Source organism: Phaseolus vulgaris, chromosome 3 (assembly GCF_051622355.1).
Source record: "Phaseolus vulgaris cultivar YP4 chromosome 3, ASM5162235v1, whole genome shotgun sequence".
Lineage (NCBI taxonomy): Eukaryota > Viridiplantae > Streptophyta > Magnoliopsida > Fabales > Fabaceae > Phaseolus > Phaseolus vulgaris.
The window spans coordinates 13,093,475-13,165,563 of NC_143500.1; the positions used below are offsets into that span (position 1 = coordinate 13,093,475).

Sequence of the window (72,089 nt, forward strand, 5' to 3'; positions counted from 1 at the left end):
GTTATCATCAACTAGTTATATTTTAGATTGAACAATTCATATTTATAGTAGATTAATTTATGAATTATACAATAGGATAGAAACGCATCCTCAAATTAAAATTTTAAATTGTACAATCCGAATTTCTAATTTAAACTTAGAGATTGTGAAGTTCATAAGATAATATACTTTTGAATCTATAACATATAGATTTGTAGCATTCTTCAAAATTGGTCAGTTTTAAAGTAAATATGTGGCTTTTAGATTCGGTAATCTAGAATGTTTCTAATTCTAGACTACACATAAAAAAAGAAGTTGAAATTTTTATTATTTGGCATAAATGGTTATGCGTTGAAAACTTGTAATGATGATTGTTGCAATTGAGGTCACGACAGGACCATGAAAAAAAACTTTAAAAAATAGACGAGTCATCATCGTAGTTTATCAAGGAGAACTACGGAAAAATCCTTAAAAGAAATTGTCTATGAAATCAAATTTAGGGTCCAGGAGTTGATTACATGTAGGGAATGTGTTAACACCCTACAAGGTTTGTCCTAAGACAATACATTTAATTAATTGTGCAAAATCAATGTAGTTTGTTAGAAATGTTCATATTTTTTCCCTAAACAAAAACAAAAATGCATATAAAAAGTATTTTTTATAATTTTTTATTTAGGCTCGAAAAGGAGTTACTTTCTTCCTACATATTATTAGGTTGTGAGATAAGAAGTAAATACAAACAATACAAAAAGGATTTGATGTCAGTCGAAGAGGAACTAGAAATGTGATTGTCCTTTCAAATTGCGAGTCAAACCAGTAAAAGGTGGTAAGGGTGGATGGTTCAATTCATTTGTGAGTCTCACAATCATGATTTGGTAGAGACATTGGTGGGTCATCTGTTGTTGTTTGTATTTACCTCCTCTCTCACAACCTAATAATGCGTACGTCATCCTTCCTCGTTGTCAGACCATGTATTCGACCTTTATATAACAATAACAAATCCATAATTATAGACAATACTTCTCACCCTCTCCAACAACTCATTTCAATTACCAACCTACAATAACATATGCCAAATTTATATATCATTCATAAAATACACTTCACATACTATGACTACAATAAAGCACATTTGACCTTACCTCATTTATAGTAAACGCCTCTCACTACACTCATGTGCCCTACGTTTATTATATAACGGGTTATAAGATATTGACTGCTCAAAATCAACATCATATAATCCATCCTACTCAACAATCTCCTTTTATATTCTCATGTATGAATCTACGGTATCCATTGGCATTATTGTATACAAAAACATACATGTCAAAAATATTAAAGTATTCATTCCAGATATTCATTTCCACAACACAAATTATTCATTCTGGATTCACACATCCAAACTGACAAATGACTTTCGAATATCAACATTCATACCTTTCTCACACACCCAACATTGGTTTTTTTACGCAAATATTTGGATACCTTATTATACATTTCAGATGTGGATATCCAGAAGTTACACTTAACAGTTCCAAATATCTACATCCGTAATGCATTTTATGGACATCGATATCCAGAGAAAATTTTGCTTAATTTCCTCCACCATGCAAAAACTGAAATGCTTACCTGAAACAACAACAAAAATTCCACTGCAACTAACAACAATGTATCGGCCGCCACACCACTCCAAATGACATACACCACCACCACCACTGCAAACGACTAACACCCAAAGGAGCTCCTTGCAACTGTTTTTTTCAAATACAAGTGACAAGGATGATTTTGGAATTTTAAAAAAATAATATTGGGTGCAGGTCAAAATCATATGGTGCAGGGAAAATTAAAATTATCCTTCACGTGGTGCCAGGAGTGCTTCTTCTTGCACCTCCATCCCTTCTTCAGCCACCCCCATAGTAAACTTGATTTTACTATTATGCCCCTCAGTAAATAATATTAAAAAATTAAAAGTAAACCTAATTTTACCTTTCCACATTTTGTTTTAACACTTTGCCTTTCACCCAACAGCAACACAAGTGCAGCGGCACCCACCCCTCTCCTTCAAAGAACCAACACGTTCACCCTCTTTCCTTCAAACCACCAACAAACACTCATCCTCTCCCAGCAGCCCCCATCCTCCCCTTCAAAGCAGCACCACTCACTTCCATTCTAAACTCCAAATCACTGTTCAAGCATTGAGCCTCTTCATTCAACATTGAAAAGGTTAGTTCCTGATTCTTTGTACCTCTTGGTAGAGGAACTGTTTTAAAGAATGCATTCTCTTTGTTCCGGATTACATAGGTTTTCGGATTAAATAATCCAGTAATGTTTAATTAGTTCTGGATTATATAATCTGGTATGTGTTTTTGAATGTTTTGGATTATGTATTAGTGTTATTGTTTAAGTTGGTTTTGGAATAGGTAATCCGGTAGTATTAATTTTAGGATTTTGGATTAGCTAATTTGGAAGTGACTTTTTTTTTTTTTTTAGTTTCACCTATGTAATCCGTGTTTAGTTTATTTTGTTTCCCGTTGAAGAACTTTTTTTTAGATTATGTGCCATGGTTCAACTATGACAAATATGACTAAAACAAGAGGTGGTGGATCTCAAGGTCATGATCGAACAAGACGGCATCCATCCATAGAAGAGATCGAGGTGTTGTCGAGGAAAGAATTGGTGTTGATGTTCATATTGATAATGACAATCAACAAGAATTACATGATGATGGGCAAGTGGTACCACGTCGTTGATATTCATATTGATGTTCATTTGGTACAACGTCGTCTCCTTCGTAGTCCAAATGCTGAGCAGGCATGTCTCTCGTCTCAAGATGAGGGTGCACATTCGGTAAGTTTTTTTTATTGTTATATGATTAAACAATATATTTGAGAAGTTTAATTTATTTTGAAGTTGGTGCTGCGTATATTTAGGCGCATTGTTAGTATTCTCCAACACATGATAGATTGTTGTCAGGTCACTGAAGGCACTGACGCATATGAGAGTATAGAGGCAGCGCTGCATTTATCCCGAAGTGTGACAGATGACGAGGCGGTGTACACTAGACAATCACGTAATGTTCGTGGACGTCGTTGATATTGTTTTTATTACATGATTGTAATAATAGTAACTTTGTATGTGTACAATATGGTTTAATTAATTTATGTTGTAGTGTTTGTTATTTTATTTTTATCTAACATAAACACGAATTCATTATGAATCGGAACTGAAGTAATAAATTATGAATAAGAAGTTAAGTAATAAATTATGTCTACATCAATCGTCTCCAAGGTTCACATATATCGGACTAATACTAATTAATTGGGTAAAAGATTGCATCCGTCCAACGTAATATGATGACCATAACCTTGCCTCTGGGTAACAATGTGTACACCATAAAATGTCAGCGGTAGGTATGGGACGATCATCAACCATTTTTACCTGCACAAAGTGTGAATCATATACATGGTCAGTACATAGTAATCGGTGTAGACTAACATCGGTACGGGGTGCAGTACGCAATGGGAAAATAGTAATATTTTGTTTCAAAGACAAACAGACTAAGATAATATTGTATCTGCTTGCTATTAAGTATCCCATATCCGGTATTGTTATCCATTTGTCAACACTAGCCTGCAAAATACAATAATGAAATTAGATAGCATACAAGTTCAATTAATCAATGCACATGACTCTTATGAATATACCACTGACAACTCATCCACTAGTAGGGATCTCTTGATATGTTCTACCCATTGATGACCACCTAACAATGTTGCGTATTCTTCACGCCACTGAGATATTTCTTTGAATAAATCCATTCTGATAAGTGGCCATGACTCTTCACCCATCCCCAACAAGGAGGCAATAACACGAAACCCACAATGTCCATCCGCTTTAACATCTATTACATCCAAAATATAAGGGTGACATTTCGGATGAAATTGATCAAACATGGGAATTGCATTGGTGTTGGTCGTCACCTTAACCTTTCCCTTAGGAGTCTTCAAAGATGATGAGTTATCGTTTACAAGATGGATGCGATCTACATGCTCAAAATATGAAGGAATGCGTTTTGCATACCTCTGAAATTTGTTTGCTTGACTCTTTTGGGATCCTTTTGTCTTAACTACATTAAGTGGTGCACATAATGTTGTCATGTCTGGGTAGGCAATTTCACACAACTTGTTTTTAATTGTCACTTTGCCACACATGTCAACTTGTTTGAACCGGGATAGAATGACATCCCATTCTTGTTGAATTGACAACTCAGATGATGAATCACATTCAAATAAATCTGAAAAGCTCAGTCTCGTCCACATAACATGAACTTCATTAAGAGGAATGACACCCATAGCATATTTGGCTAATTGACAAGCACATGGTAATCTGTGAGTCCGTCTAAGTACACATCTACAACATTCACTATCAAACCCCACATCATTGAGCCGATCAAACTCTTCAGCAATGAGAATCAAAGCATATTTAGATACAAAGCCAACCAACATTTTATACAACTGCACATTGAATGTGTGTCCTATCACATGTAGACTCATTTCAAAGGATGCCTTGATTTTGTTATGTTGAAGTATAATAACATGCTTGATAGCATCCCAACATGAGCACAAGTCTCCCATGCTATTTTGTAATATTCGTTTCAAAGACTAATGAGATTATTCAACCCTGTATAAGTATAAAACATAAAACAATTAGACGTTATACATGTTCTAAACAAAGTAAAGGCATTGATATACCTGTTTGATGTTGTATTTCTCAAATGCATTAACGAATTTGTCCAACACTTTACAAATTTTTCTTTGTGCGGAATAATCCATGTGTTCTTCACATATTCAACAAGTAATGGCCACGGTGAACAAATAGTTTCAAAACTTTTAATAAACTCATCAAATTTAGCAATATTTGTACAGTCAATGATAGTCCTCCATGAATCCATCACAATTTCCCAAGCCTCGACAGAATCAACCAACATTTTACACTTTGCTTTAACATTCTTATTGATATGAAACCGACAAAGAAGATTTCTTGCTTTAGGAAACACGATATTGATGGCATTCATCAAAGCAAGATCTTTCTCACAAACAATGACTTCAGACCCCACATGCGATGTCAAAACTGACCCTCTAAATTTTTGTAGTGCCCATATGAAGTATTTTTCCTTCTCGCTAGATAAGAATGCAAAACCAGCAGAAAAGGGACAAACTTGTACAAGTCACACCAACAATCTCAAGCAAAGGCAGTCGATATTTGTTTGTTTTGTAAGTCGTATCCATCAAGAATACAATGTTGAATGCATTCAAAAGTTTCACAGCATCAAGATGAGTCCAACAAATATCACTAACAATATTGGAAGACTCATGACACGTACTCCAGTGAAGATAGTTTTCACGGTATAACAACATCATTAATTGTTGTAATTCAGTTCGTGGTCCTCTAATTGATCTCTTGTACGAGTATCTTGCATTGTATACTTGCTTTATTGTTGTCATATTATCCTCATTATTCTCCTTCAAAGTACGTAGTATGTTACTCGGTTTAACCATGCTTTTAGTCATATCAACAAGCATGAAATGTTCATTCGCTTTTAATTTGCCCGCATATGGATGACCAACTAATGTATCATACAAATCATGATTATAAGTACCACATATTACCTTAAGTACCCAACCTTGACCCTTTCCAATAGGTTTACCTTGCAATTTAAAGGGACATTGACATTTTCGAGTACTAGTTACAGTAACCTCCAAACCATCCTTGTACTTTCTGTAACTACCCCCCATTTCACAGCCTAATAAGATATATGTTTTTCTCTCTTGTTTTTCATTTGCTATGTCAGACCGAATAATGACAATAACAAAACCAAGTCTATAAGCAACCCTATGGACCCATTCAAGTAAGTCTTCTCGCGAAGGAAAAACCTACACAAAGTTATCCCAACAATATTACAAAATCACTTCTTCAAATTATAAAGCAATAAACATAAATAGAATGAAATTTTATTCACCTCATCTGTTGTAAAATTAGTACCATAATCCTCTTCAACTAATTCATGTTGATGCACATAATTCATTAATTCTTCCATATATATCATTTTTACTTCATTCGATCTTTTTGCAATCAATCTAACCTCCATGTCCATACTTACACCTTCATTCATAAAACATAAATTTCTATTTTATTAATTTTCATAATTCACACAAGTATGCAAAATAAAAACAACATTCAATTACCCTTCCGGATTGTGTAATTCATAAGTCAAATAATACCTTCCGGATTAGATAATCCGTAATGCATTTGACAACTTTAAAGTGACTTCCAGATTGTGTAATCCATAAGTCAAATTAAAACAACAAATTGCATTCTGGATTACATAATCCATAAGTCATATTTGAAGTTCTAAAATGACTTCCGGATTATGTAATCCATAGTTCATTTTTTTACCGTATTACACAATTCAGAAAAGTGAGTATGTTTGTTCCAGATCCGGTATACCTCCGATTTAACTAATCCGAATCACTTTAATATTGTCTTATGGATTGTAAAAACATTCTGGATTATAGGGGTGAAGAACATGAAGTTCATTGCTTTGCATTAATTGTTACGGATTATACAATCCGATGATCTAGCGGATTAACCCAATCCGGAAAAATAAGTGTTTAAAGCACTGAAGACTTACCTTAGAATGACGAGCCGTGAAGACCACCACGACAGCAACACTGTTGGCACCACCACCACAGTTACCACTGTCACTACCACCACAAGGCACCACCACAAGCACCACTATTACCACGACTAGAGCAACAACAAGCACCAAGGACCAAACACATTCGTTTTCAATATGCAAAGGTAAAACAAATTTTTTATTTTTATCTTTTTTACTGAAAGACAATTTTGGAATTTTAAAAGTGTATGGACATGGCTGAAGAAGGGAAGGAAGTGCAGCAAGAAGCACTCTGGTGCCCGAAGGTGGCTTCTTCAATTTCAATTTGCATTGATCCAAATAATTACTTCGTGAACCAAAAACTATGGCCATTCACACTACTGCAGATTAGTTGGCAGTGGAACTAGTATGTCTCAAAAGTCTCGACAAACTAAAAATTAACCTTGGAAAAAGAATTTTAACAAATACAAAAAATTGAAATTCATGAAATTTAAATTAGTTATAATCGAATTTTCTTTATTTTTTTAAAATAAAAGAATTGAAATATTTATATTTCAATTTTCACATTTGAACAAATTGAGTTTTTCACGAAGAAAAAAATTAAAACATAAAATTTTAATATTAAATATTACCAAAATAAAATTAGCCAAGTCCAAATATTCAAATAATATATAATAATTTAAAATAAAAATGTTAGTATTTTTTACATTAATATTGATCAGCTTTATAAAATAAATATAATATTATTTACTAATTATTTATTAATAAAGATAAAGGCAAGCTAGTTATAAAAATACAATAAAAACCCTGTATCATTATTAAGATTTAATTGAAATTGATTTTTATATTATCCAATGATATGGTGCTCGTATAAAGAAAGCTAAAAAAATGCCCTCAAGTTTATTTTCTTTTTATATATGGTTTATAATCCTTCATCATTCATGTTATAAATCCTTCACCATCCTCATTCAACCACATTCCACATTTATCTTTGCAGCGAACAAATTTTAAAAAAAAAACATTTAATTGTTAATTTATGCAAAAACCAAACTAAACCAAACCATTTTATTATTATTAGTTTAAGCTGTTTTAATATCTTGGTTCTTTTAGCTAACCATCTTCTATTATCTTTCTTTGTTTATACACCTTTTACCCTCCTAATATACTTTCCACGTTCAGGTCTCTCAGCTCTTAAGTTACAAACATATTCTGCTATCATTTTCCTTTTACACCTTTCACCGTCAATGCATCAAACACTATCTAATATTCAAAGGCTTCCTTGTAAATTCTTCTCTTATCAACACTTCTAAATACACACGAATCCACATGCATCAAGGCTTGAATTAAATGTAAAACAATTTCTTTTATTTAGTTAATAATAAAGAAAAAAAATGTCATAGAAATTAGTTTAAAAAGTTATATATATATATATATATATATATATATATATTATACACATGTGTGTGTTGTGTATGTGTATATGTGCAAATGCAATTGCACACTTTCTAAGCCAAACAACGAAACAGATGTCTACCGCAGCATAAATATTCTGCACACAATGATTCAAGCGAAATTGACTATCTTAACAAAATATTATACAGAGGACCTTTGAATTCCTCTGAATACGAGTAATATATATTCATGAATATATGGTGAACATTGTCAGCAAGACATATTTACAAACCCTATTTAAGTCTGCCTCTGCCTTTAATTTGACAACTTACGATGAATCAGTACTAATTATATGCATTGAGAAGTAATATATTCCTTTATGAAACTTGAGTTATGCTCACTTTATCTGGAGACATGAGTAATCAAATTAAGACAGAGTAAACAAACGAGTTCCCCATTGTGCTTTAAAAGTCAAGAAATAACTTAAATCAAATTTGAAAAAGTCAGATTTAGAGTACATCACAGACACTAGAACTAAAATAGAATTTTGACGAGTTTGTTTGGTAGCGAAAATCCTACTAATAGGAATAATAGATATACTAAAACAAATTTTGACACTCATTACTAATGATAGCTGTTACCAACGTAAAGTTGACCGTGATGGAACTCATTCATACTTATTTGACAGTCCTAGAGAAACAGACACGTATTCTTTCTCACAACACAACTGATGAGGGTAAAATGAATATAATGCCCCCTACCAGATGCTGAAGAGCTTTTTGATCAGTCTTTATGATGAAATGTTACCCCCACAAGTAGTGTTGCCATTTTTGAGAAAACTGCATAAAATTCTTTCTCATAAGCTGAAAACAACTCGTACTTAGGTCCCAATGCCTTTGCTAATGTAGGCAATCAAATGTTCATTCTGCAACAAAACAGCCCCAATGCCTCCTCTCGATGCATCTGTCTCAATGGTGAAAGGTTGTGTGAAGTCTGGCAACCTCAAAACAGGTGCAGACATGAGTGCCTGCTTAAGCTTCTGAAATGCAGTTGTTTCTTTAATTCACTTAAACACCTTCTCCTTTTTAAACAATTTTGTTAGTGGGGCTACAATCTTTCCACAATTCAAGATGAACCTTCTGTAATAGCCTGAAAGGCCTAAAAATCCTCTTAGTTCCTTAATTGTTGTTGGAGTGGGACATTGTTGAATTGCTGAAATCTTGTCTTTGTCTAATTGTACCCGTAATTGAAATCACATGGCCCATATATGCTATTTCCTTCTTTCCAAAACTACATTTTTTATAGTTGACAACCAAGACATTTTCCTCCAAAATCTGTAATGTTGTAGTCAAGCATTCCACATGATCATTCCAAGTCTTGGTATAGACTAAGATGTCATCAAAGAATTCTAAAATAAACTTAAATAGATTTTGAAGATGCCATTCATGAGTGATTGGAATGTGGTAGGTGCATTACCCAAACCAAAGGGTAAAACAGCCCACTCGTAGTGTCCACTCTAAATGTTGATTTATGGATATCAGCATTCTAACTTGGTTATAGCCTATAGCCACTTCTAAGATCTAGTTTGGACAAGAAACACGCCCCATTCAATTCATCCAGCAAATCTTTATTAGAGATATAGGAAACTTATTTTTTTATGGTGAATGCTCTAAGTTTCATGAAATTTGTGCAACACCTCCAAGAACCATCCTTCTTTTTTACCAACACCAAAGGAGAAGCATAAGAACTAGTATTTTCCCTTATAAATCTTGTTGGAGATCCTACATCGACTAGAGATAAGGACATTTAATAGTTTATAAGTTGAAGCAAATTTCACCTTATGAACCGGTTTTATAAGATTGAGTTAAGTTTAAAGTTCACTTTTTAATATGGTATTAGAGTCATTTAGAGTTTATCCTAACGAGAGTTCATTGAGCTTATCAGGACACCCGTTATTCGGCCGCTATCAGATCACTCATAATATATAGACTCAAGCACGAGTTGGCAGGTCTCAGCATGTGTTAGAGATTCCACATCGACTAGAGATAAGGACATTTCATAGTACATAAGTGGGTGCAAACCCCACCTTATAAGTTGGTTTTATAAGGTTAAGTTAGGCTTAAAGTCTACTTCTTAATATAAATCTCATTGCCAATAATTTTTATACTTGTCTCTCAATTTCTTCTTTTGGGGCATGTGGGTATATATATGATTTCAAGCAAACTGATGTGTCCTTGATTAGATTGATATTGCGATCACATTTCCTCTTAGATGGCAGTTGTGTAGATTCCACAAATAACCACTAAAACTATTGTACAATTTTTGAAAGATCATTTTGTCTGGTGTTAGAACCTATTGATCAACTATATCAACAACATTAAGTAAAATTGATCCAAGCAATTCAGGTAATACACAAGTGCCTTGTACCAGTTTGAGTTTCCGTATCAATTCTTGAAGTGATGCGCCTGGTTGATCTCCTTGCAATATCACCTCCTGGCCTTGATGATTAAATCACATAGTAAGAGTTGCATAGTCCCAATAAATTTCACCCCAAGTGTCCTAAACCAGTGCATGCCCAAAATGATCTCAAATGGGTTGCTAGGTAACACTAAAATATCTGTTGTAAATGTATGATCATTGAATCTCCATGTTATTTGCTCACACAATCCTAGTGAATAATAGCTTTTTATCAAAAGCAACCATCACCAGAAAATCCTTGACAAAGTATTTTCAACCCAAGCAACTTAACCCATGTGTCCTAATAAAATCATTAGTACTTCCTGTGTCCATCCGAAAAGGTACTTTTTGCATCTTGATTAATCCTTGAAGCGGCAATGTATTTCCACCAGGTATGCCTTGTAAAGCATGGAGGGAGATGTGTACGTCTGCATCGTGAATCATACTGTCAACTATTGCTTGTTCTTCCTCAGAATCAGTGTCTTGCACTATATTTGCCTATATTTCTTCTTGAGCATAAAAGAGTGCATTTAATTTACCCCATACTTTACATTTCATCCTATGGTTTTTATCCCTCTTACCAACACAGAATTGACACAATCTCTTCGCAATCCTATCACTAACTTCGTTTCTAGAAATAGAAGTTGATGTGTTAACTTAGAATCTGCAGTTGCTAATCACGGCACTGAAGCTATAGGATGATTCTGCTGCAGACTTGTTATGGAATGACTCTGTTGTGAGTTAACAGGTGCTGACCAAGATGTTGTATATTTTGTTTGTGTTTCAAAACTGCCCACTTTTTTAAAAAAAAAATCTTCTTGGTGGAATCTTGCAAAATACACAGCTTCTTGCAGCAACTATGGTTTGTGGACTCTTACTGATTTTTCCAGTTCACTTTTCAATCTAGACAAAAAAAAACTTAATGCCATGGATTTTGACAGCTACACAAGCCAATAGAGAATCAAATGCTTCCAAATATTCACCCAAATCTCCTTCCTAGTGCAATCATGATAATTTTGTGACAGGATCCTCAAATGCAGTGTCATCAAACCGATATGCCACATCTTGCAAACTTTGTTCCCAAGATTTATTCTTGAAGTCTTTACCATGAAAATGCTTTACCATCCATGGATAAAAGTAATAACTCCCCACGTTGTTCTGTCAGTATAGCCTCTAATTCAAAAACCTGCTCGGCTTTTGTTCTCCAAACCCGAAAGTTAGTTCCATCAAATGTGGGAAATTGAATTTGTGCACGTTCTATTACAAACTCATCAGAATCAGGTGTGTCTGGAACACCAGCAGCAGTCACAATTTTCTTGGCCCGTTCAAAGATGCTATGGAAGAAACGAAACTTTAACATTTGTTGCAGCAAATCCAATGATTTCTCTGTAGATTCTTGTGCTTTCGTAATGTCTGCTCCAACATGTGAGTTTCCAGTTCCTTTGTGAACACCATCTTCTCCCAAACGTCCCTAGCTAACTGATACCAACTACAACAAACAAAGGTTGGTTAGCTCCAACCTTGATTGCATTCACTCACTCGCGATTCACTAAGAAATTGTAAAGGATACTGAACTATGAAAATGATTATTTATTACCCCAAAATTTTGTACAAGAGAATCTATATATAATTTTGGCTTCCACAGCTAAAACTATTTTTACGCCAAAATTAAACCACTTATTTTCTAAGTAATTAATAACAGAATTAACCCTATTTTTAATTCTGTTTACTTCTTGTTTTACAGAAGGAGCAAGGAAACCAATAAATTTATTTGGAAAATGTGATGATGATCTATATTGTTCTATTATGGTTGAGCATGTGCGATATCCTGCTAGTAAAACTCATCACTCATTGTCCATTATTTCTTCTCTAGATATTTTTTCCACAATATATACTCAATTCACCATACATTTGTCTTTCAATAACATTGGATTCTTTCTATTATTTCATCTTCTTAAAGTTGCATATTGGGGTTTTTTAAAGAGTAAATAGCAGTTAAGGAAAGATAAGCAGATTTTTAAAAAACCCCTTCCCATTTAAACGAGAACGTATAAAAAAAAGATGATAATAAAATATGTTTATACAGTGACGTTAGCTTAGGAATTTCATCAAATAGGTGGTAGACAAATAAACAAATTGGATAAATTCCAAGAATTGCCAAATCCGACTGAACACATTATCAACTAGCATTCAATGTGACACAGGAAGATTCTATCATTCATACAAACTTGAACATAATAATTACTAATTGGAAACAAAACGGAAGAAACAAACTAAATAACGACATGCTAAGTGGTGAATAGCTTTAGGTTAGGAATTAAAATGAGAAGAGGGATTATCGTGACAAGGAAAGAGGGAAGAGTAGTGAGCGGAAAGACTATCGCTGGAAAAGAAATGAGGACATTACCAATGGAAGTGTTTGAGTCGGTTGCAACCCAAAATTAACAAAACCCTAGATCCATAAAATCAGATATCAAAACACAAAATAACAAATTGACAAAGAAACCGAGATGAAAGAATTCAGAAATAAGCCTAATATAATTCACTTGGTGAGGCACAAATTCTCCAAGAGAAAGAGCATAGCAAGAGAGAGCAAACAGACAAAGCACTTTGAACTTTGTATACAAAATGTAAGTGGGTGTAGAATTTCAAAATTCCTTTTTTGGAGTGAATTTCAAATTCTAGTGTTTTACTTGTTTAAAATACCATGTTAAAAATCCTAAATTTCAATTCTTTTTAATTTCCTTGTCCAGACAGCTCATTTTACTATAAAGAATTTTTAATTCATCAAATAATGAATTCTTCCCCTAAATTACCTCATCCAAAGAGACAATAAAGGAAGCCCTCAAATCATACATAAAAACATCATAATCACTCCCAAACATAAACTGCCAGCTAATATACAGCAGTAGCATCCTTTTACAAATAAGACATACCAACAACCTTGATCTACTATCAAAAATCTTAACTCTGGGAATTACACCCAAAAATAATTATGAAGGGAAAAGTGGAAACTGTAGATGAAAGCCATATTATTCCCTACTCATTCGTCAAAGAACAAATTCCCAGAAAGAACGGGCTATGCTACAGATTACAAAAGTAATCATAATATAAGCGAACAAATGGATATGGGTTACAAGAAAATAGTGTAGTTACACCTTACTTGGGGGGAATTGACAGATTGTTCTCAAGCATAAAGGAGAGATCATGCATCTGTGACATCAGCATCTCTACATCATCTTTTGACCCTACTGCAGTGGAAACATCTCCAGAGCTTCCTCTCTTGATATCCACTTCAGTCACCCTGAACATGCAACAGATTCAATGAATTTCCATTTTGATAATAGAAAATGCCAGTTAAGAATTAATGTTAGGGAGAAGAGTGTCAAGAACCCACATCAATTATCCAAAATTGTAAATACAAAGCCTATGCGGTAGTTTAAAATTAAGAACTTCGAGGCCTCCAGTGCTTTCAAGGAAGAAGTATAAAATTTAGAACACATCAAGGGCATTTTGAATCTCACGTAACTCCCTTGGTTTAAGAAAGACCCCCCACTTTCCAATGTGCTTATGAATACCACACTTAAACCTTTTCTTCGGAGGTATGTGTTAGTTTACTTTGGCGACATTTTGGTCTATGGTAAATCATGCAAAGAACACATAGTTCACTTGAAACAAGTCTTGACTAGGCTGCAGGATCATTCTTTATTTGCTGATCAAAAGTGCAGTTTCAGTAAAACAAAAGTGGGGTATCTCGGACATATTACATCTAAAGGAGTTTCAATGGATCTACAAAAGATTGAAGTCATTTTACAGTACCCACTAAAAACACCTAAGGGTTTGAGAGGGTTTCTGGGGCTCACTGGATACTATAGGAGATTTATTTGTAATTATGGCCACAGAGCTCGACCCCCAAATGATTTGTTGAAAAAGGAAAATTTCAAGTGGACAAATGAAAGTGTTAAAGTTTTCAAAATGTTGCAGCAAGCTGTCACCACAGCTCCAGTTTTGACACTGCCTGATTTTTCAAGGCCCTTTATCCATAGAATGTGATGCTAAACAAAAAGAAGTTGGGGCTGTTCTTACACAAAATAAAAGATCAATTGCTTATTTTAGCAGGGCTTTGGCAGATTCGCCACTCTCTAAATCTGTTTACAAGGAATTAATGACCATTGTGTTAGCAATTCAACATTCAAGACCCCACCTTTTGGGACAGAGTTCACTGTGTACACTGACCAAAAGAGCCTGAGATACCTTTTGGAACAGATAATTACAACGCAGAATCAACAAAATTGGCTAGCAAAATTCTTGGGGTATGAATTTGATATTGTTTACAAGGTAGGAGCTTCAAATAGACTGTATAATGCTTTATCTGGAAGGGATGAAGATAAAGAGTTGTGGGGCATATCAAGACCTTTTTGACCAGATATTACAAACATTGATGGAGGTAAACGAGGATCCAGTCTTGTCTAAATTTTACAAGAATTTCCAGATTTTCATCTGCCACACACAGTGGAACAAGGTAGATTATCCTATTATAAAGGAAGGTTAGTCGTATCAGTTGGTTTAGTATGGATTAAAAAAGTTATTATATGAATTGCGCACTTCACCTATGGGGGAGCACTTAGGTGCCCAAGGCATTGATTACGACGTCTGGATAGGCAAAAGAGACATTGGTCACTTGAGGGCTAAGATGATATAATCCTCCATACCCATCAAGAGTGTGAGTAAGTTTGCTAATAGATATTAGATTAAAAGGACATCAAGAAATAAATAAGATATAGTTTAAAGAAAGGTGAGAAACATAATGGGTTTGCCCGATGCCCCAGACTCTTTTGAGTCATCTACAAGAGTAACAGAAGGTAGAGAGTTCAAAAAGGTCAAAGAGGAAAAAAGTGATTTGTTACCTATCATATGATTTGAGGCACCAAAAACAAGTATCCAAGGTCTGAGAGAGGAGGAGCAAGAAACAAAAGCTATAGGTAGGATTACTAGATTGAGCCATATTTGAAACATATGATGCAAGTTGGTTGGCTTCTCAAAGCTTGAGAAATCCATGAACTCAGCAAGATACCTGAAGTAGGAGTTGGCTTGGCCCAATTAGCTTGTTGAGACAACTAGCAAGCTTTGGTGTGACATTCTTCCTCAACATAACCCCAACGATCATAGTAGTTGCAATGTGCACAACGGTGACCGCCGCCACATCCTCCACTATGTCCTCCATTACAACCACCACAATGAGAAGAAACCATGGAGTCAAACAAGGTCAAACAAAGCCCAAAAGTAGTCCGTACAATCCAACTCGACAAGCAGATGACCAATAACACAAAAGACACTTCACACCTAGGTCAGTCATCTCAAAATAAAAGACAAGGTTCCAACCGGCCTTAGAGGAGTCTCAGCAAAAGAAGACTCGGACATGGGCCAGAGTATCAATTGTTTTTCCTTTTAGTATATTTAAGACAACATTAAATGGTAATCAATTGGGCTCATATAGGCCCAATTAGAAGAATAAACCAGCTTAGGCTTCTAGAAACCCTAATTTCTAGAAGATCACCCATGTGTCACCCATGTGCTCACCTTTGACCTAGATTCTAGAAGACTCCCCCATGTGCTCACATTTGACCTAGTTTCTAGAAGCTTGTAGTCATTTATGCCCCTACCCTTCCTCTCCAAGGCACTCGTATCTATAAATAGGGTGCATCCCCTCTTGTAAATCACATTGAAATTGAAGTAAAGAAACTTTGTCAGAGTGATTCCTTGTGTGGTTTCCAAACTTTCTATGGCTCTTATCGTGAGTAGGGAATACTTCAAGAGGCGACTCCTCCTCACTCCTCTTGGAACTATCCCCATTCCAAGTGGTGTGATGAACTCACCATTCCCATCATCTCCATGAGCTTCCTTTCCTCTTTACTCTTTTCCTTTGTCTTCTTTACCATTCCGCCATTATTCTTCTTTACCTTGGCTATTTCTTTTATTGTTTTTCGCCCTTTATCTTCTTATCTTGCTATTAATTTCTTGTTCATCATCATTCATCATCTTAATTGTGTTTTTTCTCTTTGCTCTTTTGAAGAGAACATTCACACTTACTTAACCACTTGGTTAAGTTTGTGTCCAGTGACAATCTTCACTAAGTCTCACCATATTTTGTTAATCAAAATCATAATCCAAAGTGAAAATCCTAAAAACATGTGTCATTCTAAAATCAACTCACATCAGTTCGTCAAAGAAAGAGAAGCATGGGGTGAAGGTCGCCAAAGGGTGCATCGCCAAAAAGCAACATTAGGTGCTAATTTGAGGGTGGCACGTGAGATGAACACACTAAAGATAAGCAGCACATGCAACAGAGTTAGGCAGCAATTATTGCACAATAGTGGTCGTTGGGAGATGCCAACTCCAATGTTTTCTGCTCATCGGAAAAAGGAGGGCCAACTCCAATGTTTTCAGGCAAACCTCCATGTCTAAACTTTATCCTAAATTGTCAGCCAAATATTGTGGACCTTATTTGGTTTTACAACAAGTTGGACCGTTGGCATTCAAATTACAACTTTCAAAACAAGCCTTCATACATCCAGTTTTTCATAGGCTGTAGGAGATCATCCAATTGAATCAGACTTTCCAGCAGTGTTGCAGGGAACAACAGATAATTATCAACCTTTGGCAATTTTACACACTAGAACAGTGAATAAATTGAGTACATAAATTCTTGAGGTGTTGGCACATTGGCAGGGCAAGCTGCCAGAAGAAACTACTGGGGAAGATCTTTCCTTATTAGATATACAAATGCAAACATTCAGCTTTTCTACTGAATGTTAGTTAGTTTTCTGGTTTTTGTTTTCTGCTATGTTTAGTCTGATTCTGTGTAACCTCTCTTGAGCATATTTATGCTCAGCTTGGACTTCTCTCTTTTTTTAGTGAAATAATAATCAGTTCTCTTTTTGTTAATCTTTTCTCTCATATCAAATTACTGATATTCCTCAATTCGTAATCAGTTTCCAGATTTCAACCTTGAGGACAAGGTGGCTTTTGAGGAAGAGAGTATTGTTAGGAATGAACATAGGGAGCATCTAAATAGGAAAAAACTTCCACAGGTTTATTATAAAAAGAAAAATAGGGGAAAGGATGAAATTGTAAATAATAGTAGACTGGGTCAAGTTGCTAGTTATTTCTGTTAAGTCTGTTGAAAGTCTTCTACATATAGAACTTCTCCCTCTTCAGTGTTTTTTCAGAGTGTTTTTGTCTTACTGGGTTTCCAGTGTGAAAAGGAGAGTGCTCCTTTTGGGGGTATACTTTGTATACCTAGGTTCTTGTAAGAGTTTTGTTGATAATAAATACAAAAATTATGCAGTTCTTTTTTCTCTCTTGTTGTGTCCTTTTGTCATTCTTTGTTAGGAATCTGTTATCTTCTTTTTAGTTTAAGAGAACAGATTCCTAACAGCCTCCTTATAGGATCTCCACTGTGTAGACGTCCCTTTTGTTGAACTATATAATTAGCACTAAATGTAAACTGAGTGACTGAACTCAAACTCCTAAAGGTGTAGGAAAAACACTCGGGTCCTAAAGATGTTGGAAAAACACTCAGGTCCACCTGGTACTCGAAAGTGATTGAATTGAACTACGCATAATTATATTAAAAAATTGCAACCAACAAAATATCAAGTGTCACCTGTTGGAAGAAGTAGCTTGAAGAGAACTCGGTGAACTACCAAACTTTCCTGGAAATATATCATGCAGTGGAAGCCCACTAAATTCTATATTTTGTGAGCTGATTGACAAACTGGGTAAATTGGTTTCGGAGGTCTTCTCAGCAAAAGTCTGATTTGCAGTTTGTTTCCAATCATTGCTGGAATAATCTTGCGTAGTGGGCAAGCTAGTAAAGTCATTCCAATCATCAAAAGAATCAACATCATTAGTAGTCCTGGTATCATTTGTTTTGCCGTTGCTATCTTGCCATCGGTTATCTTGAGTCCAGTCAAAACTACCGTGAGAAAAAGCATTAGTACCCTTTTCTGTTTTCATATGATTAAGATCAGAAGTAACTTCAGATGTCCCAGTCTGGGCAGTAATCCAAGAGTCAGAAACAACACTGGAAGGATTATGTGAAATAGCTGAGCCAGTAAAATCATTCCATGCATCAAATGAATCAGCCACTTCATTAGTAGTCACAGTACCAGTTACCTTGTTATCAATCCCCTTCCACTGGTCATCTTGCATCCAGTCAAAATTACCAGAAGAACCAGCAGCATTTTCAACTGTTTTGGTATCATTATGATTCAGGACCAATTCAAATTTATCAGTCTGGTTCATTATCTCTGAGTTGGATACACCGGGGGAGGAATGTTGTGCATTGACTGAGCCAGTGAAGTCGTTCCATGAATCAAATGAGTCCACAGCTTCAATAGCACTGATGGTATCTGTTGTTTTATTATTGCTATCTTGCCACTGATGTTGCATCCAATCAATATCCTTGTTAGAAGAGCTATTAGCATCCTCCGCTATTTTTGTATCATTAAAATCAACAGAAAATCCAATATTTCCAGTCTGGCCAGTTGTATTTGAGCTGGTAACAGTACTCAAAGGGTCTTGCATGCTGGCTGAGCCAGTAAAATCATTCCATTCGTCAAATGAATATCTATCTTCAGAAGTAACCACAGTATCAGTTGTCTTGTTATCACTCCCTTGCAATTGGTCATCTTGCATCCATTCAAGATTTCTACTAGAGCCATTAGCACTGTCTGTTGTTTTAGTACCAATAAGATCCATGGTCGATTCAGATTTCCCAGCCTCGGCATGTGAGATCGAGTTTGAAGTTCTCCATCCATCACCCTGAAAATAATCATGTTCTGTGGATGCTGAGGGATTGAAATTGTCATTCTCCTTTACACCAACAGAATCTTTCCCGAATCCAGATGCTGTATCCAAATCAACATTAGAATAATCAACAGATTTGGACATTTCATGAACAGGACCAGAACTAGCAGATGTAAAGCTGGCCTCCCAACTGGAAAGTGAATCAACACTCGGATTTTCTGCAGACGCTGCTGCCAATTCTGAAGCTTGTACATTCTGAAACAGACTAAGATTTTCATTTGCTTTGAATGTATTATCTAAAGCAGTACCCACCTGTCTTTCAGAAGCCAAGTTCTTGTCAAACACATCAGAATCAGATTCCTTCTGGTTAAAATAGCTATCAAGATCAACTCCAGCCAAACTTAATGAACTTTTTCCCTGAAAAGCTGCAGAATCTGAAGTACTCAACTGAGCTATCTCAGACTCGGAAGGCCATCTAATTTCCAAATCCAGCAGTTCAGATAGGGGAATCTCATCTTTTGATACATTCCTCCCCCTGTTCCATTCATTTTCATCCATTACTGGTGCCACCATCTCCTGCTAAGCAATGTGCACAGAGTTATCACAACAATACATGAAACACCTCAATTTGTTTATAAAAAATAAAGACAACCTATGATCAACTTTAATACAAACCGGAACTGGAGTTTTTTCTTGATAACCTATTATCACCTTTAATGCAAACCTATATTATATCGTTTTTACCACAGTAAAACTCCAATTTCGATTGGAAAATATTCTGATAAATAAAAGTCTCTAGGGGATTCTAACCAGAGCACTCAATGTGTATTTGCCCTCAAATAAGGTATTGAATATCTCCATGATACTGTTCAGCTCTGTTTCGAAGGCTTTTGTATACAATATGACAGAAAGTACTTTATTGGACACCTTACAGACCTCCATGCATCTCAAGTAAAAGGTGTAAGGATGCAGAGAACACAACATGGATCCCACAGAGGAACACCTTTAGATTCCTTCCTTCTTCATATGACTCTCCAGTATTCAAGAAAATTCTAGAAGGTATTTTTCAAACAGGGATTGAGTTGGACTTGCCCTTAGATTGATGTTATGCACTCCAAAGTCAGGTGAAAATTCTCTAGAGGAAACCAAAATACATAGAAGTTAGTAAATCGTCTCTCTAGGTGGTCTCCTATCCTATCTTCTTGAAATTCAAGTCGAATTTGGTATACAACCTCGTAACTACATGAAATGTATCTAATAACGATAGCTAATCTTCGCTATGATTTTGCAACATCATTTGATGCGTAATGGCAGTTGAGCTCTACAACAGGTGTTGATCTAGTGATAAATTGATAATAGCTACAAGATATTGTCAAAATCTTTTGATTATAGAGGATTTTGTATATCAATAGGTAGAGGTTTGAACATCCAATTGTTGGAATTGTTGTGAAGGTTAAAGCCAAGTAACATCAAATGTCCAATATATATTGGGAAGTGCTTAACCCAATGCATAAGTCTCTTCATAACTGAGTTCAAGTAAGTTATAAGCATTGTGATTTCCATGTTGAGTGTCTAGCTAGTCATTTAGAGATGTTACTTTACCTCTGCGACAAGTTCAACATTTGAGTATTCAATCCTCCACCTACTAAGCTGCAAAATCCTCTTATTAAACTCTAGAGAGGAAAGAAACATTAAGCTGAAATTATGTGTTTCTGATACAATAAAGGTGTTTTATTTATATTAAGAAAAAGAAATCAATAACAAAATAGAAGAGATTTGATATCCTCTAATAACAAAGATATGATACGAGAATAAATAGATATATATATATATATATATTTAGATACTCTTGATTATATAGGATCAACTCTTTATTTCTATAACTATAACAATATTCCTGATTATAGAGGATCAAATCCTTATTTCTATAATTATTACACTCCCTCTTAAGCTAGATCATATAGGTCATATATGTCTAACATGCTGCAAATATAATCAATCATCAGTCTTCTTAGAGACTTGGAGAATATGTCAACCAATTATTCATTAATCTAGTGGTGATGCCTCCAGACTCCGGTTTTTTTCTTATAAATGACAATCCACCTCAATATATTGAATCCTCTCGTGAAAGAATGGATTAGAGGCAATGTGTAATGCTACCTAGTTCTCACATACAAGGCACATTTGGGAAATTTCTTCAAATTTAAGCTCTTTAAAGAGTTTAGCCAAATGAGCTCACAAGTGATTAATGTCATTGTCCTATATTTTGCTTCTACACTTGATCTTGCCACAACATTTTGTTTCTTACTTTTCCATGATTTTAAATTTCCTCCAACAAGAACTCAAGAAAATAGTATCTTGAAGTAGAGTGTTTATCGCTTGGTGACCCAACCTAATCAACATCAAAATATCTAACAATTTGGTTATTTTCTTTATATAAATGAGGTTATTTCCAGGAGCCTTCTTAATATATTTTAGGATCCATAAGACAACATCCCAATGGTCTTAACAAAGAGTGTTTAAAATTTGACTTGCTACGCTCACTGCACAGATAATGTCAGGACCGGTCACACTGAAGTAATTTAGCTTACCAACCAACCCAATGTGTCTCCTAGGATCAGAATGAAGTTCTCCTTGGGCAGCTACAAGTTTGACACTTGAACCCATTAGTGTGTCTACAGGGTTAGTATTTAGCATCCCTATTTCTTCTAGAATGTCGAGGGCGTATTTTCTTTAAGATATGACCAAAACATCCTTGAATTATGCTACTTCTATACCAGGGAAATACCTCAAAGTCCAAGAACTTTTGTTTGAAACTTTTGAGCAAGATATAGTTTTAGTTGCATAGTACCCTCCTTATCACTATCTGTGATAATAATGTCGTCCACATACACATAGATACATCCTTGGGAAGAATGATGGTAGCACAGAGAATGATCAACATCATTTCGTATCATTATGCATTAGAAGAGTTAGATAATATATCTGGAACTATCTGGATCAACCCACTTTACAGAGCTCAATTGTCATTATGCACCAGCTATAACTTTCACAAAATCTTCTATATACAAAAGAGTTTGATATATCATTGGAATTTTTCTCACTAGACCAACCCACATTGCAGAGCTCAATTGTCATTATGCATTAGAAGATGCTGCGATTAGCTATCACTTTCAGTTACATTTCATGTAGCTATGTGAGGCTGTACACTAAATCCGACTTAAATTTCAAGAAGATAGGGAATCACCCAAAGAGAAGATTTTCGAACTTTTACAAATTTCGATTTCCAGAAGACAATTTTCACCTGAAGATAGAGTGCATAGCAGCAATCAAAGAGCAAATTGAACTCAACATCGTCTAAAAAATACCTTCTATAATTTTCTTTATACTGGATAATCCTGTGAAGAATGTTCCTCTGTGAATCCATATCGGGTTCACAGGTATGCATCCTTGCACCCTTTACTCGAGATGCATGGAAGTATCTAAGGTTTCCTGCCATATTGTATACGACTTTGACCAGTACGGAAAACAATACTAGACAGCACCAGAGATTTTTCTAAAAAATAAGAACAAAACTTAGACGTAGTTCTCAGGTGCTTTTAGTATTACTCTCCGATCGAAATTGGAATTTCAACTCGAAAACCAATACTGACATTTAATGTAACCATTTACTACATATATTGTCATGGTAAAATTCTAATTCTAATAGAAAAAGCACACTAAAAGAACCTACAGAACTCCATCTAAGATTTATCTTAAAACAAATCATTGCCCAACAAAACGAACTATCATTTATCTACTTCTCTTTCCTATTGCATTATAAACAAAAAGAAAAACGGATTACATTACGTGAAAATAATACCTATAATTTCCCATTTTCAGCATTAAGAACACTTCTAATAGTAGAGAAAACACTGAGATTGGTATTACCGATCCATCGAGTTTAAGGGACTCGAGTAGCCACCGATAACCAATGGTGCTCTTGAATTTGATGGGTTCGGGAGGGAGGTCCTTGCGGGAATTAGTCCCGCAAAATACGCAGACAAAAGATTCCACGTCGCGTATGAGTCTGCCATTGCAATTCTTACAGCGAAGATAAGACGGCGAAGGATCCAACTTCGCTATGGTTTCGGAGACGGATGGAAGCTTCGGGAGCGCAAGATTTTCCTCCTTCTCGGGTTCGTACCATGAGAGGTTCGCCTCTTTGCGGAGCAGAATCCGGAGCTGCTTTATCTGTTCTAATGGCATCTCGAACGCCATTGTTAGGGTTTTTGATTCGCAGTGTCTCTCGCTTCTTCTTCTTCTTCTTCGATTCAGTGAGGATACAAGTGAAGGAAGGAAGGAAGAAGAACAATGTTAGATTCGATTTGGTTTGCTGAACACAATTAAAAGCTTGTGTAAAACGGTGTCGTTGTGAATCAATCGAGTTTTCAAATGCCTTTTTTTAAGATAAAAGAGGTAATGAAACAAATAATTATTTGTTTTAAATAATTTCAACTAAATATACGTTGTTGAATAATTTCAACTAAATATACGTTGTTGAATAATTTCAAAATAAATTTACAAATCAAAACTTAATTAGAAAATGAGTATACAAACCATTCATAATTATCCTTTTTCAATTTTCTCATGTTACTCAAAATCAAGTACTCTTATATACTTAAAACCTGTATATGTTACTCCTTATTATAGAAACACGTTGAGATAGAAGATAAGGAGGATTGATCTTAGAAAAAAATTGTAGCATAATTTCCTCATAGATAAATGACTTAACATATTAAAAAGTATAAAGTTTCAACACTTTCTTAAAAAACAAATTAGATCTAAACTAAAATGAGTATATCTTTGTAATTCTTTATCCACTCTTTTGTTATTGTGTGGATCAAGAAATATTCAATAATATCTTTTTGTATTATCTAGACCAAAAGGTTAACTAAAATATTGCATTGAAAGGTCAGGGTGAAAGGTTAAATACAAAAAATATAAATAAATAAAACTAAATTAGTTACAGTAGTAAAATTCATAAAACATATTCAAATATATAGGTGTGTGTTTAAAAAATATTAGGTGTAAAAAGAAAGACTCAAGCAGCTTCTAAGTCCAATAAGATAGCATTATAAATAGATGTTCAATCCAAGAGGTAAGTAAAGTGAATTTATCTTACAATTATACAAAATTGATTTTGACTTTGGCATCGGAGTGTCTTGCAAGTACACACACCCACCCGTGAGAGGAGACCGAGATCAAGAACCGAGAGACTCAGTTGATCCAACCAGTTTAGTAAGTTTACCAATCATCCAAGTCCAAGGAAGAGTAGACCGAAAGCTCAACCCAAGACAGCAGATTGAAAGCCCAACCCAAGAGAGGAGATTGAGAAGATCAAGAAGATCGAGAAGTCCACACATTTTAAAAAAAAAGTTTTGTTAGAACATTTTTTATACTCAATAACATAATAGTTGATATTTTCACCTATAACTCATTACATATTCAGTTTTAAAATTGATTATAGAATTCCACGTATAACTTTATATATATTCAGTTTTAGAATTGAATATAGAATTCCACTTACTTATAAATAATACAAGTGGTAAATAAGAAAATGTACAAGAATATTTTACAAAATATATTTATTGATATCATTCGAAAAAGAGTATTATTTCGTGTTTTCTAAAGTCATTTATTTTTAAATAAAGGTTTTTGAAATGTTATTCAACTCATTTGTTTTCTTATTTATAAAATAAAGTTTTTAAAGTTGAGTACAATATTATATAGTTACAACTTTGAACACAAGCTTCAATTTTTAATTACTATTACCATTATATTAGACCATTTACTTGAATTATATATACGTACTGGTCGGACCTCGGATGACCGAAGACATGAATTAATAATACAGCATAATAAATATGTGGCAATAAAACAGTTACAACTAACGTTAAATGAGTCAAAGACACACTTCGAAACGCACTCCCGTAATATTAGGAAGTCACTACACACGACCTGAGGACCACTACACATGTCTTAGCGAACGGGTTATCTGGCCCACACGAGTAGAAGCCCAAGTCAACCTATAAATGAGACTTTTGAAGGGGGAAAATGTACGTTTTTCATATCTTGAGAGAACAAACCAATCACTAGCACTGACTTGAGCTTCGGAGTGCAATCACAGGTACCCCCACCGACCGACGAAGCACGCGCGCATACGAGAGGAAGGACTTTGAAGAATTTGAAGACTACCAGCACGACAGCGAATTGTGTATCGAGTGGATCAACTTGGGTCCTGACATCCACACATGTACAATTGGCGCCCACCGTGGGGCCCAAGTAATTTTTTAACCTCCTTTCACAAGAACATCAAGAGGCAACGATGGTATCCACAGTGAATAACATGAACAATGATAACACGGCACATGATCAAATGGTGATGTTGTAAGCCCTTCAAGCCCAGATGCAGGAGTTGTTGCAGAAAGGAATTACATATCAGTTGTTTCATGACGAGGATCGACGTAAGCAAGAAGAAAAACGGCGTCGACAGGCGGAGGAAATGGCTCAATTAAAGGAGCATGACAAAAGACTACTTCAGCGACTTGAAAAGTCCGAACAGGAAGGACATTACCACACGCCGACACCAACACCGCAGACGCATCAATCCAAGACGAAGCAACCAACTCCTCAAACTCAGTTGGTGCATCACACTTCAATTACGCATCACACACACCAAAGCGTTAAATACGCCGCTCCCGGCAGAGTAGTAAATCCAAGGGGTCATCCTTTCACGGATGACATCATTGTTGTACCCTTTCCAGACAAGTGGAGGGGCTTAACGATGAACCTTTATGATGGCTCCACCGATCCAGATGGGCACTTGAATATTTTTAAAACACAAATGACCTTATATACCGTGGATCAGACGGTGTGGTCTAAGGTTTTTCCCACTTCACTGAGGGAAGGGCCATTGGGATGGTTTACCGAGCTCCCATCGAATTTTGTGACTAGTTTCGACATTTTATAAACAAAGTTTACCACCCAGTATGCTACGAGTAGACCCATCATACGTCCTCAATGTCTCTCCTCAACATCAAATAGGAAAAAGGAGAATCATTGAGAGCTTTTATGGACAAATTCAGCAAGGTTTGCATGGGAATCAAGAATTTGAATCCAGACATAGCAATGCACCATTTAGTCTCGGCCATACTGCCAGGTCGGTTCACTGAGAACCTTATAAAACGACCACCATACAACATGGACGAATAAAGAACAAGATCAACCAAGTTCATGCAAATAGAAGAACACGTTGACTATCACAAGAAAACATTGGCGGAAGCTTCTGAAAAAGAAAGAGAGAAAAATAGGGGTATCTGTCCTCTCGCAATGAGGACCGACCGAGACCGGTATCGTCCGAACAGGGGTCCTCGTTTTCATAACTACACTCCTCTAGAAGTTGGTTTCATCTAGAAGGCCCACTATACCACATGGTTGGCCAATGTGGTAATGGTCAAGAAGTCAAACCGTAAGTGGCGGATGTGCGTAGACTATACAGACCTTAACAAAGCTTGCTTGAAAGACTCGTATCCCCTACCGACTATTGATCGGTTGGTCGACGTAGCGGCCGATCATCAGATTCTCAGTTTTCTTGATGCGTACTCAGGTTATAACCAAATCCAGATGCACCCACAAAATAGAGAAAAAACAACTTTTAGAACAAATTCTGACAATTTCTATTATGAAGTCATGTCGTTCGCCGTATGCGTTTGAATCCTGATAAGTGCGCGTTCGATGTAGAAGGAGAGAAGTTCTTAGGTTTCATGCTCACCATCGAGGCATAAAAGCAAATCATGAGAAGTGTAAAGCCATTGCAGAAATGCGAAGTCCTAACAACCTTAAAGAAATCCAACGACTAGTTGGCTGACTCACTTCCCTGTCTCAGTTCGTACCTAAACTTGCCAAACAAACGAGACTCAAGTTCGAGTGCGAACGGAACTTTCTTCAATTAAAAACATTTATGAAAACATCCAAAACTTCGTGTGGAAAAATATCGTTTGTTGATTCGGATTACCTTAAGTCATCATTACTGAAAACGGTCGACAGTTCACTGACCGAGGATTAGCGTTATTCTACGAAGAGCTCAATATCAAACATATCGCGAGTTCGGTCGAGCATCCGCAAACCAATGGTAAAGCAGAGGCCGCCAATAAAGTCATCCTCAACGAACTCAAAAAACGACTTGGTCCGGCCAAGGGAAATTGAACTGAGGAACTTCTGAAACTCCTGTGGGCCTACCGGTGTACTTTACAGTCTACGACTCAAGAGACACCTTACAGTTTGATGTACGACACTGAGGCCATGATTCTGGTCGAGGTAGGTGAACCTTCGTTACGACGATAAACATTAGATTTGGACTTAAATAAAGAAAGCTTGATGGTCGACCTTGACCTTATCAACGAACTAAGGGACAAATGCAGAATACGAGAAGAAGCTTGTAAAATGCGGGTAACAAGGTGGTACAACTCGAAGGTAAAGCCACGAAGCTTCCAGAGAGGAGATTTAGTCTGGCGCATGCGCAGCGATGCCCGGAAGGATGACGACAAATTTTCAAGTCGCTGGGAGGGTCCATTCCGCATTACCAACATAGTTGCCAGAGGAGCATATTATTTAGAATATTTATCAGAAAAATATGTACCCAGAACGTGGAATGTCACACATCTCAAATTTTATTACAGCTGATGAATAAACTGTTGAACAAGATGCTTTGATGTCTCCAAATCCTAGTGGAAAGCTTGAAGACCTTGTTGTTGTTGTGTGTGTGTGCCTAGTTGTTTGAAACTTGTTAATTCACTCCTTAAGTTGATCCAAGCTCAATTGAATCTTTAACATTTTGAAAAGATGGATTTTCTAAAAGGAAGTGAAATTTCAACAGGTTGAAATTTCGATTTAACAGGTTGTTTGACACAGTGAATTTTAAGCTTTGTCTTTGCCTTTACTGTCAAACAAATTTCAACAGGTTGAAATTTTGTTTTAACAGGTTGTTTGACACTTAGTAGATTTTAAACTGATTTGGAAAAACTTTGTCTTTGCCTTTGCCTTTGCTGTCAAACAAATTTTAACAAGTTAAAATTTTGAAACAATAGGTTATTTGACACTTAGTGATTTTGAATGCTGTAAAAAAACATTCAATCGGTTATTTGAAAAAATCAACCGACTGTTTTGCTGAAAACCTTAACACAATGTTGATAGGTGGCTTTTCTGTTTTGAATGATTCCAACTGCTTTTGGGCTTTTGTTGTAAAACTATTTTAACCATTTGATTGAAAGATAAAAAGGTGTTTTTTACGCTCCTATGTTGGAACAAAGAAAGAGATCAATCAAAAATAGTTTTGAAAGAGCTTTGGATCACTCAAGTGTGTGGAATAGGATTGGTTCTTGTATTCTGATCTTTGATCTTGTGATTTACCCATGTGTTTTCTATTCCCTTCCTTCTTAATAATTGTGTTTTTGTACTGGTGTTTCCAAGAAGTGTTATGTGTTCATGAGGGGATCAAGATCAACATTCTTGGAGTGTAAAATCCTGTAAAGTCAGTGGAATTCTGGCTTGAGGTGTGTGGTGTTGCAAAAAGGGTGAGTGGGATTTGTGGGATTCAAAGTTACCTCTTTGTGGTTGTGTAATTTGTAATATGTGATTGATTACATAGTGAATTCTCAGTGGTTTCTGAGAACTGGATGTAGCTCTGGTGTTGAGTGAACCAGTATAAACATTTTGTATGAATCTCTCTATCTTTACACTCTTTAAATTGCTTTAAATCTGTTTTGACAAAACTGCTGATAAAAACAACCGGTTATTTCGTAAAAACAACAGGTTGAATTTCTGCATCAAGCTTAAAACAGTTTTATATTTGGCTGAACAGTTTTTCCATTGAATAATTGTCTTTCACTCAACCTTCAATACTTGCGAAAATATTTCAAAAACAATTCACCTCCCCCCCTTCTTGCTTTAGCCCTATAATTATAACATAAACACTAGTGTACTCTTTCCTCGCTCGGTTGTTTTATCTCTAAGGAGGATTTTCGACCGAGAAGGTTTTAACGAGCCACTTTAAAAATCATTTCTCAAAATCATATGCGGTTAATTATTATTTATCAAAGTCTTGGTTAGAAATTGATAACTTAAAATTTATTCACCAAGTCGTTCGGCCAGTACCTAATAACTTAATCGTTATTTACCAAAGTCTGGGTCAGAAATTAATAACTTAAATGTTATTCACCGATTCGTTCGGTCAGTACCTAATAACTTAATTGTTATTTACCAAAGTCTTGGTAAAAAATTAATAACTTAAATGTTATTCACCGAGTCGTTTGGTCAACACTTAATAACTTAATCGTTATTTACCAAACTCTTGATCCGAAATCAATTAAATAACTTAACCGTTATTTACCGAAACCAGTCAGCTATAACTTAACATTATTTACCGAAGCATTTGATCACTTAAGTGTTATTTACCGTATTCTTTGGTTTGAAGTTCGTTCGTAAGTTAATTCTTATTACCAAAAGCGTTCAGGCGTTATACTCATAAGATAACATTGATTAATAAAAACATATATATGTATCTAAGACTTTAAGAGTACGTGCAAATGTTCAAAGCAATTCCAAATAGAAACATAAAAGCAAATTGTCTTAAACCCGCAACCCGGGTCCAGATATTTTCATTTAGATCATTTCAATTGATTCCTCCGGTTGGACGGCTTCGGCTTCGACTTCAGTATGTTGATCCTCCATCTCGTGGTCAGCACCCCCTCCAAGTGGCACCAACTCACCAACAACTACATCCTTTTCCAGGTCGTACCGGGAGTCTTCACTTGGTACGCCATGAAATAAAATGACATGTCGAACGCCTTGATAGAAGCTTTGCTCGTTAATACGAAGCATAAACTGTTGGTAGTGTTCCACCTCGGCAGCTAAAGATTTTTCTTTAGCTTCGGCTTCAGCTTTCTCCTTCGCCAATTGGTCTCTCTCAGCTATCACTTTGGTGAAATTTGCCTTCAACGCTTCTAACTCTTCAATGACAAGCCGCTCGTTCTTGGTGTTCTTTTCCATCTCCTTCTGGCAGGAACCGACAGTCTCCAACGTTGCATTAAGGGAGTCGGCCGACGCTTCCAATTCAGCCTTCAGTTTTGGAACAACCACGATTTGGGTCCTATTCAACTCATCGCCGAGCGCCTTAGCTACAACGGTCACCCGACTTTACAACTCCACCAACTCATATATCAATTCTTTGGTGGGAATGGCTGCCAAGATGCCCTCATCTTCTGGACGAAGGTCAAATTGGGTAGTCCGTGTCACTCGCATCGCCGGACTCAACATAGTAAGTTGCCTCCCGGATGATTGCCCTACTTCGGCACCTGCCTGAGCCTTTGGCGGGCGACCTCTCTTCTTATTGGCCGCAGGAGGAACCACCGCCGGCATGACTTCCTCCACAACAGCTTGTTCTTTTGGTATTCCCGCGAGGCTACTGATTTTTTGCCCGGCCGCTTGGCGCTTAAGGTTGCTCATAAACTTGCTCAGGGAGGGATCCATCTTCAGGATAATATCTGCAGGAATATATACACGGTTAAGTCACATTAACATAGACGAATCATGACCGAACACAAGAAATCCACATACCATTTACATTTGTCCACTTCTTGGACGATCTATACACAGCTATCAGCTCTCGGGTGGGTAGCTTACAAGGCAACTGGTTAATGACCATTAAGGTCTTCTTGTCAAAGGGTGACAGTGACGACCACATCCAACTTCCGAGTTGGGTGGGTTTCTCCGTCCAATGGAATGGAAATTTGGTTGTCCCATTCGCATTATAAAAGAGCTCTCAACCATCTGGCTCCACAAAAATCTTAAAATAATTTTCTTTGAAATTTTTGTATGAGGTGGTGAAGGCAGCGAAACGAACATTCCCCGGTCGGCTAGACAACGAAAACCAACTTATAGGGGTGTTTGGATGCGTGTTATAGTAATATAAAAACGACTCAGGGGTAGGCTCAAATTTAAAAACGTGACATAGCATTCAGAATGCCTGAAGAATTGCTCACGAGTTGGGATGCAACTGCGTAGGCGCAACATTGAGAATCCGAAGGACTCATTTATCCAAAGGATGGGTAATGTGCAAGTTGGCAAACAAAGTATTATATACCAAAAATAAGTCGTGTGGTGCATTTTCCCGACCGTGGCACACACGGTCGGTCACGCCACAAATATCCGCAGTTATTGCCTCGGATGGATAGTCAGACGTAAAAAAGTTATCATTTTCAGAAAGAAATTTATCTAAGTCATCAGAGGTCCTAACCCTAGTTGGGATTTTGAGGACTGACGGATCAACCCAATCGTAGCTTGGACCGTCCGACGACTGACTCGCACTACCAGATGCGGTGCGAGTTATAAACGATTCGGCATTGACAACACTATGGGAAGATTCTACTAGGGAAGGCATTACTAACCTTGATCGAAGAATTCGACGCAATAAACTCAACACGTGCAATTGACTTGGCACTCGGAGCAAGCAACGTAAGACTCAAGCTTAGAAGGAAAGCTTAAACCTTTTAAACTATCAGTGAAGCGCTATTTATAGCCAACAAAGTAGGTGAGAGAGTTTCCCATCACTCGTCCAGCACCGTTGGATCGAATGTAATCTAACGGTTAAACTCACTCAGTATACGAAAAGACACGAAATTTCCACCATTGAAAGCATCCGATGAAACAGTACATCGCGAAATGGCAGCTCTGCCAAAAGTCACTTCTTGTCACATCTCTGCCATGCATTTTAGGTTGCCACCTGTCACACATTACTTCAGAACCCACAACCATTATATACGACTCTTCAACAATAAATCTCCTTGAGCCTAGGGGGCAAGTGTATCAGTCGGACCCTGGACGACCGAAGACATGGATAAATAATACAACATAATAAATACGTGGCAAGAAAGCAGTTACAACTAACGTTGAATGAGTCAAAGACACACTTTGAAACGCACTCTCGTAATATCAGGAAGCCACTACACATGACCTGAGGACCAATACACATGTCTTGGCGAACTGGTTATCTGGCCCACACGAGTAGAAGCCCAAGTCAACCTATAAAGGAGACTTCTGAAGAGGGAAAAGGTACGTTTTTCATATCCTGAGAGAACATACCAATAACTAGCACTGACTTGAGCGTTGGAGTGCAATCGCAGGTACCCCCACCGACCGGCGGAGCACTCGCGCATAGAAGAGGAAGAACTTTGAAGAATTCAAAGACTACCAGCACGACAACGAATTGTGTATCGAGTGGATCAACATTAATTGGGTCCCGACATTCACAGAGGTATAATATATCTTTAGAAAATTTAGCATATTTGTTTTATTGAATATATATTAAAAGGTTCGTTAACAGAATATGAGATGAAGAAGACGATTAAAACCATTTAAATAGATCATAATTATATATTATTTTTTTATTAATAAAAAAATGATAATTATATAGATTACATGTGATATCAATTTTTTTATATTCAAGTAATCAATCTATATTCAGGATTCACACTATAAAAAAATGACAAATTTTTCTACACCTCCATAATTTCTTCTAACACCTATATATTTTCACGAATACAAAAAAATTCTGATTCTCAATTTATAATTCGAAATACAAATTTGTTGTTTGAATTCGATATATTTTGAATTTAGAATTTGGAGTAAATTTTTTTATTTCAAATTATATGATTCGAAATATGATTGTATAATTTTTGTATTATAAATTCTAAAATAAAAAATACAACTTTTATCTACTTAGATGGTAAAAGTAAGAGACTATTGTGATGGTGGTAGCACTGACGTGAGAGGTGTTATAACTGTAGCATTAGAGGTAGACGCTATACGACAGTGGTGAGCTGCTATGATGGTGGAAGTTGGAGATAAGGATTGTTGTTGCCAGAAGAAATTTAAGATGGTGTTGAATGAAAAAATGATAAATTTATAATTTCATTTTTGTATGGAGGTGGAGGAAAAAGGCATGAAGATTCAGGAATTTGCCTAAAATATTTATGTCCATTGCAGTCATAGGGAAAAAAAGAGAAATACTTGTTCTTTAATTAAATATAATTTCAGTGGTATTGCAACCATCAGCATGGCTCTGTACTTGAAGTAAGTATTGAAATACATTTCTCCAAAAACAACATTATGTTTTAATAAAAAGAAAATGCACCAGCCGGGAATCGAACCCGGGTCTGTATCGTGGCAGGGTACTATTCTACCACTAGACCACTGGTGCTGTTGTTTGAAATTTTAACACTTTAATTAAAACTAAGTTCACAAAATTCAATAACCCAAAAATTAAATGAGGAATTACATAACATGGCTAAAACTTGATACCTTCTCATTATACTTTGCAGCAGAAGCAACCGTTTTATATTTATTTATTTTTATTATTTCAATTACTTGTTTCCAAAAAAATCCTTAAACCTTCATTAATATATTTTTCTCTCTCATTCTCTTTCCCCGATCACTCCTTATTCTAAATAAAGTTTTGATAATTGATTAGAAAAGAGTTTTGAATTCTATGTTACACATAGTTAACATAGTTAATGAAGGGTCCAAGTTTCTTTACGGTAACACCGACCGATAAGTATACTTATTTCTAGGGTAAGTTACTTTAGTTAGTCGAAGGTCTTTATTTTGTACTTTATAAAAAAAAATTATTTTTTTCAAGTCCGACATGGAGTAGGAAGGTATGCTTGGCCTTTCTGGGTTCAACTTACTTTAATCAACGAAAGTTTTTCATTTTGCACTTTATAAAAGAAAAAATCATTTATTTGTTGGTGTCACGATGTTGGTCCAACATGGAGTAGGACTGATAGATATACTTCACCTCCAGATCTAAGTTACTTTAGTAAATGAAGGATCACTAACATCTAAAATGACATGGTATGTCCGTATACCAATAGTCGCAAGATCTAGGTCGTTAACCTCAAGTTGATCCTACGGTTGAGATTGATGTAGATTCTTGCCCAACAAATCAAACCATTATAATGTATGATAAATTTGGTATTGTTAATAAAACAAACATGTTTAGGAAAATACTTGTTTCTTTGTACATAAGGAATAGAGTACATAATATTGTATTATCTGTCTAATAAAACACTTACATTTTACATAATTTGTTATTTGAACAAAACATTCACTTATTCCTTGAGGTCCCCGTTCAGTAAGGCATTTTTAACATCTAATTGGAACAGAGGCCAATCTCGATTCGCAGCAATAGAGAGCAGGAGACGAACAGACTTCATCTTGGCTACCGGGGCAAAGGCTTCCCATCATTCATAAATAAGTCAAAAGCCAAAGGAGCGAGCAGAAAGAAAGCAAGTGGCAGAAGCAGCGAAGCAAGAGCAATAAATAAGCTGAAAACTCACCTGGAAATGCCCCAGCGCTCGCCTACAGCCAAAGCAAAAGGGGCAGGGGGCGCGGATACACTCTCAAACCTCCTCTGATTCCGTTCCGATAAATCGGTCAAGCGGGGGGCTACATATGAAGTATGATTATATTTTATATTTTGTTGTATTTAAACACTTAGTCAAAATTGTACGATATTGAATTTTTTTCTTAATAATTTTTCCATTTTTCATGGTACTTAAAACAATAAAGTTTGAAATATAACATTTTTAAGCACACATTTGATAAATCAAGTTTTCACAAACATTTTAATCCTCAAACTCAAATATAATTAGTGCAAGCTTGATGGAATATCAAATTACTTAATCTAAACTGAATTACATTAATCAACCTATATTAAGAAGATATAATATTTTTTTCAATTGAGTATCCGACAATTTGAAATACAATCATACTAACTTTATTGTTTTATTTAAAAAAATCGCAATACTTTACAACTTTTAATTGTGAATAAAACAATATGAAAAAGTAAACTCTAATATTTTTTCGGCTTATCCCCTAAACTAGATATTTTTCTCTCTTCAAGCTCCCCATAAAGTATGATTCTCCTTTTAGAATTGTTTCTTCCTACACCTCCATATATTATTTTGTCATCCCATACAAAACGTGAAAATATATTTTTATTCTTTTTGTGTCACCCCCATAGATTAGCTTCTAGATTATATAATTTGGACACGCATTTGAAAAAAGACTTCTGAATTACATAATTCGGAAGCTAAAAAAGACTTATGGCTTACATAATTTGGAAGCTAAAAAAGACTTTCAGATTATGTAATCTGGAAACTAATCATGCATCTAAAAAAGGCTTCCGAACTATGTAATCTGAAAACTAATTACGAATTTAAAAAAATATTTTCAGATTACATAATCCATAATATTACAAAAGAATATTTTTGGAAATACGAAAATTTATGGAGGTGAGAAAAAAACTTATGGAGGTGCAGGAAGAAACAATTTCCTTCTATCTCCTTCTAGTATTGCCATCATTTACTTGCTGACAATTGCTTCCTGCACCCGATCAATTGTGACTGGCACCCGACGAATTTTTAAAACTCTCATTGTGCCCTTCTCTTCTTCACTTTGAAAAATATTGTATGGTGGGGTAGAGGAAGTTCATTGTTGTGTGAAGCTTTGCTTTGAGCTGCAAAAGAGGAGGTTACATTCATTGTTGTGCACGGACATTCAGGGTAAGCTTCGTTTGCCAAGTTAATGGGGTAAGTAATCAATTTTCAGTCGTTTCTGGTTTTTCGTTCGAGCTCAGCTGGTCCTGGATATCGGCATCCCGAAGTATGTTTTTTTCACTATGGATATTAATATCCAAAAGCCAAATTTTTCAATTACGGATATCAACATCTGGAAGTGTGGTTCGTTGCTTCTGGACACCCATGTCCGTAGGTCATAATTGGCTTATGGATGTACATATCCGAAATTGTTTTATGCAATCCGGATGTATATATCCGGAAGCTAACTGTTGATATTTTTTTTGTTATGGATTTATTTATCCAGAAGCTAAGTGTTCATTTTTTTCAGCAGCCCAATGGATACAACAAAGTCATACATGGGAGTTTTATGGGAGATTGATGTGTGAGATTGAATTAATTTGTGGTTCTCACAATCATGACTTGGCATAGACAATGGTGGGTCATCTGTATGCTGGAAGGTTAAGTATAGAGGAAAAGGTTATGGTTGAGGATATGACTAAAACTTCGGTCAAGCCAAGAAATATTTTACTAACCATGAAAGAGAGAAATGAGAAGAATGTGATGACGATTAAGCAGGTTTATAATGCAATCACTGTTCACCGAAGATCACAACGAGGTCACAGAACATAAATGCAACAACTTATGTTGTTACTGGAGCGAGACAGGTACTTGCATTGGTGTAGGTGTGATGAGGTCTCGAATATTGTGCAAGATATATTTTGGACACATCTAGATTCAGTAAAACTGGTCAACTCATTTAATATTGTCATATTAATGGATAGTACGTACAAGGCGAACACGTATAGGATGCCGTTACTTGAGGTTGTTGGGATTACGTCAACAGGTTTGACTTTTTCTGTTGCATTTTGTTTACTAGCAGCAGAAAAGGAAAATAATTTTTTATGGGCCCTTGACAGACTTAAAGGGTTGTTTTTTAGAGTTGATTCATGCCCTAGGGTGGTGGTATGTGATAGAGATGTTGCCTTAATGAATGCAATTAGAATGGTGTTTCCTGAAGCTTATAATTTGCTCTGTCGATTTCACATTGATAAAAATGTGAAAGCAAATTGTAAAATGTTGGTGCATCCAAGAGAGGCATGGGATCAAGTAATGGAAGTGTGGGGATCTGTTGTGGATTGTGATATTGTTGAGGCCTTAGAAGATCGTGTCAATGCTCTTCGAGTTGTTTTTTCTCCATGGCCTATATTTGTTGATATGCAGATAAAATTATCTGGAAGCCACTATTCTACAGCGGATAAAAAACTGTGATGATGAAGGGTACCTTGACTTCTTCGACGATGGTTCCCTCTGCCTGCGATGATGAAGGTCACTCACAGCGAAGCAAATGAACGAAGCGAAGGTGGCTGACGGTGTCTCACGGTGCCTGCGGCTACTGCTTCACGCATAAAGAAAGAAGAAGAAAAATAAGGTTGGGTGCATGACATTGGGTGCATATCACATTTTATATATTTTTTAAATTCATTAAAGATAATTTAGTATTTTTATACATTTGATTGGGTGCTAGTTAAAAAGCATCAGGTGCAGAGAGAATCTGCCTTACTTGCTTTCTACATTGGATCTTTTCCATTTTAATTTCTTAGTTTCTTAATTCTCCATAAGATGTTTCTATTTTTATTATTATCATTATACAAGGAGTAAGTTATTTCTCCCTCACTCTATATAATTTTTTTATTAAATTCCTTTTTCAAAAAATCATCAATACTACCAAACAACTTCACTCATTTGGATTTCTATTTGCAAATAACAATCAATATGGTCTAATCTCCATTGTAGTTTCGTATTGGATTAACCAATTAATTGAGGTAATAATTTTTAATAAATATATATTCAGCAGAACATGTACACGGCACAATTGACCAATGTTTTAAGATAGAAAGATCACAAGGAAAAAAACACACTAAAAGGCTACTCTTAATGACACCCTAATAAATTTTTACAGCAATTTGATATCTACTATTTTTTTTTTTTTTATAATTACAATTTTTTTAATGACTACATTACTCCTAAAGTATGTTGTCATGTGACTGTTGGATTGTCAATTTTTTTTTAATTATAAAAAAAATGAAAGATAAAGTAGTAGATGTCAAATTATTATAAAATTTATTTTAAATAGTATCTATACCTATATATAAAGGAGATTCTCCATTATAACCATTTTTTTGGTAAACAAATTTTTTTCTTATTCTACTTTTATTTAATATATCTCATCTTATTAGTACAATGAACTATTTTCTCATTTCATATGAATTATTTAAAAAATAAAATTACTTCTTTAATTTTTTAAATTAATGTTATGCGATGCAAACTAACTTCCCACTCTTCCCTTACTTCCTTATTTTAAGACAAGAACAAAAATTGTTGGAGATCCCACATCGACTAAAGATTAGAGTCTTTCATAGTATATAAGTGGGTGCAAACCTCACCTCATTGAGTCGGTTTTATAAGGTTGAGTTAGACTTAAAATTCACTTCTTAACAGAAATAAAGAGAACATACTTTCACCATCACTCCATTCTCACACCAAATCTGATGTATCAAATAAAATAACATTCATTTTGAATCACTCTTGAAGAATAGAAATTCAAACCCCCATAGGAGAAAAAAAAATGTTGATTAATCAAATTATCATTTTTCTTTTACATGTTATTTTTTGTTTTTCCATTTCGATTCATCCAAAATTATTTTTGTATGTATATATGTATGTTAAATTTCTATCATCGTGGAAGTTGAAGAGAAGAAGAAATGCAGATAACACGAGCGAGAGGTTCATTTAAATAAAGATAACACGATATTAATTTTAATGTTTAAATAAATAAACAAACTTTAAATACACTTTTATCTTAAGATTGTGCTTTTTTTTTTACTTTGAGCCACTGATTAAATTTTACTCTTTATTAGTATTTTATTTAACAAAATTGTACCTTTTCAGCCTCTTTATAACTATAACAACTATATTACAAAATTTAAACAGAGATTAACTTTAAAAGAAAACTCATGTTTTCGTAAACTAAAACATGTTTGAGTCGTGTTGAAATTACAGCTGCATTAACTTTTTTTCTCTCCATTTTTTACCATCTGTGTCTCAAATTACACATTCTGTGTTTATTTACTAATTTTAAAAGAAACTTTCCAAGACTCTTTTTGTGATTGATTTGAATTCATTGAAACCATGATATTAAATTGTAGGCAGAAGCACAGAAATGAGGCCAGAGACAATATTCATATGAAGTTCCAACCACACAAATTTCAATAAACAAAAAGTTAAGAAAATGGAACCCTCAGAAATGCATGAGCAACACTGCATGCAATGTTATTTCATTGAAAAAGTTTAATTACTTTGGGGTAAAAGCATCCATTTTTAGCCCTTAACTAGAGTTTTGGAAAACTCAAGAAGCCTCTCTGTCTCTGGCATAACATCTTTGACAGCAGCATGTGCAGAAAACCTTTCAGCCCACTTCAGCAGCTCAGGTGTGTTGCTTTGCTCAAGCAACTTCACCCCATTCAATGTCTCTACCACCCTCAGCCACCCCAAGATGCTACCAAGTGCAATGTCCAACAACCCAATTCGGTCACCACCATAAAAGCCCTTGCCTTTGCTTCTATCTTTAAACACATCCTCCAACAATGCCAATCCTTTTCTCACCTCCTCTATCAATCTCTTCTTCTCATCCTCCTCCGAAGCTCCTCTAATGGATTTCATGGTTGGGTACAACTGCTCGCGTAGTCACAAACTTCACATTCATTATGTCAACTTATAACAAATGGTTGTTTATAACTCTTTAAGATGACTATTACACAAATCAACAAATTTATCATAAACTTCAGCAAAATAAAAGAGTAAGCATGCATGACTTCCATAAAAATAATATTAAGAGAAAATCTGTGCATTAAAGTATGACTTTTTTCTACTTAAAAGTCAGACAACTTCACTAAATTTAAAAGAAATATATGAAAAACTACACATTGAAATATGACTTACTTATTTATTTTAAAGTTGTACCTAAAACTGCATCACTTATAAAACTAAAACTAAATAAGATTGTAAAAGGGTGGGGAAGAATGGCATGGGATTAAGAGTTATTATACCGTTTGATCAATATAGACAGCCCAGAAACGAGCAATGGCGCAGTCATAAGGATGAGAGGGGAGAATGGGAGAGGCAGAGGACCAAACATCATCAACATATTGCACAATGATCAAAGATTCGCAGAGGGGTTTGTCCTTATGAATTAGAACAGGGATTTTCTTGTAGATGGGGTTGGATTGAAGAAGAAGCTGGCTTTTGGACGATAACTTTTCCTCATGGAACTCATACTCTACTGATTTCATGTTTAGAGCTATGCGAACCCTCAACACGTATGGACTTGGCCATGCTCCCAACAACTTCACCTCACTCTTCATTGACATGTATGGACTTGTCTTGTCTTTCTACTTGGATGCTCATTACTAATAATTAAATAGAAGAATGAAGCAATGAAGCAATAGTGATGAGAAGATTTGTTGATGTAGACTGTTAGGAGGTTAGTTCACAACGTGAACGTGGAATGCTGGATGAAGTTGTGTACTGTTGTTACCTACCCCTTCCAACCATTTTACTGCACCTACTTCCTACCTTTCATTAATGTCACTGCTAAGTTATTAGCTTCAAGTATTAAGTATTGTAAATATTATTCTTCAGCCGAGATAAAAAATACAAACCCACCTTATAAAACAAATTTGAAACGAATCCGATTGAGTCATATTCTTACTTTCTACCACTATACCCAGATTCCCTTTCTATTTAAACCGGTTCACATTCACATCCTAAAATCCACTCCAGAATATTCATGCTTTGATACGAGGCCTTGAATATAGGCATTTTAATTGACAACAAAATCAGATAAAGCCACTGTAATTGCAAAAACTGGATCCCGAGGAAGAACTTAAATGTCAGTGAAGTAAATGTAGAAGTATGCTGAAAACATGAACAAAGCTGACTTCCTAATGTGTGAATGATCACTGTCTGTAACAACTTAGTGTGTTGCGTAAGTCCCCCAGGATACAACAGAAACTTCTCGGATAATACCAAGGATCTCACAACTAGCAAGAAACTCCTAAGAACAAAATAAACCAGGACTGCAGAAATATATAAAAAGAGAAAGAAATAAGAAGTGAAAAGGAGAGAATACAAATGTGAGTAGTTGTGTTTGAAGAGGCACATGAAACTCCTATTTATAAAGTGGGAAAATGCAACAGCCCAAACTGCCGCTGCCCCATATCCGCTGCCCCATATCCGCTGCCCCATATCCAATTTCAGAGACACTTTCCAACAACACAACTTTCCAAGGAGCAACACAACTTTCCAAGGAGAACGGAGAAGATCGTGAAAGTCTGAGTCTTGTGTGCGGAGATCCAGCCCGCCCCAGGGAAAATCAAGACTTTTAGAGGAGGATCCCAAGACTGTGAAGCACTCCTGGAAGATCGACATCCTGTCCTAGGAGGTTGCTGGAAAAAACGCATGCATCAGCAATGACACTCTGTTTATCTTTTACAGTACTCTCTGGGTCAGTTTTACAACAGTAAATTCATACCTACATATCAGAAATATGCATTTAAGTCCAGATATCGAGGAAATCTCAAGCTCCTGTGAGCACATACTGGTTTACCGATAGCCACATTTATGCCATATAATGATTTCTGTTTTCCAATCAGAAGAGCACTCCTGTATCTCTATCAAGAACAGTGAATATATTGAAACATATGTTGGAAGAAACTGAGCCATTATCATGTCTCACCACCTTAGGCAGGCGAACAACCAACAAGACAACTTTGTAGCGTTGGGTTGGAGGCTAAAAACAGTACAATCCGAGTCAAAACTCGTCCCTCGAACTTAACACCATAGAATAACCAGCATAAACATGGTTGTCAAACTCGCGAGTCTACGTAGACTCGTGGAAGCTCAGTAGACTCGATTCGTAGAATCGTAAGAGTCTACTTTCATATTAAAAAAGTAAAAATAGTGTAAATAACTACATTTAGTCCTGAATGAGAATTAATAATATACCAAATCATCTAACTTCCAAAGTCTCAAATAAAGAAGGTCATACAAATACTACAAAAGTTAAATTGTTCAATTCAAGTCATAGAAATTAAATAATTAGAAATTCAAATTTCTATGTCCAATCCTCTAATGATATCCTCTCCTCCATCATCTCCATCATCATCTCCATCATCATCTTCATCATCATCTCCATCTTCATCTTCATCTTCATCCACATTGACATCAAAAGTCAAATTTTCAAGATCAAATGCATCTAGAGTTGGAACTGTTATTGCCGGATTTAAGTGAACATTTGCATCTTGAACTTGATCAATCTCATCAATATTATCTCCCTCTTCAGTTATCCATTCATCATCTGATTGAATATCATCAAAGGGAAGAGCAACTCTTTATCTAATTTGCTTATTACTCAACTTCAAGTTGTACATGACATACACCAAATCATTCATCTTTTTCAGATGCAAACGGTTTCTTCTCTTTGTATGAACCTATATTAAATAGGAAATTTAGTAACTAACCATATAAAATTAAATAAAGAAATTATAAATAACTTCAATTACCATTTCAAATGAGCTCCAATTTCGCTCACATCCAGAAGAGCTACAAGTCAAGCTTAGAATTCGGATAGCAAACCTCTTCAACTCTGGAGTTCTATACCCAAACATCTCCCACCATTCTCCAGGAAGTATTGTTTTTCTACTTTCCTTTGCGTCATCCATTGCAAAGGCTCCTATACCAAAATGATACTCAACAAGTTGCACATTAATTATCCTTCTTTCTGCAACATCCTTAACCAATCTTCTCATGGATGTATACGACCCTTCTTTCACCTCAAGATCATCAGATCTAAACTCGGGTTCATAATGGAATTGGGGATTAAGATAATATGCAGCTGCATGCAGAGGCCTATGAAGTTGATTATCCCATCTTGCATAAATTATTTTCCAAACCTCTTCATAGCTAAATACATTCATTCAATAGTAATCAATACCAACCAACCAACTATCATATAAGTAATAGAAGAAGAAGGAGTAATTAAATTTGATTTCATTCAGGTCCCCAGAACAGAACGGAACGGAAACACAAAACGAAACGCAAAAACCTAAGTTTTTTTTATTTCATTCAGGTCCCCCATTCAAAACGACACAGTTTTGTTTTTCAAAAAAAAAAAAAACCCAGCTGGACTAGCCAACTCAGACCAGAGTCGCAAGTCCACACCGAGTCCACCGAGTTTACCTCAAAACCGAGTCTGCTACCGAGTTAACTCAGTAAGGCAAAGTGGGCACGTAAACTCGGACGAGTCAACGAGTTGACTCGCGAGTTTGACAACCATGTCAGTCACCACTTGCACTACATTTTCTTCTCCAACTAATTCAACAACGTCATCCAACATCTTAAAAACTTTATCTGCTGTTTTTGATATGTCTGAGGTGTCCAATGAATACATAAAAACAGTCCCTTTAGGACTATTCACCAAGAAGCACTAAATCAGTGTTGTCAATTGCTTGCTTCAATAGTTTTTCTCTAATATCATGATAAGATGGGGGTTTATAGCCAGCTCCATATTTTCCAATCATTTCACACATCTTTGCAAAAGCTGGATTTTTAATTACATTAAATGGAATGGCACTTGTGTAAAAAAATTCAGCAACTTGAGCATCCACTTCTTTATAACCTTTCTTCATCATTTGATTTATGGTAGCTTGAACTGCCCCCCTACTACCAGCTTTTTCTTTTCCTTTAGAACCAAATATATGTCTTTCTTCAAGCCCCTCACATCCTTGGTCTTCATCAATTATATTTAACTTTCTTTTTTTCAAAGAGGCTTGCTTAGCTTCTGCAACAATTTTTATCATCAAATCTCTTATTTCTTCTGGAACAGAACAACAAGGTTCAGAGTCCTCCCTAGTTCCAGCAAGATGATGTTTGAACCTAAATATTCCTCCACTCACAATCTTTGAACAATAACTACACTTCACTTTTTTACCATTTCCATTAATATCTATCCCATGCTTCCATCCAACATCAGTTCTATTTCCTGGAGCATTTTTACTTCAATTAGAAGATGCAGATGCAATTCTATTGAGCTCACTTGAATTTGATCCACTCCCAGACATTTCTTAACAAAAATACTGCTCCTCCAAATTCAATTTCTGTCCAAATATACAAAAGTGCGGGGCAACCAGCAACTATTCTCAATTAAAAAACAGTTCATTCTGCAGCCAATAAAAAAAAAAACAGAACCCTAATCCCTTCCCTTCCCTACCCTAATTTCACACCACCCAACTCTAACCTTATATGATGAGCAGCAACAACCCACGAGTCCGACGAACACTCAGACGCGACCACCGCAACGCACCACCGCGACGCCCCACCTGCAGCAACCCGCGACGTCACCACCTGCAGCAACTCGCGACGCGACGTCACCACCTGCAGCAACTCGCGACGCGACCACCACCTACAGCAACCCGCAACGCGACCACCACCTATAGCAACCTGCAGCAACTCGCGACACGACCACCACCATTGCAACTCGCGACACGACCACCACCACTGCAACTCACAACTCAATCTATCGCTGCCACACTCCACAGAACAGAACAGAAACACAAAACGAAACGCAAAAACGTAAGTTTTTTTATTTCATTCAGGTCCCCCATTCAAAACGACACAATTTTGTTTTTCAAAAAAAAAAAACCCAGCTGGACTCACCAACTCAGACTAGAGTCGCAAGTCCACACCGAGTCCACCGAGTTTACCTCAAAACCGAGTCTGCTACCGAGTTAACTCGGTAAGGCAAAGTCGGCACGTAAACTCGGACGAGTCAACGAGTTGACTCGCGAGTTTGACAACCATGAGCATAAAGTAATCCCTCAAACAATGTTAACATGGCCAAATATAATCATCAAATATTGAAATTGTCAAATACTTGCCTTTGCCTTAACATGTGGCAAATGAGAATTAAAACTAGTGGGAAAATATTTCTTTAAACACCATACCCTTATGCCTTCCATATACTGAGAACATTGAAAGAAAAATAATACAGTACAGAAATAAGATAGAAAAATTTACCAGCTGACCATGTGGAAATAAATATGTATCTGCTCCCATGATACAAAATTCTTAGTACTCAGGTAGAAGACCAATGCTAGGAAACAAACACAAATAAGCAAACCTCGTTAGATATAAAGAAGAAAACAATAACACAAAGTAGTGGTGACTACTTCAGGTAGCTTGCAAGATGTCCATGTTTAGACCACTGTGAAGTTGAAATTCCTAATTTGGAACTTTTACATTTGCTGATTATCATTATTCTCAGGACCAACTAAACTTGTGTACAAAATTCAGGTTACAATTTCTGCTAGAATCAGGTCTAGATAGTAGTTTGTTAGAAAAATAATTTGTGGCATGTAAGATTAGGTATGCTAGGCAGTTCAAATGTTTGATGTAGGGAATTAGTTTAAATAGGTAAGAGTATAAGTGGGGAATTCTCGGATAGTTATCATTTGAGAAACTGAGCATTAACTATGTTGCACGAAAATGAAACCTTTAGTGAAGGAGAAATCCCAGGAAGGAGGATCTTCTCCCCAGGTTCCTTGTAATTCAATAAACATTGTCAAAGCATTATTTTTCGTTTCCTTTGTTTGTTTCAATAAATATTAATGACTTATTTACATCAGCAGTAATGCTTCTTCGTGAAAACAAATCTTAGCACTTCATGATTATTAATGATTCCTTTAAAGGAATTTAAAGTTTTAGCACATGATTACGCATTTAAGGATGGGAAAGCTACAACACTCTGTTTATCTTTTACAAAGCTACAAATAATCATTAATTTTTCATTATTGATCACAGGTTCTCTATAACAGGTCTTAAAGGATGGGAAAGCTACAACAGGAATATAGAAAGTTGCAAGAATAACTTGTATTTAAATTGTCTATTCACATTCTTCTACTAAAAAAATCTCTATCACATTTGAATAAATCTCTATTACATTTGTTTTGTATAATTATTGGGAAAAAGGGATTCAGGCCTACATTGCACAATCCCGACATTATCCTAAAAAATCTTGAAGTTTCCTTTGGAATTTAAGGATGTAAAACTCCCGGGTGTTTGTGTAAGCTACTGTAGTGATCTGTTTCAATGTTTTGGAATTGGAAAATACCTGGAAGTCAAGTGTCACTCCTTTAATGGTGAGTATCTGGTGTCATGATATGCAAGTTACTTTCAATTGAGCAACCAAGAATGAAGAAGCAACACAAACAACAATTACTGCCCCTGATAATTCCATCACAAAGTGGCATACGCAAAAGTCAACTAAGTTTTCTTAACAAGACATTTCTCTATTGCTTCATCACAAAGCTCAAGAGTATTTTCCCAGTTCCCTTCTTCATAATTTACATCAACAAAAATATCATATATCTCTTTTTCTGCAACAAATCCTTGAGTTCTCATCTCCTCAAATAGCTTCTTAGCCTCCACAAATTTCTTCCTCTTATAGAAACCCTTTATAAGAGCATTATAGGAAGCAGCAGTTAGACTAAATCCCTTTTCAACCATTTCTTTATGCAAAAACCATGCCTCTTTCATATTTCTAGCTTTACAATGCCCTTTAATCAAAATATTATATGTATTATTGTCAGGCATCACTCCTTGAGCATACATCCTCTTATAAATCTGTGTTGTAGCACGCATGTTAGTTCTAATACAGTACTGCTTCAAAAGAAAATTGAATGTTGTGGCATTCGGCATAATACCTTTTTCAAACATCCATTTGATTAGTCTTTCACTATCTTCCAACATCCCTGACATGCAAAACCCATTCATTAGCACATTGAAAGTAACAATTGTAGGTTGAATTCTTTTACCAAGCATAACCCACAGCAATTCATGAGCCTTGGCCATTTCACCCATCTTACAATAAGCGTCAATGAGGGTAGTATATGTAAAAGTGTCAGGATAAAACCCTGCCAGATCCATTTCTTCCATAAGTTTTATGGCTTGCTCTATATTTCCTACCTTACAAAGACCATTGATTAGTGCATTATATGTGCAAACATTTGGTTGAAGGCCCTTCTCAGACATTTCAAGAAGAAGCTCATTTGCTATATCTACCTCACCACGTTTACACAGGCCATCAACCAATGCTGTATAAGTGACAACATTAGGAGTCAGACCCTTCTCAACCATCTGGTTGTGAAGAGAGAATGCCTCTTTCATTTCTCCGGCCTTGCAATACCCATCTATAAGAGCAGTATAAGTAACTTCATCTGGTTCAAATCCTTTTCCAAACATTTCACAAAACAGTTTGCGTGCTTCAACAACCTTTCCAGCTTCACAGAGTCCGTTAATCATGGAAGTATACGTCACACAATCAGGAACTATTTTCTTATGCCTCATTTCATCAAACAGTTTGTATTTAGCTGAAACATTCCCAGACTTGCCGAACCCACTGATAAGAGTTGTATACACCACATTATCAGGAAAAATCCTCTGGTTTATCATCTCCCTCAGGACTTGCTCCGCTTCAACAACTCTACCAGTCTTACAAAGAAGGGAAATTACACTATTGTATGTGTATTCGTTTGGCTTACACCCCTTTCCCTGCAACTCTTCCAAAAGCTTCAAGACCTTTCCTATCTGTTCAACCTGACAGTATCCATTAATTATAACACTATAACTTACAACATCAGGAAAGCTCCCCCTAAACTCCATTTGTATGAGCAGATTATGCGCTTCTTTTAACTTACCCAATTGACAAAGTGAGTGAAGAATAATATTATACGACATGGTGTTCCAACAAACACCCACTTCAGGATACTCTCTAAACACCTTAATTGCCATATTTTTCCCATCAAAACTGTTAGATAGCCTAGCTAGAAACAAATTACAAGAATCTACAGAAAAAAGAACGCCGTAATTGACCAATTTATCAAACAGTTTACCAGCTTCTAGAAGCAACCCTGCTTCAACGAGAACTTGAAAGAACACATCAAACACAAAGGGATGTGCACCCCAGTCCTTGTAAGTATAAATCAACCTCTCAGTAAATTGAGCAAACGAGTTACCAACATCCAAATGAGGCTTTCCCCAGAACTCAAAAACAAGCCTATGAGCCGTTCTCAAGTCCTTAGAAGCCACAGCAATATGAACCACAATGCAAAGGGCTTCCAAAGAAGGGTCCCTCCGAAGGCGCGTCCAGTTGAAGAAATCTAACACAAGTTTATAGTCATCCTTGATGTTCATAAGAACCCAAATGAAATAGTCAGGCTTGAACTTTGCCTCAAAGGGCTTGAGAATCCGGCGAAGAGGCTCGGAGCGGCGCTGCTTAATGGTGGTGGAAAGGTGGTGCACAAAGTCAGTGTCTTTAACTGAAGGCTTTTTTGGGGAGTAATCAGGAAAAGGTCTGGCATTGCTTGAATCCAAAGAAGAGGAAAATTTCACATTCAAACATTTTGGACCAAAACCCATAAATGGATTATGATAACTATAACGCAAACAGTGGAAATAAGAGGAGAAAGCTGCTCTCTTCATGTGCAAAAGGTAAACCCATTACACAAGTTTTGACATTTCTCTTCTACTCTGCCAACAGAGAGGGTTTCATGGACAATTCAAATAAGTAAGCAACAAACTTTGCTGGGGTTTTGTCAAGAAACGCAGAAACCCAACACGGTACGAGAATGTTGGGTCTTTTTCTTTATTATTATCGTAATTTTGTAAACATAAAATGAAGATTAGAGTGAAATGAATGATAAAAGAACCTGAGAAGAAGGAGAAGGTGAATGAGGAAGCTCTAAAGTTTTCGTCTTCGATTTAGGGGTGCGGCTATTTGGAAGCTCAGGCAAAGATGGAACAAGAAGAACAAGCCTATACCCAATACAAATTTTCCCTTTTCATTTTCGCAATAATTCATTTTAAAATACCTACAATCATCTACTTTAATTAATAAAAGAGTAACCCAAGAGAAAAATAAAACTCCATTTAGTTTTTTTTTCTTTGAAACCATAGGAAACTTAAGTTTATTCTTATATTTTTAAATTATATATTTGAACGTGGAATGATTTGGTGAAATTATTTTACCATATTATAACTTATTCTGAACATAGACATAGTTTTTCACCTTCTTCCACATTCCAGAGTGTTTATTATGCAACTACACTTATCCACATTTAAAATACTTGAATTTTGTTTTATAGTTGTAAATAGATTATTTTGTTTTATAATTGGAATGAGATATTATTAACTAAATCCAACAAGTTATAATAATTTAGAAATATCATTTCAACAGCTTAACTAATTTTAGTATTATCTCTAATATAATATTTAGTTGGAACAGTATCATATAACTTAATAAAATATAAATGTACAAATAACTATAACATAACTCTTAATAATAATTTAGAAACTATGTCTATAATTTAGAAACCTATACAACAACATCATACTTATCACACATAAATTTATTTTAAATCATATTCTTTCTATATTCATATATACTTTATTATTTGTTATATTGTTATTAATTTATTAACTTGAATATCAAAGCATCATTCCGAAGTGAAACTTCATCCAGGGTTATATTTGTTTATCATTGTTGTCTATAACTGACACCAATATAAATAGAAATCACAACCAAATAAGGTTTAAAAGAAAAAAAAAAGAGTTAAAACCCAATTATTTGGGTGAGTTTGAATACTCTCCAACAACTATAAACAATTATCTCGTAGCATGTAAAATGATCCTTGTTTGAAGAAAAGTAACCAAGAAAAGGTAAAATAATAAATCAACACTTAGATTGAGAGACATGGTTTATCATAAAAGTGATTCCAAACAAAAACATTTATCTTTGTATTAACCTTGTATCTACATTTCAAGAAAAAATTGAATTCTCATACACAATTATCCAGAAAATAAGATCATAGGTAATGATTATTGATGAGAAAAAGAAAAATGTGTAGAGTTGGGTTACGACGTTGTTTAACAGTTAAATTAAAATGATATTCAGCACAAACCATTTAATGAAGTGCTAGATCATCTAACATCAAGAGATGACAATATAGATGTGGTCAGAACGACTCCCAAGTCATCTCCCAACAAATTCAAAACAAATTTAATAATGATTCCAATATATTAGTATTCAGAACTTATCTACAAACAATGAGATTAGTGATAACAATAAAGATTAAAGGAGGTTTCAAGAGTGTTTTAGCATAAGATTAAGATATATGATTATAAAAAGTAAAAAAGCATGCTAACTCTCAAGTTTTCTCAGCATTGAATTCTTCATCAGTTGATAAAAATATATTCATTCAACCATCCATACATAATTAAATTGATCACACATTTATCTACTACTTTATTTTGTACCTTACTTGTCCTCATGCGTCTACTCATAAGGTTTTTAGATCTTTTACCTCTATAACCATGCGTCCAAGAGATTGTTCAAAATAAATAAAAAACTGAATGAGAGTCTCAATTAAAGATAGAAATGAATCATCAAGATGCATTCAAAAACAATTCCCATAACTGAAACTAAAACTTAAAAGACTAGACCATTTAGGGTAATCAGATATTGAAGAACAAAACTTTAATTGTATAGAACCTTATAATTTATTGTGAAATTACACGAGAATCAACCCAAAGGAATTTAGTCATCCATGTAGAGGCAAAATAAAAGAGTTACAAATAAGAAAATAAAGAAAACTCTAATGCTATACTTTTCAAACGTCACTGTGAAGCTTGATGATCTCTCCTTGAAACTTGCATCTTTTTATAGGTTTCTTTACTCCAAGAACCTCAGAATACTATTTCAGTCTACATATTCTTAAGTTTCAAAAATGAGTCTTGAATGAAGTTCTTAGAAAAATAAATTGATTAAAATATTTTCAAGATACAAAACAACACATTAAAATTCAATTATATTTCATAAACCAGTAAAATCAATCAATTAGAATTAATTTGTTAAAAATTCATTCAACCAAGAAACATAAAAGAATACAATACATAATTTAAGGAGAGATAGAGAAGATTAACACAATTGTTTTTATAATGGTTCACTCTTTCACAAGAGCTACATTTAGTTTCTCAGCTACACGAACCAAGATTTTACTAAGCAAAAATCTTCAAAATACAAAAGACTCCAAGAACACAAGTTTTGAAGTTTACAAAAGTGTTCTATACCCACGCTTACCCTACAAAAATTAAAAATTCTATCTAGTTTCAACCAACAACACTAAAATAAAAATAATTAAAGGAACAATAACACCCTAATCAAGTTATCAATATGTTAAAACTTAACAAACAACAATCTCCTAAAAACTTAAAATTTTTATTTTATTAAAAAATTTTAATTGATCATTGATAGAATCACTTGAGGTTTTAAATGATTTTAAGAAATTGATTTAATAAAAAACCAATTAAAATATTCATTGAAGTTTTAAAGACCTCACTTAAGAGTACTTTAAAAAATTTAAATATTCATTAAAATTATCTTAATATCAACAATAAGTTCTAATGATTTTGAAAACACTTAAAAAAAGTTTCTAGATCAATTTAATCCATTAATAACCTTGGTAAAATAAAATACAGACTCATACCAAAAATCTCTCTCTCTCACACACACAAAAATTATGCAAACTAAGTTTTCTTTCTTCAAATCTTCAAGCATGGATTCATCAAATACTTCAGCCTCAACTGCATCAACAATTTATAGTTTTATCACGCACTTTGTTTCTTCATATTTTTGTTGATAAAATATCTTACAATTTTGTTTATGAGATATTATAGATTTTATTCTTGAATTCTTCCACTCGGATCTCGTTTCCTTTTTTCATTCAGAAAAGCATTTGGACTTTCGCGTGATTCTACCCATTCACGATGGTAAACAATTCATTTAGATTGTCTAATTAGACATTTTTATCATACTGTCTAGTCAGACCATCTGTTATGAGAAATATTAAATTTTTATTGCGATTAAAACATAAGATTAACAAAAATAATAGTTAAGGCTTAAATAAACCCAGTTAGATGAATCTTATTAAAACAAGTTGATTTATTTGTGATTACAGAATAAGAAACTATGATTAAAGCTTTAAATTGTGACTAAATTTATGCTTATAAAATATCACCACACTTATCCTTTGCACTCCTGGACAAAACACTCTATAGACTCACAATAAATGAAAGGAATACCGTGCAACCAAATTAACAAAATCACATTAGATCCTAAGAATTCATAACAACAAGCATGGTATAAATTCAAGAGATCAAAGAATCAAGACAAATATGAATGGAAATTTCTATTTTTTTAACATATAAGCATGTAATTGAAATCAAATGATGAATCAAGAATGATAGAAATTTCATTAGATGCTCTTCAGCTCTCAAGTGTTTAGGTTTGTATATACATTCAACACACATGCAAGTTAATATTATCATATACTTAACAAGACTCTAATATTTACAACAAGTGAATAACAAACACTCGAAGATTAAAAGGACTTCATAAGGGATGTAATGGGACCAAGGTAAGAATAGGTAAAATGAGGAAAAAGAGGCTTAAATCCTTAGAAAAACAAAGAAGCAATAAAAAAAAAGGTTTGAGTTGCATAACAATTCAACTCCTCCGACATCATTTTTTATTGTTTTTTCATGTAATAGACAGTCTAACATGTGTATTAAACAATCTAGACTGGTGTTCTTTTATTTTATTTTCTTTTATTGTTCCTTTCTTTCTTTCTTTTTCTATATTTTTTTTTTCAATAATGAGTCGATACATTAGGTGGTAAGCTAAGAAAAATGAAGTACACCACACATTTATTCAAGAACTTATTTCCAAAATGATTTTAAAGCTCTTTTATCTCTAAAGTAGGGACAATCATATTTTTGTTTTGTTTTAGGACTTATAATAAGGGTTAAAAACAAGAAAAAAAGTTGTAGGCTCAAAGGGGCTAACAAGTAAATTATCATGAAGGGTAGACTAATGTGGCTAGTGCTTAAATTTAACAAAAGAATGTCTCAATCATATAAGTTCATGCACATAAAACACATTTGCTAAACAAATAATCAACTAAGTCCTCAATTATAAACAAACATAAGTAAAAACATACTAAAAATAACATTAGACGATCTATCAGACGAACCATAAGAAAATCTATCAACTAGGTTTAAACTCACTAAGGGCAGTCTTATCACCAAATATTCAACCCAAAATTTGCATAACTAACTTATTTATCAATATTTAAGGAAATTCAAGCAACACAAATAAAAAAACTTAAATTTCCAAGAATTGTGAAACATACCAGCCATTAGACGATACTAGAAAATTGATTTTTTATTTTTACTGAATCAAATAAAAAAAAATCAACAAAAGATAAATAAAAGACAAATTCTAAAACTATGAATCTCCTCCACCACACTTAAATCATACACTAATGTAAAAGCTTACCAGAGAAAAGTGGGAAAAATAAGAACTCCCTCATCAAGCTTGAGGGAAATGAAGAACTAAAACTAATCTCCTTAACCAATTCCTCTACAATATAAGCAATGACCTTTGTATAATGAGGCGTGGAGATTATTCTCATACCCACTGGAAAATCTAGCCAAAGAATAAAAAACCTTGGTGTAGATGGTAAATGAAACCTTTGTGCAACAAAGTAAAATTTGAAGGGGTTAAGTTGAATGAAGTGGAGATAGAGAGGGCTCCATGAATGTGTGGTGGTGTAGGAGAAATATTTGGGAGGTAAAGGCTTATACAATATAAACGGTCTAATGGGGTTATTTAATATTGGACCGTTTAGGGGTGGTTGTATGAGAAATTGTCCTAATGGGTTGGTGTTGATGAAATTTGAGCATTTAAGGTTATGCTCAGGTGGTGGTGAAGATGGTTCAGTTTGGGTGGGATGGTGGTGGATAGATTGACTAGACTGTTTAGCTATTTATAATATATTTAGTCACACGAACATATTTGAAAACTTATTTTAAACTTAGCTTCTTCGTTTGAGAGGCCAAAAGAGACACAAATTATGCAACTCATCTAAATTACTTGATTAGTAATTCCAAAGTGCTCAGATCATGGTTTTTGCATTTGGTTAAACACCACAAGTACAAATTAAATACTTAAGAATAAAACATTTTAGTTTGTACTCTCATAATAACTTTTCTTTTTGAGTTAGTGTTGATGATAATAATACGAAAAATAAAGGATAGGAGGGAGATATAATACACACAACAATTTGTACTTGTTCGTTTGTTACAACAAACTACATCCAGTTCTTGGCTATTAAGTCAAGTTCAACTAGACAGACTACTATTGCGAAGTACACTTGAGTTTTCTTTGAATTTATAGTCACTCTTGGTTAACCCCTTGAGTATTTTTTATACAAGTCGTTATTTTCTCAATTGAGTATTCTAAACTCTAATCAATTCTGGCATAATGAGTATTCTTAACTTTAGTCATTCTTGGCTTAAAAAGTATTCGTTTAGCTCTTAGCCACTCCTAACTAACCCCATCAAGGAGTATTCTTTCCTAAGGCACTCTTGACCACTCTTTTGAGTATTTTTTTGTCCAAGAACCACTCATGGATAAGGTGTAAAGGTTAGGTGTTTAGATGAACAGATCATTGGGTCTAGCCACTAGAGAGAATTTTGTCTAATGACTTGTACAAGGTTTAAGCTTTCTCCTAGTTCAAATAATTTATTTTCTCTCTAGGAAGGGGTTGCATTTGTCAATGTATACAATGTGTAATCTTTCTCTCCTATATTGTAGGATAAACACTCATAGTGTCTTCCATGGAGTTCTTCTGGATCCGAAGATATGGCAGAATCTTTGCTCTTAGATTTGGGATCTCTTTCTGAAACTTTAAGGATTGCTCAATATCTTAGCAGTATGTTGGCACAGTATATCCTTTGCTCTCTCTTTCTTCTTCTTTATGGTAGACTTTATATAAGCGCTAGAAGAAGATAATTGTTGATAGTGTGTGTGTGCCTTCATAGCTGAATTGTTTCCTTGGATTTTTTAGAGGATTGGCGGAAGCATGATGGATGGAATGGAACAAGGATGGCTCTAATGGAGCTATGGATTACTTTAAGGTGCATGAAGAGTAAGGAGAGTGATTGGTTGGGCCATATCACTTGAAGAGGTGAAGAAGAAGACCAAAGGTGTCTACCCTAGAGAGGTTTAGACAAGAAAGTGAGTAGGCTAGCAACTTGGCAACATAACACTCTAAAATTGATCTTATTAATCCATGACCCAAGCACCTCAATTTATAGGAGTGAGGGTTAACATTTTGGAGCCAAAATTTGAAAATTCAAAATAAAACTCTCCAATGAGAAGGTGCCATGTGGACTTTCCATGTTTAGCTCACGCCTTCCATGCTAAATCCTCTTCACTCCTAGGCTACCATGTGGACGTCCATGTGCTCCATGCCAAGGTAATTTTCATCTTCTAATATACCCTAGACGTTTTAAGGTTACATTGGGCTCAAAGAAGCCCAATTGTTACCCTAACTAGTCACTTTTAATCATAACTAGACCTATTTTACTATTAGCCAAAATACGCCCAAAAATATATGCTACTTGGACAAAATATTTGGTCTAATTATTTTATGCTACTAGGCCCAATACATGGTCCATGAAATCCTAAACAACTTTATACAATTTATTTAAGCTAAAGCTTGACACGAAAATAATGTTGACTAGTCAGCCGAAACTCAATCTTTTTGTGTTTTTCTTACCAACTCTAGTTTATGTTTTGATGAGTTAGAGGTCTTCTTGGATATGTTTGTACATTCCTTCATCCTAGAGTTGTCCTTTTGATTGGGCCTACAAAAAATAAACAAAAGCCCAATTAGACCCATATTTGCAAATAAATCCATAAACAACCTTTAGGTCTTCATCCTCCTTATTATGTGGTTGTGTGTGGCTGGGGGCTCTGCCATCAATTGTTGAGAGACCGTTTATAGTCATTGAGCAAATTCAGTTTCTTACGTGTCCACCTTGTGTCTATCGAGCTTCAACGTGATTGTTGCATTTAATGCTCTTCTTCTTTATGCAACATCCTTCATAGCTAACCATTGTATCTCCCTTGGTAGCATAACATTTTGCATCAATTCTTGGTAAAAGTACACACCGTACAAGGCATATAGCTGAGTCAGAGTTGAAAAGCTCTTTGTTTCAGGATGTTGATGGAGAAATAAACTTTTGCTTGCTTTCTAAGAGATTTCGATATTGATTTTTATTTTATTTTGAATGGATCTCTTTCACAAATGGACATTCCTTGCAACATAGAATAAACATATGACTATTTATTTAAATACGAGGATAACTTAGTCTATGTGCATATCGTTTATTGTTTTATGTACATTTCCTTTGTTCTTATGTGTTCATTATCAAAATTAAGAAAAGACAACACAATGTTGTATTGTCTATCAAACGAAACACTTGCATCTTACATGATTTATTTTTTTTATAGAACTATTATCTTACAATTGAATTATGATAATGTTTTACACTCAATTATTTTAAAACTTAATCAAAATATTGAATTTTTTTCCTTAACAAATTATATGTAAGCATGTGACTTTACAAAAGTTAGCATTAAAAAAAAGGTAAAAAGGTTTCTCCCTAAATCCTTTAAAAGAACTCATATATACACTAAAAAGGTAATTATATTTTTTAATGTTTTTATTAACATAACTAAATTGGTTAAAACAACTTGTTAGACCAATAAAAGTACCAATATTGGCTGAAGAAACCATGTTGAGGTCAAAACTTGCAAAGTTGACAACATTGACTTATTATAAGTAAGGGTACATAAATATGAACTTAGAGATAAAAAGTTGACAACATTGACTTAGTGAAATGACAACTCTTGTTGCATACCTACAAAGTTGACAATATTGATTTAGAACAAGTTGTGGAAGATTAGAAAGAATATTATGCAATCTCTAGAGAATTGAGAAGAATGTTGTGACAGCCTAAAAAAGTTAAAAGAGGAACACTATTCTTTATAGGAGAAACAATATTTTTTATAGTAGGTAAAGTTTGAAGCATATAAAGTACATTCAAGCACAAATATATTTTCTCATAAGACTTAAATTCAAATATTGTACCAAAAAAATAACGGTAAAAATTAGTGTTTATAGTTTTTTGTTTTTATCTAAGTAAAATATAATTTGAAATCTTTAATGGTATAAAACTAAATTTGGAAAAATTACAAAAATTGTGTAATTTGGTAATGAAAATAAAAGGGTAGTTGTGGTTCAAAATATCTGTGATACGAGGCTTCAAGCTAGACATCATGTTACACACAAGTCATTATTATCCAGAATATCACAGCCTTACTTGGAAAACCAATAAGATTCGACTATCTTTTCTGTGGAAAGGTTTAATCAAGATAATTATGAATTTTATGTCCAAATTAGCCACTTGATAAGTGCAAAATTTCAGTAATATTTCATATTAAAATATAGGCACTTATGGGTATTAATTGATAAAATAAGTATAAAATAACCTCTAATTTATGAAATTATACATTTTTACATATTTTGTGATTTTAATTTAAATAAGAACGATTTATTCTCAAATTTGTGTTAATTTCAAGATTTTAGGGAAGAATGGAGATAATTGGGCAAAAAGAGAATATACAAAGTTAAAAAGGGAAAGTTGGAATGTACCAGCATCACCAAAGTTGCCCCAAACTCGCAAAAAGCCAAGACGCCACCAATGGATCTTGCTCAAGTGAGTTCATTCTCGCTAGAGCGAGATTGCTCCAGTAACGTTGGGCCTTTTACGTGAAACTCGCCCAAGCGAGCCCATTAGTGCCCAAGCAAGAAGTCACTAAAACCTAAGCAAATTAGGTTAAATAGGAGGTTTAAGGCACAACCTTAGACATCGGTGAATCAATGATTGAGAGGAAAACACCATTGAGTAAATTGTAATCCAATTGGGAGAATAGAAGGTCTTAGAAAACCCTAGAGGAGGTAACCGTCAAGGAAAAACATACGAAATCTTCTTTTCTTGCTCTTCGTGCTTGTAACAATCATCATGTGTGGCTAATTCTACACTTTGGGGCTGGGAGTAATCTGTTCAAACTCTTATGTATTGAGGTGATATCTAAACATAATATTTTGTTCTAGATTGATGATTGGTATTATTATTTTGTTAGTAATGCTTGTTCACATTGATCTTGAAGTTTAGATTTGACTGGAAAGTACTTCTAAGTTTTTGACCCAAGTGATAATGCTTAACCTATTTGAATGTCATGAATAGATTTAAAATGTTAATTGCTATCAACGTTTGATCTTAATGATAAGTTGTTTTTTTATAAATATGCGAGGAATCAATATTTAGGAAGTTTCTTCATAATTTATATGCGAGAAATCGATATAAATGATTTTTATACAAGCATCAATATCAATCTAAGGAAACAATATTGTCATGCTAATCAAAATACAAAAGAGTGAGAAAGATGAACCTCAATCCCTATTTTTCCAATTGAAGCAACAAACTCTTTGACTTGTTTTCTTATTAATCATTGTCATCATAACAACTCTCAACAAAAACTTTTATTATTCTGCTTCCTATTTAGTAAATCTTTTACTTGATTATTCAACTATTTTTTGTAGGTTCGATATCCGTCCTTAGGGACAAATTATTATTTCTGACAATGCGGTGCATTTGCCGTAGAAAAGTCATTGTGAAATTAGTTGGATGTATTATTGAGAAAAAAATTACAAGTTGTTCACATAGAAAATAAGAGAATTTATCAAGTGAAGGCAATTCCCCCTCCAATACATTCCACAAAAATTAAAAGCCAATTTTGCAAGTCTATCAACAGTCAATTGCATGCTTGCTGCAACTCACATTTTTTAGTCTTCAACTCATAGTAATGCAGTTATTCATTCAAATTCTCCCTCTACTTCTAAACCTTTCCCCTCCACCTCCATATTAATTGTCAAAAGTTAAGTTTGACCTTTTTAAAAATTTTAAATATCCCTAAATGAAGTATAACTTTACATTTTTAAATAACTTCAATTGCGCATTCGTACTCACATACCTCTCTTCCGACCGCAACACTTTCATTCTTTTCCAGCCACGTTTGAGAGAAAAATTTCATCATTTGCGTGTGTGGAAGGGTTGACTAGAAGATTCGTTGTATTCGACGTTTCCCGTGTGAAGATATTTTTTTTTTAATTTTGTACTCCATTTCTGCCTCTTGTTTTTTTTGTGACTTCCAAAAAAAAATAAAAAATAAGCAAACGAAAATACAACCACCATAAGTAAAAGCACCACAAAATAAACCTCAATCACCAACGTTCACCACCAGCTATCAGTAGCCACCACAAGCAACCACCACTACTTGAAAATGAAAAATAAGACACCACATTCTCCAACATACTCAGAAAGATATTGTTAAAATTAAAAAAAAAGTATGAAAAATATAAGAAAGGTATGGATGTCACAAAGAATTTCCCTTCATGCTCACAATTCTTCACAATTCTTGAAGAGAATTTTGGCTTGTTAATTTCAAAACTCTTTGCCAATTTATTTGCACTAAAAAAATTAGAATATTCACCACTAATAATAAAGTCACATTTTATTCCTTTGAAATACCTGAGCAATACACCAGAATCTTCTTAGTTCATACTGCTATTTTTCATTGTATAAATTAACATGACTATATTTTGAATGTTCTAAAAAACTATTATTAAAATAAATTAGTTTTCTCCAACGGGAATATCTTTTATTCTCATCTCTTTTAACTTGTCATTTTCATCTTTATACGACATGGTAGTTTAATTTAAGATATATATGTTGAGGAGATATAAGATCAAGAGAAAAGAAAGGGGAGATTGAAGGTCTTTTCCAAAGCACTAAGCTAGACCCAGTCAAAGCAGAAATAAACATTTCATTTGGCTTCTGTTACACTCTCTACTACATTACAAATTCACAAATCATCAGCGATAGCTGCAGTATCCAGCTTTATATGCTACACCTAGGCCTTCTACTTGGGAGAATCCAAATGGGGAAAAGTAGGAGGTAAAACAATGAATGAATATGTGAAGGTCATAAAGGTTGTAAGTGCCTATGTACAAACATATAATATGAATATTACGATCATTGGCTATGTTATCTCATGTTGCAACATAAGGGTTTTCCCTGGTCTTGCAACTTATGCCACATACAGGTCATTTGTCGTGGAGATTGGTAATGTGCAGTATAGTAATCTTCAATGCAACCAAATTGGCAGAACTTCAAGCTGTGCACATATTCAACTGCTCTTGAACTGTTGAATTGTTCTACCCACATCCCCATGCTCACATCCTCCATTTTAAATAACTACAACACATTGAAGTTGTCATCAATAAACAACCAACACTTCTACTCTTTATGTGTAAACACAAGTATGTGCACACAAACTAGCCAACTTCACACACACATAGCAAACATAATCAGGACATGTCAAGTAAAGATAATTGCAAACGTACTTTCAGTCTGTGCTTCTTGAAGTTGGATACAATGAAGTGAGCAATGTCTGAAGAGATTATATAACCTGGACCATTAGCATAGGTAGGATACTCTTCCTTTGACCATTCCTGGTAGATATGAACAATAAGTTTAAAACAAAACAAAACAAAAGGGCATAAAACAGTTAGCATGTGATGAGATGACAGTTTCAATCTTAAAAATCCTAGAGTCACAATAGCTTCAGCACACTGAAATGCAATCATGCTACGTCTCTGTTGTAACTCTTACAAGCATATGCCTAAACATAACATTTGGTCAGTTAAGAGAAGAATACCGAATGTTGCATAATCATCCACTCAGAATTTCACAATCTGCAGAAACATATTGTGCAGAACTTCAGGTAATTCAAATGCAGAAACTTCATCAGCCTGCAGGCCAGATTTCCCTAAAATTATCCATTCCAAATTCTATAATCTGGAATACAACTTTGTAATCTGGATTGTGCAATCTTGAACATTGAACAATCTGAAACACAAATTTCAACTTCCATATTTTATAACTCGAGAAGTCTCTGAATTCCACATTTCGAAATGAGAAAAAAAATTAAATGAAAAATGTCAAAGGGTAATTTGAGTATTACCTGAAATATGGGGTGCAAGAAGAAAGGCATGGAGGTGCAAGAAGAAACTATCCTCAATTCCTAATTCATAACAACTTCACGAAATTCGATAATGATTTTTTAATATTTAATAGTGTTTTTTTGTCTTTCTGAAATACATAAATTGTTTAGGTTTCAATACTCATCAAATGCTAAATGCAATAGTCAGACCTTAGTTAATTTATTAGTAAGAATGAAATTCAAATTTCATTGAAAATCAAAACATCATTATAACATTTTTACACATGTGTTGTGAGAATAATACTATGAGACTTACCTATTTCATCTAAATAAGAAAAAAAATAACTTAATAAACAAAAAAAAATTATTCAAAATTAATATTTAATTTTTTTTCATTAATTTAAAAATAATTCTTATGCAGGCTGGCCCGCGGGCCAAATGCGGAGCAGGTTGCCCCACATTGTCATCCCTACTCTGACGCTCAAGTCAGTTCTTGGTTCGAGTAAAGGATGTTAGTTCAAGACGAGGATTATGTTACCTTTAGCCTTAGGGTGTTCTTCTATTTATAGTAATTGTGTTAGATCGTTGACTATTCAGATGATTAGGTCGGGTCCAATGGAGCCCAATTGCCATTTAATCATGATTTGTTGGTGTTTACTATTATGAAGTACTCCTTAATGGTGTTGTTAATCTTGAATGTTGTTCGGGAGGTTGCCTGTGATTTGTCGAAATGCCAGATAATTCTTGATAGGATATAGGTACTTGACAATACACTATGAGACCTCATCATCTCAATATTAGGTAGTACACTGACTCCCAAGCTCAAGTGAGGCGAAGAGTCTTAAGAAAGAAAGCTTAGTTTCTTTGTCATGTCGATGTTTTGTCGACCCCATTGGTACACTTGGTCCTCAGGCCTGAGTAAGCGAAGCCTACGAAGGGTTTAGAAAGACATAGTGTTTTTTGGATGCCGCTCTTTGGCAAAGATTTACAGGGGTGAAGTCGATCTTGGTCGAGAACGCTGAAGCGCTTTCCAAATGTCGTTCCTTACAAGGATTTGCTTGGGTGAATTCGACCTTGACCGAGAACGTTGTGGCGCTTTCCAAATGTTGTTATCGACAGGGATTCATTTGGGTGGATTCGACCTTGGTCAAGAACATTGAAACATTTTCCATATGTCATTCTCGGAAAGGATTCACTTGGGTGAATTTTGACCTTGGCCGAAAATGTTGTCATGTTTTCCATGTCGTTCTCGTCAGGTAGTCGTTTAGGTGAATTCACCATTGGTCGAGAACGTTGTCACGTTTTCCATATGTCGTTCTCAACAAAGATTCACTTAGGTGAATTCCACCTTGGCCCCGATTGAGTGCGGTAACCATGTGATGCATGCCTACCTCAAAGCTTAGGTTCTGGATACTAAAGGGCGACTTTCACGAACCGTTCAATGAACACTCACAACGACTTCGTCTTCTCTTGCCTTATATTAACCAACGCGATTGACCTGAGGTGGTGAGATCGGCTTGTAACGAATTGTGCCCTGAACTACATGACTAAGGTATCAAAACAATTGATGGAGTGGGGAGGCAATCGTGTGAACCAGCTTAGAGCGGCTCCTTTAAGGGAGGTAGGGAAGACTTAACACAGGAGTGCGTCCTCGGTCGTGTACAAGCTGACCTGGGTTACATATGCGTCTATGTGCTTGTCGGGGTCAATGGTCCCATCATACTTGTCCAAAGTCAGACTCTCCCAGTTACTTGGAAGGGAGACTTCCATTATAACCTCAGTGAGCAGATGCCGCCGGATGATGCACCGAAGGTTCCAGTTGAAGTTAATGTCTTGGTATTTAAGTGGTGAGAGTTGTCGACTTCCTCCACTTTTGGCACAGTGTGCTGATTGAACTTGGTGGGATCTCGATTCTCGTCCCTCACAATCGGGATTGTCACGCTATTGTCTAAATTCTGTCTCATGTGAGCATTCTCTGCTCTTAGGGCATTTATCTCTTCCACGTTCGTCCTTTTGAGGGTCTCCAACTCCTTCCTCATTTCCATCATCATTGCTATTGGGTCTTTTGAGTGGTTCTCCACTTCCTCTGGTGCACGTTTGTCATTACTCATCATATTTTTAGTGGTTACCATGTGGCTTTTTAGTAAGGTTTTCTTCCGACCCCAGGTGGAAGCAAAAAATGTTCTTACAAGGTCGGATTTCCCTACATGTGAACTTCTCAGTTTTCAAGTCCTTGGCTTCTCGGTCTTTGAGTCCTCAGTAGGGGTACCTGCAATATACTTTGACGCTCAAGTCAGTTCTTGATCCGAGTAAAGGATGCTAGTTTAGGTTCAGGATCAGGATTATGTTACCTTTTGCCTTAGGGTGTTCTCCTATTTATTATAGTAATTGTGTTGGGTCTTTGGTTGTTCAGATGAGTAGGTCGGACCCAATGGAGCTCAATTGCCTTTTAATCATGATTTGTAGGTGTTTACTATGAAGTACTCGTTAATGGCATCGTTAATCTTGTATGTTGTTTGGGAGGTTGTCTGTGATTTGTCGAGTGTCGGATAGTTCTCGACAGTACATCGGTACTCGGCAGTACATCAATACTTGGCAGTATATCGATACTAGGCAGTACATCAGTGCTCGGAAGTATCCTTTGGGCATGTATACAAGACATGATAGCAAAATTAATGGCATCTGAACAATCACCCATACCATATTGCATCTCATAACATTTTGTAACCATGCATTACAAAAGAAACTAGTAAAAGCAATTGTTTTAAGCCATGATCCACAAAATTATATAATGAGCTAACTACATATGTTGAAGAAAGATACGTTATAAACAGAAATTATAAGAGAAGTTATACCTCATACGTTACTACCCATTTGCCATTACGTAGAGGCCTGTGGTGATAATTCATATTTCCAATATACAAACTTCTGCCACTTGTTACTTTTCTTACTTCGCTGATCATAGAATCTACTCTGACAAACGTGTCATCATCGCACTTCATGATATACTTGGCGGCCATTCCAATCTGCAAATAATCATTTTCAATAAAAATCAACCAATCATGGATGACTCAACTCTGATATTACTTGCCCATATTCAACTCTGCTATTACTCACCCCATATTCAGTGATAGCTATTGTCTTCAACACAACCAGATCATAATGATCCATGTAGGGGACAATAACAATGTCACCAAAATAATCTGCTTCTTTCTTTATCTCCACATTTAAATCTTTCCTTCCATGCTATTATCAAAAAATGAGAAATGAAACAATACTAAATATCTTTAACAAAAGAAAGGTAGTTCTGGATTATATTATACCGTCCTTGGTGGGTAGGGAAGATGCATTACTCTTACCAAGGCAACAAAGAAGCGAGCCACGACATTTGAAGATTTGACTAGTTTATGCTGCATCCACGATTTCCTCACTGCCATCCGTTCAGCAAAATGGTTGCCAGCAGAAAGTATTCCAATGAAAAGCTCTACATTTACGTGGAGAAGCAGTGGAGCTTTCCACTGAGGAAGTAATTCAATATGCATTTGTGGAGCAAAACTTGGATGTGATGTAGGTAAGGAAGCTGCAAATATAGAGTGCACATCAACATCCCCTTTTACGGATAGACCAGTGGCATCCTCAAGAGAAAAGCCCTGACAATATAGCATAACCAATTCAGAAATGTCTGAATTCACACAGCAAAAGGAAACATGATCAGTGTACCAACCGTGCGATAAGGAAAAGACGTCACATGCCTTCCATCCACACTAACATGGTAACCTTCCAATCCAGCACTTACGGTTAGAACAAATAATCTCCCCTCAACAAAAGGGTATGGCCAATCTACAGTCACCTTCTTAGTTCGCCCTATCACTCTTGTTAACCACCATGTTGCCTTTGCCTCTTCCGTGCGGCTATCATCATCACGAATCCACTTTTCACATTTCACATGTTCATCAACTACAGTAAGCACAGAAAGTCAGCAAAGGGGGCAATGTCCCTTGGACCTGACATGCTACAACAGAGAAAAATGAAGCACACCAAATGCACTCATTCACAACAGAGAATGAAAATGATAATAACAGAAAGCAGTAGTGTTTTTTTATATTCAAGTTCACGGATGACAAAATCAACTTAAACTGTGATCGCAGTTCTGTTGTGATTTTGTCGTTTTTCTTGATATCGTAGAAAATTATGAACAAATGTGGCTGAGGTGGCCATAATTGCAATGACGGATGTTTTTGAAACCTTTACAATACATACCACATTGGATTATAAAAATACAGAAATAATGTCCAGGGATATCAAGGCCCTAAGAATTACCACATCATGAAATTGACGGAGCACAAGTGCACAACCATGTTCTTTGCAGTGCATTTGGCAAACCCTTTGTACCTACATTTGGTTCGATGCCATTGGAAATCAAAGATGCTAACCATGCTTTTAATGCAGTTCACAGCCCCAATTCAAAATCATGATGCTAATAAAAGAAAACACATCATAAACCATTTTCAAAACTGAAAATGAGAAAGGATGAAATGAATCACCAGTATCCTCATCAGCCCGGGATTTCCATCCCTCACACCTGAGAGCAGAACCCCACTGCATCCTGTAACAAGTGTTCTGTTCAATAACAGGCTTCCCAGTATAATCCCCCTTCAACCTGGGGTTGAAATGCAGTATCCTGGGAGGCTCTTCCTTGTCCACACTCTTCAAACCCTGAAGCTCCATCATGAACTGTGACACCATCACCTTCCCCTCCCCTTCCTTCACCACAGATATTTTAGGATCATCCTCCCAGTGAGCCCAACGAGGGGTCCCCACAACAGTAAAATGAGACCCCAATGTCAAGCCACAAGGAAGCATCATCACCTTGACCCCTTTCTCCCCCCTCAATTCAGAACCAGGTAAAGATATTGAATGCTGACACGAATCAGAAAGGTTCTCAGCCTTGAACCTTGTCACATTCTCGGTTTTCATCACACTCTCCACTTCTTCCCAAAGCCTCTTCCCTTCAAACCAAGCATGCCTAGCAGCCTTGTGGAGTTCAGAAACCTCGTTTTTAGCAACACTACTGTCGTTCAAAGCCTCAATAAAACTCAAGGTAGAAACTTTCTGCAACCCCTGCATGGTTTTTCGATGCACTGAACCTTGGAACACCCTTTGTGAGGGAGAGTTTGAGGCTTTGGTGAGAAGCCTGTATTGGTGTTCCATTCCCAGCAAGGAGGAAACTGACACAGACCTGGTGAAAGCAAGAGAAGTTTCGACTTCGAAGGTGGTGAAGAGCAAATAGAGAAACATCATGGCCATGAAAATTTGAAGAGGTTTAGGCCTATAGGAAAGGAGCTGCAATGGGTCTAGCTTCTTCACCCTCTTCATTGTCTTAAAAATTCACAAACTTTTGCATCACAAAACAGAGGAGAATGAAGTTATTGCATCAACAAGGGCTTGGGAATGGTAGCTTAGCCGTAAAGTAGAAACGAATCAACTCCACCAGCTTGTTCACTATCCAAAAAGAGAACCAGAGAAAAAGTTGTCCACTGTGTAAAGTTTGAAACTTTGTTAAAAATTATTTTCTTTTTTTTAATGCTATTTTTTTTCAGCTAAAATTTATTTATTTTTTGTTTACTAAAACTTGGTTTTTTTAATATTAATATTTATAATTAAAAAAATTAATGAAAATATAAAATGTTAAAATAATTAAAAAAATTATAAATAATTAAAGTATTAATATTTATTGAGTAGGGTGGAGTATGGGTTTAAAAAAATCAATTTTGTTATCCAAAATACAGTGATACAGATTAAAATGTATGAAGCACTATTTTGTTTGTTCATAATGTAATCATAAAAATTTAAGTTAGTTTTTTAACTTTAAAATAAGATTTAAAAAATCATTTATTTGAAAAGTATATAGGATTTTCTTATTAAATTTAATTATTTATTTTAAAAAATAGACAAATATATAAAAAAAACAAAAATTACTTATTTAATTAAAAATAATTTTAAAAAATAAATACATACAATCAGTCCTGATTGTTTAAAATTTATTTTAAAAAATGAATACTAATAATTACTTATTTAATCCTCTTAAAAGGAAATATTTTTATGTTTTTTAAAATAACTTAAACAGAGAAGTATTTAAATAATAAAATGAAAATATTTACACAGTGAGTAACATTGTGTTTAAACCAAGGCTATTAAAAATATCCCAAGGATTAATTATGTATGGGATTTTAATTAGAATCAGACATTCTCAACTTTTGATAATCACAAACCTTGTTTAAGAATTATGTCTTATGAGACATCATGAAGGAGTTGGAAACACATGTTGTCATGAATTGTACAGCTCACATTGTTCAGCCTCCAGCTCCAGCTAGGGCAGCTTAGGTTGTCAACTTGTTTATTCTGTATCCATGAATCAACGTAGCTTGGTTGTTGAATAAAATAATACAATTTGAGTTGCTTTATATTGCATGGTTAAAATAGTGGAATTTTTTAAAATTATGTTTATAGGAATATGATTTTGTATATTATTTTTATGATAATTTTTTTTATGTTTTGACAATGTTAATTAATTAGAATTTTTTCTCCAAAAATATTAAATTAAATATAATTCAAAAGATACTATTTAACTCAAATTTACTAAAAAAATATATTTTAATATTTATAAATTTTTAATTACAAAGGTAAATTTGTAAATTTACATTTAAAACTTTTAAAAAAAATAAAAATTCTCTCACACTATCACATACTCACAAACTCCAATAAACTTTCTTAATCAATCCACTCTAACATACTCTAATTCAAACACAATAATTTTCTTTACATTCTCTTTTCAAATTCTCTCACATTCACCCCTCAAATTCTAAAAAATATTCTCCACAATCCAAATACAACCAAATATATAAACTCAAGATGCAAAAATGTCTAAAATATAAAATATAGCCAACATGATAATTTTAAATATTTAAATTTAACATTTTTTCATATGATAGTGATTTGCACAAAAATAATATTAACAATGTGTTTGGATCAGGGTGATTATTGTTCATCTGGACAAATTTGTGTTGATCATTCACGTTTGCATCTATGGAATTGTTGGAAGCGTGGAAATGCAGAGAAACCTCAAAACACAGTTCGTACAAGATGGTGAAGATTTTTTATGAAAGCCACATAAAATTGTAGTATATTACATGGTTACTCTTGCATTTTTTTAAGACATAATCGATGTTGGAACACATGAGAATCGATTATGTGAGAATTTTCAGTGAACAATTGATGTTGGAGCACATAAGAAACGATTTTGTATGAAATTTCAGTGAACAATCGATGTTAACCACATGATAATTGATTATGCATGTAAATTTATGAAATGATTTTTCAGATTTTTTATATTAAATAATTTATATTTATATTTATTCAGAATTTTGATGATACTAGAATTTTTTTTTTCCCAATTTTTTCTTTAAACAAGATATTAAATGATTTAGATTTGTATCTATTTCAAATTTTCAATAATTTAGGAATTTTATTTATTTTAATTTTTTTATTTAAATAGGACATTAAATGATTTATATTTTTATTTATTTATAATTTTTAATAATTTAGGAATTTTATTTATTTTATACTTTTATTTAAATAAAATATTAAATAATTTAGATTTTTATTTACTTAGAATTTTAAATAATTTAAAATTTTTATTTATTTCAGAATTTTATTTAAATATGACATTAAATAATTTTCGTTGTTATTTATTAAGAATTTTCAATAATTTAGAAAATTTATTTATTTCATATTTTTATTTAAATAATAAATTAAATAATTTAGATTTGTATTTATTTAGAATTTTCAATAATTTAGGAATTTTATTTATTTCAGAATTTTATTTAAATATGACATTAAATAATTTAGATTTTTATTTATTTAGAATTTTAAATAATTTAATAATTTTATTTATTTCATATTTTTATTTAAATAAGACATTAAATAATATAAATTTCTATTTATTTATAATTTTCAATAATTTAGGAATTTTATTTATTTTATATTTTTATTTAAATATGACAATTAAATAATATAGATTTGTATTTATTTATAATTTTCAATAATTTAGGAATTTTGTTTATTTCATATTTTTTTAAAATAAGACCTTAAATAATTTAGATATTTATCTATTTGGAATTTTTAATAATTTAATAATTTATTTATTTCAGATTTTTATTCAAATAAGACATTAAATAATCTAGTGTTTGTATATATTTAAGATTTAAATAATTTAAGAATTTATTTATTTCATATTTATTATTTAAATATCACATTAAATTATTTATAATTTATATTTATTAAGAATTTTTAATAATTGAAAAATTTTATTTATTATAAATATACGTGTCAAAATTCGTTACATAAATTTTAATTTGTTTATTCATAAAACAATTTAATCATATTTTATTTTTAATCTTACACTTTATCTATTTAAAAAAATTATTTTATCAATCACACTAATCATATCACTCTCTAAATTTCATAAATCTTCTCTTTATTTCTCATTATCTTTTCTTTAATTCAAACAACTTTACTATCCATTCACTTACACCTCAAATTCTTTCTCGAATCCATCTTCAAATCCAAATAATCATTAAAATGATATTTACTAGAGGAAAAAAAAAGATAAAGAGCTTAAAGAAAATGGTAAAAGACTTGGAATATTTACAGTGTAAGTTGTCTTTTTTACCTTTTTAGTAATAGGTGTTTTATCTTTAGTAGGGGGTATCTGAGAAGAGTATGGCAAAAACATAAGGACTGGTTTTACTCTCTTGACTTTATATTCAAACTAGGTTGAAGAAGTGTTAAAAAATGTTAATTGTGAAAAGTGGAAAAGTGTCTGACATAGTTCACAAGTGTCATGTTCCAGCAGTTTCTGACATGTTGACATGCGATTTTGCAGAAGTATCTGTACTTTATTCATAAATGCAATGTGAAACGCAAGTCGCTTCCCCAAAAACTCAGGTAAAATTGGATCCTAACATTTGTTTTTAGAAGTGTAGGAGTGCCTGTAAGGGACGAATTCGAGCCACTTTATCCAGATAATCAAAAGAGATGGGCCAGTCTTTGAATTAAATGGCCACAGGCATTATTAAGCACATCATGACACAGACAAATATGCTTTCCAGCGTAAAAAAATATTTAATGGGAAAAGGGGATCCAAAGAGAAAAAAGTTAGATCTCTGAGCAATACTAGCTTTTCTTATCTGTGCCTTACGATCTATTCTCAAGATGAAATACAAACCAACAATCTTAAGTATATTTTCAGTTGCAAGAGATCACTCCAAAAGAACCACCTTCATTTGCTAGCCTATAAAAACATGGATCCTCAGCTGCTGCAGGTAGTTGCACTGTTGACAATGATAGCATTTGGAGGCACAAGTTGGAGTATAGAAGCCTGCAGCCCCATTGACCTGGAAGCTTTGATGAGCTTCAAGAATGGAATTCAAAAGGACACATCTGGTCGCTTAGCTAAGTGGATTGGTGCGAGCTGCTGCAAGTGGGAAGGTATTGTCTGTGAAAATGCAACCTCTAGAGTGACACAGATCAATCTCCCAGGATTTATTTCCACAGATACAGATTTATTTCAAACACAAATGATAGGGCGGATTTCTCCTTCCATAACACTCCTCGCCTCCCTTGAAATCATTGATCTTGGTGGTTTAGTTGGTCTTAGTGGAGCTATTCCGCACACCATTGGTTTGCACCTACCAAAGCTCCAAAAGCTCTACCTTTATGGCAACAATTTAACTGGTCCAATACCAGAAAGCATTGGACAGTTTCCAAACCTCCAAGAACTAGCTCTCCAGGAAAATCAGCTATGGGGGTCTATTCCTATGAGCCTTGGAAGCCTTAAAAGTCTCAAAAGGTTGCTGCTTTATTCAAATAAATTTTCAGGTACAATACCAGACTCACTTGGGAATTTGATAAATTTGATAGAATTGGATGCTCATGACAATGCTATTGTGGGTAATATACCCAATAGTGTTGGTGAGATGAAGGCTTTGACAAAGCTTGATCTTTCAAACAATTTCCTAAGCGGGAAGATGCCTTCTTCATTAACCAATTTAACCGCCATTTCAGTTTTGTACCTGAACACCAATTCTCTTGAGGGAACCATAACATTTCCTTCAAGACCTGGTGAAATGTCTTCTCTGGGCTTCTTAAGACTCCATAATAATCTCCTTGTTGGAAATATACATTCCAATATTGGCTATTTGGCATCTCTTCAAAGACTTTCACTATCAAACAACAAACTTGAAGGAGCACTGCCGTCTAGTTTAGGCAATTTGGTATCACTGACTGAGTTATATCTCAGTGGTAACTTCTTATCTGATCAAATACCAAAATCAGTAGGCCAACTTTCTCGGCTCATAATGTTGAACATCTCTAGAAATTTGATTGAAGGACCATTACCTCAAGAGATATCTTCCCTTCAAAATCTTCAAACAGTTGATCTTTCTTTCAACCATCTGAAACTCTCTGCCATTCCAAAATGGATGGCAAACATGTCATCACTTTCCAACATTTACTTGGCTGGTTGTGGAATCCAGGGCCAAATTCCAGATTTTTTCCAAACAACCAATAGTCCAATAGAGGAACTGGACTTGTCAGTAAACATTCTCAGTGGAAGCATACCATCATGGATAGGAAGCCTCAGTCAACTCTACTTGTTAAATCTCTCTAGGAACTCCCTTTATTCAGACATCCCTGATTCCTTTAGAAATTTGCAAGATCTAGGTGTCCTTGATCTTCACTCAAATAGACTAACAGGTTCCATAGCTCCACTATTTGACATAAAACAAGGTATTTTCGGGGGTTCACTGAAATTTGTTGATCTTTCTGAAAACAACTTCTCAAGTGGAATTGAGGAAATTGGTGGAGGGCAATGTAGTATTCAGTTTCTGAA

The 72,089-nt window shown here is 34.7% G+C and overlaps 6 protein-coding genes, 1 non-coding gene and 1 pseudogene across 17 annotated transcripts in view; 1 reads left to right on the forward strand and 7 right to left on the reverse strand.

Moving 5' to 3' along the window:
- Window positions 1-3,252: 3,252 nt before the first annotated feature.
- On the reverse strand, window positions 3,253-11,864 carry LOC137839104 (uncharacterized). The gene is made up of 5 exons (XM_090300057.1): window positions 11,627-11,864; window positions 6,671-6,786; window positions 5,466-5,912; window positions 3,684-4,493; window positions 3,253-3,609 (listed from the first exon to the last, which is right to left on the reverse strand). Exons 1-5 carry the CDS (start codon window positions 11,862-11,864, stop codon window positions 3,253-3,255), a joined length of 1,968 nt encoding a protein of 655 aa, XP_090156183.1.
- Window positions 11,865-13,337: 1,473 nt separating this feature from the next.
- On the reverse strand, window positions 13,338-23,739 carry LOC137806631 (uncharacterized). Of its 4 annotated transcripts, none has more exons than XM_068606844.1 (3): window positions 23,246-23,739; window positions 18,171-19,891; window positions 13,338-13,808 (listed from the first exon to the last, which is right to left on the reverse strand). In XM_068606844.1, exons 1-3 carry the CDS (start codon window positions 23,573-23,575, stop codon window positions 13,664-13,666), a joined length of 2,196 nt encoding a protein of 731 aa, XP_068462945.1. In that variant the 5' UTR covers window positions 23,576-23,739; the 3' UTR covers window positions 13,338-13,663. The 4 variants fall into 4 exon arrangements, with proteins under 4 accessions (XP_068462945.1, XP_068462944.1, XP_068462946.1 ...); XM_068606843.2 differs by having other exon boundaries at window positions 18,171-19,894; window positions 23,246-23,692; XM_068606845.1 differs by having other exon boundaries at window positions 23,178-23,689.
- A 9,801-nt stretch (window positions 23,740-33,540) lies between these two features.
- TRNAG-GCC (transfer RNA glycine (anticodon GCC)) lies at window positions 33,541-33,611 on the reverse strand. Its single transcript has one exon. It is a non-coding gene; the product is annotated as a tRNA-Gly (tRNA).
- A 5,547-nt stretch (window positions 33,612-39,158) lies between these two features.
- LOC137806633 (glutathione S-transferase U17) lies at window positions 39,159-40,602 on the reverse strand. Its single transcript, XM_068606847.2, has 2 exons — window positions 40,098-40,602; window positions 39,159-39,723 (listed from the first exon to the last, which is right to left on the reverse strand). Exons 1-2 carry the CDS (start codon window positions 40,416-40,418, stop codon window positions 39,370-39,372), a joined length of 675 nt encoding a protein of 224 aa, XP_068462948.1. The 5' UTR covers window positions 40,419-40,602; the 3' UTR covers window positions 39,159-39,369.
- A 197-nt stretch (window positions 40,603-40,799) lies between these two features.
- On the reverse strand, window positions 40,800-43,062 carry LOC137806635 (uncharacterized; annotated as a pseudogene). Its single transcript, XR_016519571.1, has 2 exons — window positions 42,612-43,062; window positions 40,800-42,539 (listed from the first exon to the last, which is right to left on the reverse strand). The product of XR_016519571.1 is annotated as an uncharacterized LOC137806635 (transcript).
- A 3,262-nt stretch (window positions 43,063-46,324) lies between these two features.
- LOC137806632 (Pentatricopeptide repeat (PPR-like) superfamily protein) lies at window positions 46,325-48,948 on the reverse strand. The gene has a single exon (XM_068606846.2). It carries the CDS (start codon window positions 48,583-48,585, stop codon window positions 46,369-46,371), a length of 2,217 nt encoding a protein of 738 aa, XP_068462947.1. The 5' UTR covers window positions 48,586-48,948; the 3' UTR covers window positions 46,325-46,368.
- Window positions 48,949-59,941: 10,993 nt separating this feature from the next.
- On the reverse strand, window positions 59,942-66,662 carry LOC137806636 (hydroxyproline O-galactosyltransferase GALT5). Of its 7 annotated transcripts, none has more exons than XR_016519650.1 (8): window positions 65,683-66,662; window positions 64,863-65,095; window positions 64,498-64,788; window positions 64,256-64,384; window positions 63,994-64,164; window positions 63,490-63,777; window positions 60,540-63,407; window positions 60,350-60,390 (listed from the first exon to the last, which is right to left on the reverse strand). XR_016519650.1 is itself a non-coding variant. In XM_068606849.2 (7 exons), exons 1-7 carry the CDS (start codon window positions 66,512-66,514, stop codon window positions 60,181-60,183), a joined length of 1,974 nt encoding a protein of 657 aa, XP_068462950.1. In that variant the 5' UTR covers window positions 66,515-66,662; the 3' UTR covers window positions 59,942-60,180. The 7 variants fall into 7 exon arrangements, 1 of the variants encoding a protein (XP_068462950.1); XR_011080383.2 differs by lacking the exon at window positions 63,490-63,777 and having other exon boundaries at window positions 60,359-60,390; window positions 60,540-60,647; window positions 60,854-61,044; XM_068606849.2 differs by lacking the exon at window positions 63,490-63,777 and having other exon boundaries at window positions 59,942-60,390; window positions 60,540-60,647.
- Window positions 66,663-70,231: 3,569 nt separating this feature from the next.
- Window positions 70,232-72,089, forward strand: part of LOC137806637 (uncharacterized) — a 2,531-nt gene continuing 673 nt past the window's right edge. Inside the window, exon 1 of the mRNA XM_068606850.2 lies at window positions 70,232-72,089. This exon is cut by the window's right edge and continues 673 nt beyond it. Coding sequence (XP_068462951.1) covers window positions 70,501-72,089 — 1,589 coding nt within the window. The 5' untranslated portion in view covers window positions 70,232-70,500.

Coding starts and splice junctions, on each gene's coding strand:
- LOC137806633 (XM_068606847.2), bottom strand. CDS start 40,418: ATGTCAATGAAGAGTGAGGTGAAGTTGTTGGGAGCATGGCCAAGTCCA. Junction 39,724..40,097: donor CTGTCTATATTGATCAAACG/GTATAATAACTC, acceptor CTACGCGAGCAG/TTGTACCCAACCATGAAATC.
- LOC137806631 (XM_068606843.2), bottom strand. CDS start 23,575: ATGGCGTTCGAGATGCCATTAGAACAGATAAAGCAGCTCCGGATTCTG. Junction 19,895..23,245: donor CCCTTAAACTCGATGGATCG/GTAATACCAATC, acceptor CACATTGCTTAG/CAGGAGATGGTGGCACCAGT. Junction 13,809..18,170: donor CAAGCTACTTCTTCCAACAG/GTGACACTTGAT, acceptor TTGCATGTTCAG/GGTGACTGAAGTGGATATCA.
- LOC137806632 (XM_068606846.2), bottom strand. CDS start 48,585: ATGAAGAGAGCAGCTTTCTCCTCTTATTTCCACTGTTTGCGTTATAGT.
- LOC137806636 (XM_068606849.2), bottom strand. CDS start 66,514: ATGAAGAGGGTGAAGAAGCTAGACCCATTGCAGCTCCTTTCCTATAGG. Junction 64,789..64,862: donor CGTCTTTTCCTTATCGCACG/GTTGGTACACTG, acceptor CTATATTGTCAG/GGCTTTTCTCTTGAGGATGC. Junction 60,391..60,539: donor TCAAGAAGCACAGACTGAAA/GTACGTTTGCAA, acceptor AATGTGTTGTAG/TTATTTAAAATGGAGGATGT.
- LOC137839104 (XM_090300057.1), bottom strand. CDS start 11,864: ATGTTAAAGTTTCGTTTCTTCCATAGCATCTTTGAACGGGCCAAGAAA. Junction 5,913..6,670: donor TCACGGCTCGTCATTCTAAG/GTAAGTCTTCAG, acceptor AACTTTGTGTAG/GTTTTTCCTTCGCGAGAAGA. Junction 4,494..5,465: donor ATATGACAACAATAAAGCAA/GTATACAATGCA, acceptor TTCAATGTGCAG/TTGTATAAAATGTTGGTTGG.